The sequence below is a fragment of the Hylobates moloch genome, unplaced genomic scaffold (assembly GCF_009828535.3).
Source record: "Hylobates moloch isolate HMO894 unplaced genomic scaffold, HMol_V3 SCAFFOLD_5, whole genome shotgun sequence".
Classification (NCBI taxonomy): domain Eukaryota; kingdom Metazoa; phylum Chordata; class Mammalia; order Primates; family Hylobatidae; genus Hylobates; species Hylobates moloch.
Genome location: NW_026652280.1, coordinates 97168972 through 97241060, shown reverse-complemented (window position 1 = coordinate 97241060; position 72089 = coordinate 97168972). Strand labels below are relative to the sequence as shown.

The following is a 72089-nucleotide window of genomic DNA, read 5'->3' as shown; positions in this document are numbered from 1 at the left end:
CTGCTGTTTCTCTTTTGGATGAGACATTGAATGAAGTGTGAGCAGGGACTGGAAACCCGACAGCATTTCTAGGGTTACTTTCTGCCTTGCCTCCGTTAACGCTCAGTTCCTCCCACATCTTTGGCTTCCCTCTATAAAACCCCTGCCACCTACAGATTCCCTTTATTATTCCATACTGGCTCCGACTAGTCTTAAATACTCTGTTTCTGTCCTCTTTCTCACACGCAGTTCCTGGAATCTTCATCCTTCTCTCCCTCGTGAGTACCTTTTCTTGTTTTTGCCCTAGACAGAGCTCCTCTAACACTCTGCCCTTGCCCCAGGAGTCATGCCAAGGACCCCAAGAAAAGGATCGCACAGTAAATGTTTTTAGGCATGAGCAGATCGGAACCATCCTACTTCATTTCATTTATTTCTGCTTCTCTTCTTATCCTTGTCTCTTCTGTTTCCACCTCTATGTTCTACCTCTCTGTAGCCTCTTTGCTTCTTTTAAGTATGGTGGCCTTAGATAGTAACTCTCGGACCTGCCATTTTGTCTCTGGCCTCCACAGCTTGTCATTTAACAGAGGACCCAACCCTGGGTTGACTTCTAGGTCAGAGAGTGGGAAGTGAAAGAAACTGGAAAAAGAGAGGAAACTGATGTATTAGGTTTGAAGAAGTCGTCAGGGAGATATATGGTGAGAGAGGGGGAAGAGAGAGTAAAACTTCTTGTGCCCTCAAAAACTCTTTAGTGCTGGCTGTGTGCAGGGGTCTGTGAGCTCTGCAGTGGGGATGTATTAGTTAGAATCCTAGATGCTGAGAGTTCAGTTGTAGAGAACACAGATATACAGGTGAGCAACATTGCAGAATGACATCGATTTATCTTTTTCCTTTCTGTGTGTGCTTCTGCTCCTTCCCATACCTACCCTAGCTAATTCCAAAGTATTTTGCCTCTTCACATATTTCTCTGTTATACACTCCACTTCCCATTCTTAAGGCCCCTTTCCCTTTGTTCTGACCCAAGCTATTTCTTTTGTATATCATGTTAAAGTCATATTTTAGTCTAGCTCTCAAAAACACCATGGTTGTATTTTCAAAGAACTTCCAGAATCTGCTTATTATCTCTTTCAAAGCATGAAATATGCAATAAAACCAATACTATTTTTCATTTTAAAAATATGTAGAATAATAGTTGAAAGTGGAGAGTGATAATGGATGAATGAAAGTTGACCAGAACCCAGGAGTTTGAGACCAGCCTGGGCAAAATGGTGAAACCCCATCTATACAAAAAATACGAAAACTAACCAGACACGGTGGTGACTGGACCTGTGGTCCCAGCTACTCAGGAGGCTGAGGTGGAAGGATTGCTTGAGCCTGGGAGGTCAAGACTGCAGAGAGAGCCATAATCGTGCCACTGCACTCCAGCCTTGGTGACAGAGTGAGATACTGTCTCCAAAAAAAAAAAAAAAAAAAAAAAGAGAAGGAAGGAAGTTAGAAAGTTGGCTATACCTCATTTTGGTTTTCTTCCTTTGTTTTGAATTCTCAAAAATGTTGGATTCCCATAATACTAATATACATTTGAGGCATGTATTTTTTTTTCTTTTTTTACTCAGGTTTGGTTAGCAGGACATTTCCAGGGTATCACAGTATACTGGAATATTACAAGAAAGATCCGTAAATGCTGTACATCCTCCAATCTGTAAAATGTTCAGCAACAGGAAGACAGTGAAAGATAAAGATGGCAACTCACCAAGAAGAATGTGTCAGTGATTTCCCCTAAGATGTGATTGTCCCACAGAAGCATTCTTCAGGGGAGTGGGTCTGTGCAGGCAGTAAGTGGGAAGATCTTCACTTAGTGTGCCGTCCTTCCTCAGCTTCAAGAGAATCCACTTGAAGGAGAAGTCCCATATATTATGTCCAATGCTGTGAAGCATCTTTCGGTGCCTTCATTTCAGCCAACACCAAAATCTTCAATGGTGAAGAAATCTATAAATGTACTGAACTTGAGAAAAAGTTGAGCACAACTGCACCCTTATGCCGCACTGGAGAAACCTATACATGTAAAGAAGGACAGTTTTCATTTGACTCTCAGAGCTGATTGTATATTGGCAAACATATTTTTCTGCCATTGCTTAGGGATAAGACAATCTAACAGAAACATCAAATAAAATATTGAAGAGAGAAACAAATACTTTTTTAAGGCCTTCTAGAAAGAACAATTGAGCATACTCCACATAGGTCAGCTAGTTTACCAGGAAAAAATAAAAGGAGCCAATCTGAGCAGTGGACTCTAGGTGACAGATCTGTTTGGGCTGATGAAATTGTTCAGCCATGAATACTCTGTCAGTATCTCCCACTACGATTCTCTTGCCATTTTTTTTTTTTTTTTTTTACCCAAACTCCACTATTTGGCCTAAACATCACCTCTGTCAGTCTCAGAGTTACACTCTCCCTCCTGTATTCTCAAATTTTCACATAGTTGTATGTGTGATTATAACGTCATGGTTTCAGCTGGTTTCATCCTCTGGTCCATTTACCCACCTCTTTTGACCATCGCCTTTTGTCTGGGCCATAAGTGAAAGTAAAAAGGACATTAGGTGAGTAGGAAAGGATATTTGTTCACAATGCCTTTCACCTTGGCATTTGCCTTGGCTTCTGAACTTCTTGACTCTGGGATGCTTTTTGTGATCTCTCACACCCCAGGATGGGTTAAGGGGCATTTCCTGAAGTTGGTTTGCCCCAACTTTAGTACTTAATTATGCTGTATTATGACAGGCTTAGGTGTATATCCACCTTACTAGTTGTAATCTCCACGCAGACATGGAATATGTCCTATTCAGCATTGTGTTCCTAGTACCTGGCATACAGTCAGTGCTCAGTAAATACTTGTTGAAAGAATAGATGAGTGAATGTAAAGCTCTTGTTTTTGCTAAACCCCTTTAAACCTTCTTGCTTCCCTCTTCCCCATCATTTTTTCACAGCTCTGTGCTTCCTGTCCCCCATTAGTCCCCATCATTTTTCCACAGATCTGAGTTTTTCCCCCACCATTTATGTTCATACATTTTGCTTAGTTAAACCCAGCTTGCTTGTCACTGGCTACATGGAAAGGTACTGGATGTGGATGATTGCTTTTAGTATCAAAATCTGTTGGAAATGTCTATATATTTTTCTTCCAGCCTTAGGCTTATTTTATGAAATTAAAATAAATATGAAGACTCTGAAGGTCTTGAGTTAGTATCACTTGAAAATGGAATTTCTCTGGTAGAATAGTTTCTTACTTGTTGCTGATATTGAACTGTAGGCCATTTTTGTAAGGATGATCAACTCTGAGTCATGCTTACATCCTGTGAAGAGAATAGACTTGTGAAGAGGCTCATCTTTCTTTAGTTTGGGAGTAGTGTTTTCATTTGATTATATTTAATGTTGGGAATTCATACTACTTCCTAGCATATCATGACACCACAATGTGAAGTCCCCATTTAGGAGGCACTAGAAATCTTCCTCATTTCACTGCCTGTTCAATTTCTGCCACCCTTTAAGCTATATTAATTATGACACGTCTTCCCGGATAGATGTAGGTGCCCCGAAGCAAGGCACACCAAAAAACCACTCCTTGTTCATCTGCCTAATTCATTGTAAAAGTATATTCTTTACGATGGCCTCAATATTGCCAGTATTTTCTCTTTTCATATTAATATCTGAAAAATGGCTCTGGGATTCAGAAGCTGGAATTTAGATTCTTTCTCACTAGTTTCACTCTGTTCATTTCATTTTCATTTGAATTCCCTCATATTGGTAATTCCCTGGGGTTACACACCAACCTTCCTTTGACTCTCCCCAGGTGGCTCATACAACTCTATTTGAGGAAAGATTGTTGGGAAAAGAAACTGTACAGCAGAAGGGGAAGCAAGAAAGGGAAGAACAATTTTACTCAAAATGGTACTTCTGAGTTTAGTTTTCTTTTCAGAGATGCTATGAAGTCAAGCATACATTTTTCCTTTTGCCAATTATTCATTCATTTTATCCTCTTTCTTTTGGGTCTAAGGATTCTTTCTAGGCCCAGTGAAAACTTTTCCTAGATGATGTGTCCATTTGAAACATAGCATGTGCAGAGAATCCTGATAAGGTGCAAGAACATGATCAGGATTGTTGTGAACAAGCTTTGGCAGGGGGAGGGGTGTGTGTGTTGGAAGCAGTGTGCAGGGGGAGATGTAGAAGGTCAGCTTCGGTTCCCTTTTTTTTTTGATCAAAATGAATATGAGGAGGATGTTTAGTCCATTAGGAGAGTCTAGAGAGGAAAGGAATAAGGAAGGGTGAGGGAGAGGTAGAAAGAACTACAAGGAGGTCCGTGTTACCTGGACTATGTATTTACAGTACCTGGGGAGCATTACTGAAATGTACAAAGTTGCCTGTTAGGAAAGGGGTCCTGGCTGGTCTCCCTCCCACTGGAGGCACTTTGACCACAATTTTATAGATTGTGAAACAAACAACTTGTTCAAAATCTCACTGCTGTTAGTGACAGAGGAGATGAAAGAACCAAGGTTTGAGTGTTGTTTGACTAAAAAGCTCTTACTCTTTTCCTTATGTTCTGTTGGCTAAGGCATGGTGGGGTTAGGGTGGGGTGGAGTCACTGGCATTTCTGGTACATTCCAGGAGTTCCTCATTAGTAGGGAGGGGTTGTTGGGATGCAGATGTGAACATAGACATGCTAAATGGACAAATTATACTGCTGTCTCCTGTCCTTTTTCTTCTTATGTTGTGACCCTTGATCACTCAGTCAGATATACCAGTGGTTACATACTCACACTACAGCACCTTGACAGCATGGACAAACACCGAGGCCAGGGAGGCATATTTGGGCAGAGTGGGAAAAGATCTTGGTCCTTGGGTGTCTTTGGGGATTCTGCTGCCTTTCCTCAAGTACCCTATTTTTGTCTGATCATGTGTGTGTTTGGGGTGAGGTGGCTGGTGCCTAAATAGGATGGGATATAGTGTTCTGGAACCTATGACTTCATCTGCTGCTTGATGTAGGCAGATCTACTCAGGAAATCCCCCCTTCACCTTCATTGAATCTATGTTTTCATCCTCAAAATCCTGGACTACCTCCTTCTCTTTCCACTAAGAGTCTTTGCAGACAGTCTACTGGAGATGGTTAAAGAGAATCAGCCAACAGCTTGACCTGTTTCATTTGGTTCTTGGGTTAGCAAACCCCACAGGAAACCCACTCTTTCTCTTGACTTCATAGCGACGTGGAATGGACTTGCTTGCTCTGCTTTATCAGCCTTGGGTGATTGATTATAAATTGAGGTCCCTTACCCTTGGATTATGACAGCAATATATGTATATTATAGACAGTTCAGAAAAATCATAAAATTATGAAACAAAAGTCACCTGTTTTTATCTTTACCTAGAGAAAACACTGTTAACATTTTAGAAATTTCCCTTCCAATGGTTTTATTTGCACATATATAAAAACATATTAATATATACAGCTACACTTAATAAGATGTAACTTAAAAAGTTTAAACAAGGCTGGGAAGAAGGAACCAAAGTGTTCCTAATCGTTGTCTTCTTTTAGTGCTTTTTTCCTTATCTAAACACTTAACATCAAATGGGACTAATAAAACAGGGTTGTAAAAATTGTAAAGCTACACTATAGATAGAATAGTAGAGTTTCAATAAGTAGAGCACAATTGCCTTATGGCAGCACTGTTGTCCATGGTTATGTTTCCTGTACCTGTTGCTGGGTGGCTGATGGGAGTGTCTTATCGATCTGGCACAGGATGGGCAGCAACAATCAAGGAATGAAGCAAGACATTGTTGAGTCAGTGCTGAGGGTTGAGTGAGGCTATGCACAATATGATTAGTCCCAAATTTAGAATTTAGAATGGCTATAGAATACATAGCACTATCTAATAGAAGTATAATGCAAGCCATGTGTGTAATTGAAATTTTTCTGGTAGCTATATTAAAAAGGTAAAAAGAACGAGGTACAATTTTATTTTTAGTTTTTAGACAGGATCTCACTGGGTTGCGTAGGCTGGTCTCAAACTCCGGGACTCGGCCTCAAGTAATACTTGCCTCAGCCTCGCAAAATTCTGGGATTACAGGTATGGGCCACTGTGCCTGGCAATAATTAATTTTAATAATATATTTAACTCAGCAAATCCAAACTAATTTCTACATGTAATCAGTAGTTTAATAATTATTAATGAGGGCCGGGTGCGGTAGCTAACGCCTGTAATCCCAGCAATTTGGCAGGCTGAGGCGGGCGGATCACAAGGTCAAGAGTTTGAGACCAGCCTGACCAATATGGTGAAACCCTGTCTCTACTAAAAATACAAAAAAACTTAGCTGGCCATGGTGGCATGCGCCTGTAGTCCCACCTACTCAGGAGGCTGAGGCAGAAGAATCTCTTGAACCCGGGAGGCAGAGGTTGCAGTGAGTGGAGATCATGCCACTGCACTCCAGCCTGGATGTCAAGAGCAAGACTCCATCTCAAAAAAAAAATATTAATGAGATGTCTTACATTACTTTATATATGTAAGTTTTCAAAATCTGGTATGTATTCTATACTTACAACACATCTCAATGCAGGCTAGCCATATTCCTGGGCCAATGGCTGCCATATTTGATAATGCAGATCTGAAGAAAGTTGTACAAGTGGCTAATGGCTACGATATTGAGTAGTGCAGATCTAAAGAAAGTTTAAGTTTGTAGTGGAAAAAGGGATAGTGTAAGTGGTTTGGCACTAAGGTTGTGAATCATGTAAAGATGTTGCATATCTTTTAATGTGCTGCCAAAGTAGGAAGCATGAGTTGTGCTTGTGAAAGGAAAATATCTTGGACCCAAAATCACTAAGGGAAACTCAAGCTGGAAGCTGCTTAGGGCAAACCCGCCTCCCATTCTATTGATAGTCACCCCTCTGCTCACTAAGATAGATGCATATCTGATTTGACTCCTTTGGAAAGGCTAATCAGAAACTCAAAATGTAACTGTGTCTCACCTATCTGTGACCTGGAAGCTCCTTCCGGACTTCAGTCTTCCTGACTTTGCTTCAAGTTGTCCCACCTTTCCAGAGTGAACCAATGTACTTCTTACACATATTGATTGATGTCTTATGTCTCCCTAAAATGTATAAAACCAATCTGTGCCCTGACCATTTTGGGCACATGTCATCAGGACTTCCTGAGGCTGTGTTATGGGTGTGTGTCCTCAACCTTGGCAAAATAAGCTTTCTAAATTAACTAAGACTTGTCTAAGATTTTCTGGGTTCACAGGCTTATGATTTACAATGGACCATAAGGTGTAGGAATAAATAATTTGAGACAGTGTTGATGGCAGGCACAAACTGAGTGGCTTAAAACAATGAAATTTCTCAAATTTACAGTTCTAGAGGTGAGAAGTCTGAAATGAGTCTCACTGTGCTAAAATCAAGGCAACAGTAGGACATGTTGTCACAGGGTAAACTTCAAAACTGGGGCTCAGGCTGGGAGGCCACATGGGTTCTTGGCTTCACACAGAAAAGAATTCAAGATTGAGCCAACAGAGTAAAGTGAAAGCAAATTTATTAAAAAGTAATGGAATAAAAAGTGTGGCTACCCCATAGGCAGAGTAGCCCTGAGAGCTGCTGGTTGGCTATTTCCACGGTTATTTTTGATCATAGCTAAACAAGGGGTGGACTCTTTATGAATTTTCTGGGAAAGGAAAGGGGCAAGGAATTCCTGGAATGAGGGTTCCTTCTGTTTTTCGACCATATCTTTCCACCGTAACTTTGGGATGTTGCCTGGCATTTGTAAACTGTCTTGGCAGCTGGTGCGAGTGTCTTTTAGCATGCTGGTACATTATAATTAACATATAATGAGGAGTGAGGACGACCAGAGGCCGCTTTCATCATCATCTTGGTTCTGGCTGGTTTTGGCTGGCTTCTTTACTGTATCTTGTTTTATCAGTGGGGTCATTGTGACCTGTGTCTTAAAAACCAAGTCCTGCTGAACTCCTATTTCAATGTGACTGTTACCAAGTTAGTGAAGAGGAGATTTGGGTCAGGGAGGTATGGCAGGGAACCTGATCCCACAGGCCTTGTGGGCCATTGTAAGGGCTCTGAGTGAGATCTGAGCCACTGGAAGGGCCTCAGTATATGAATAACGTGATGTGACACATTTAGTTTCTTTTTTAAAATTTTTTTTTTGAGACAAGGTCTCACTCTGTCACCCAGGCTGGAGGGTAGTGGCATGATCACAGCTCACTGCAGCCTCAATCTACCCAGATTAAACAGTCCTTTTGCCTCAGCCTCCTGAGTAGCTGGGACCAAAGACACACATCACCATGCCCAGCTAATTTTTAAATTTTTTGTAGAGATAGTGTTTTGCTTTGTTACCCAGGCTGGTCTTGAACTGCTGGGCTCAAGTGATCCTCCCGCTCAGCCTCCCAGAATGTTAAGATTACAGGCATGGACCCTATGTGTGACCTGACATATTTTAAAGGGCTCTCTCTGTGTTAAGATTAAGAACTGTAGGATGCAAAGGTAGGACAGAGAGGGAGACCAGTGAGGAAGCTCTTGTAATAGCCTGAGTGAAAACAAGAAAAAAGAAACCTGGTGATAGGGGCCCAGATAGTTGTAGTAGAGGTGGTGAGCAGTGGTAGCATGTTGTTGGATATATTTTAAAGGTGGAGTCAATAGATTTCCTCATGGGATGAATGTGAACTGGAGAAAAGAAAGGAGGACAAAACGATTCTGTTTTTTGCTTCAACAACTGTAGGAAAGGAGGTGCCAGTGATTAAAAAGAGAAAACTGGTATAGGGTAGGCCTGGCTCCTCTCCAGTGCACGATAATGTAGTAAATATGTGCAACACTGTGATCAATCCAAGCACCACAACTCTGTGAGGGGGCGTTAATGGACTCCATTTTCCAATGAGGAAATTCAGATTCAGGAAGGTAAGGTTCTTGTGCAAGTTAACATAGCCAGTATAAATTAAATTTGGTGCTGAAACAAGGACTTACCGGCTGGTCCTGTAGTTCTCACAAGCTCTCAGGCTTGCCTTAGCTTTTTACAGTTGATAGCGCCACAATAAAGCAACACAAACAGGCCTCTAATATCCTCTTATTGTTCATGACCTGACCTAACTACTTTATTTTACTTATCTATTTATTTATTTGGAGATGGGAGTTTCACTCTTGTTGCCCAGGCTGGAGTGCAATGGTGCGATCTCAGCTCATTGCAACCTCCATCTCCCGGATTCAAGCAATTCTCCTGCCTCAGCCTCCCAAGTAGCTGTGATTACAGGCATGCACCACCATGCTGGGCTAATGTTGTATTTTTAGTAGAGATGGGGTTTTGGCATGTTGGTCAGGCTGGTCTAGAACTCCTGACCCCAGGTGACCCACCTTCCTTGGCCTCCCAAAGTGCTGGGATTACAGGCATGAGCCATCTCACCCAGCAGACCCAACTACTTTAGCTCCTCCCACATATCTTATTGATTTGCTGCAAATTATCTTTTCTCACCTTGTGATTCATAGTCCCTTCTGGCCCCCTCAGACCTGGTTCTAGGCACCACTTGCCAGATAATAATCTTTTACCTTGTCATAGTTTCTTACAGACTATGCTTCTTTGGAATCTACTGGGGTTTCTTGATTGGTAACTGGATATTTTAAAACACAGACTTAATAGGGAGCATGTTTCTCTGCTTTTACAGTTTGCATGTATAATTCAAATCTGGGTTTTTATATTCATATACGGCCTTGGGAAAAGTTTTTTAAAAAGATTAGTTTGTATACATATTTTATTCATATAGCAATTTTGCTGGGTCTGAGCTTTGAATGAGGGTGCTATCTTTATGATCATTTTAGCTTCTCATAGATTTAACTTGACAGTATAAAGCTTAAAAAATCAGGCAGTTACCAAACAATTATATTAGGTGATAATTCTTAACTATAGAAAAGGATGAATTGCTAGGTTTTTTTATATGGAATTTTTTCTCTACAGATGAGTATTTGCTATCAGATAGTTAGCAACTTGGCAGAGAAGAAATAAGGTAGCACAACCCAAAGAGAAAATAAAACTTTGCAATTGGAGGTGAATCTGAAAGGCAAGCTAGAATAGCCTGAAATAGCAATGTGAATCTGAAACTAACATTTGATATTCATTAGGTTAACTTTCACTGAACTTCCTCAGATACATTCTTTATTCAATGAGATAAACTTGTGCAATTTTTGACTTATGAATAGTTGAATGCAATTATTACTTGGTGTTTAAGACCAATAATTACATTATTACTTGGTCTTAAACGCCAAGTAATAATTGCATTCAACTATTCCTTCATTCAATAATGCCAGGCACTTTTCTGAGTGTTGGAAGATATAGCAGTGGACAAAACTGATAAAACATCTCTGCCTTCATGAAGACTAATGAGGAGACATGTGCCCAGTGACAAAGTTTAGAGTCAAGAACAAGTAAGTCTGGGAAAAGAAGAGGACTTGTTTGACTGTGGTTGGGATTCTGTGGTGGAAAGTTTAAAGAAATGGTGAGGGACAGGGAGGCAGTTAAAATGAGAGTTCTGGGGGTGAGACAGGATGTCAAGATGGAAGGGCCCTAGCCTCTGGGGTAGCGCTCAGGCTAAGCACTTCCTCTTCCCAGGGGAAAAAGAACTTAAGATCTACTCAGTGTTCATTAAGTATTTATTGCATTTTAAAAAGTTAATTTTTTTCTTTATGCCCAGAGAACTTATTTTATACAAATTTTTGTTTTATGAAGGACTTAAACAGAATTTTTTTTATCAAAGACTGCTGAAAGATTGAATTGTAGAAATATTGGAGGCTAGTTGTGATAGAGTGTGAGGGAGCTGTTTAAAGATACCTAATATAGGGTGGGGATAAACGAATACTTTTTTGAATGGAAAATGATAGATTTTTTGTGCTCCTATTAGTCAGAAGAACACAGGATTTTCAATATAGATTAGTTCCGTGATTTTTCCCCTTCTTTGAAAGAAGCAGCAAAAAACATGCAGGGCAAGTCATGACACAGAAGGCATTGGTGTTGTGTCAGTGCTTCTTCAATAATTTTACCGGGTGCCCCAAGTTCATAGATTACACTAAATTCTTTCAGTATTCAGTTGGAAAAGAGAGGGGTTTCAAATGGAAGAAAATTCTTCCAAAACTTTTTAGGTTAAAGTAAGTTATAGTGCAAAGCAAGCCTTTAAATAGGGAAATACAAAGGTAACATAATTTGGAAGAAAATAATGCAAGCTATTGTTAGCATTAGATTAAAAAAACATGAAGTACTAACAATAATATTTAAAAAACAAAAGCCTCTACATTTAAAAAAATCTCCAGAGGCTAATTGTACATAGACAAGATAATAGCTGTAATCTACGAAGTCATGCAATTTTAAAGTAGGGACTCAAAATTACACAGGCTACCTTGTTCAAAGTTACCAGCCACATACGAGGACAGGAATGAATCTCAGATTCATTACAGCTGATTTTCTGGAGACGCTTAATTTTAAGCTGCCGCAGCTGAAACAATGCCAGAAACCATTAGGAATTACATGTCTTGAAAGCCAAACAATAAACATAGTTTTATTATTGGGCAAATCCATGCTTAAACAAAGTAAGGACAGCAGAGCTAGAAAGAGAAAGGAGGCAGGATCTTGGTAGAAGATTGAGTAGCCCTAAAAGAAGGGGAGGGAATTTTTATATATTTATTTGGGGAGCTAGATAAAAGCAATTGACCTGCTGAGCACAGGCTTAAAAGATTTTGAATTTTTAGCCTCTAAAGATGAATACTAAGAAAAACGAGGGTACAGATGATTAGTGTATAAAACCAAGAAGAATATGGACCAAGCCTGGAATATTTTTAAGGGAGTATTTGCATTCTGAGGATTTCTAACCTAAGTGAGAACCATGTGACTAAGTCTCTGGCTCACAATAGCTATTGGCTCATCTGGGCAACTCCTCTCATACTTCCATTGAAGCCAAAGTGTATTAGGTCCACAGTTTAACATATTTTAAAAGTAGGGCTTAATTAAAAAACATTTACTGAGTACTTAAGATGTGCCTGACCCTGTGCTTAGCACTGAAGATATTGAGATGAATGGAGAAGTCTCCATACTCCAGGAACTCACAGACTGGTTAGGGAGACAGGATGGTAGATAGTGGCAGTGTGATGAGAGCTGTAATAGAGGCATGCACATGATTCTACGGAAAAACAGAACTATCACTTAGCTCAGATTGGGTGAGGAATGGGGTTGATGAGAGAGGTTCCTGGATTAAATGGCATGAGACTGATGAGTGACTTGGAATTAGCCTGCAGATGGGAATGGGTAGGTTGGAGAAGCTGGAGTGTGTTACTAAGAGAAATTGGATTAAGATTCAGCTAAAAAATACCAAGTATCTACTATGTTCCAGGTGATTTATACACATTATCTAATCTCTCACATAAGCCTCATATGAGATTCTGATTTCATAAATGAGAAAGCTGAGGCTCAAAGAGATTAAACGGCTTGCCTATAAAGTGGAAAAAAAAACATGTTTTAAAGTCCTCTTTTAGTCCACAGTGTCTCCACTTTTAAAAAGGATGTAGTTAAAGCTAAGCTTCTAGCCCAATTTCTCTTAGTGTCACTATGAAAAATAAAACTCTGTCATTATTGTTTGCAGGGATGTCTGGCCTCACTTTGGATAATCTGGACATTTTCTGCTGAAAGCATACCATCAGATAGACCAGAGGAGCTGTGAAACGTCTTCTCCACATTTCCCTCCCCTAGTGGGAAGCTTATTGTTTCAGAGTCAAGAACTCGGCTCCAGGCTACAATCCCATGGCTACCACTATTTAACTATTACTTTGCACTTCTAAGATGTGTTTTTTTAAAATATGATTAATAATGGTGCCTAACTTGTCAGGCTGTTGTGAGAATTAAAAGAGAAAAATAAATGTAAATTGCTTAATGTATTGCTGGCACATAGAAACTGCTCAAGAAATATTGGCGATTAAAGTGTTATACACTTTAAAGTGAACAGTCAAGTTCACTTCCCTAAACTCAAGTTTCACTCATTGATTTGAACCTTGTTTGACATTTCATCTTCTCTGAAGCCTACACTGTGGTTGTCTGCTGTGGATGAAACAGAAACTGACCACAGGGGTCAGGGCCAGGGCTCTGCCAGAGAAGCCAGCTAGATAGAAACTCAATTTTGATGCCACTGTGGAATACTATAGGCACATTTCTATTTGAGATGTGGGTGACTACCTAGTCAAGAGCTGAGAGAGGGATGAGACAATGAAGTAAAGACATGGAGGGAAAAAGAATGTGGAGAGGGAAGGAGAAATTGGATGACCTGGCTGGATACAGATGCAGATGAAGGGCAGATAGAAAGAGAGCAGAATGAGATAGGTAAATGAAAGTGGAAGAGGGATAGGGAGAGAGAGAAGAAGGAGGAGGAGGAAGAAGAGGAAGAAGAAGAAGAGAAGGAGGAGGAGGAAGAGGAGGAGGAGGATGAGAGTGTGATGGGGGAGAAGGAATCCAGAGGAATGAAAGATCCAAGAGATAAGGCAACACACAGTTTTTAAAAAATCTCTGCAGGTGTAGCTAGGTGTCTGTTACATGAAACTTACTCTTCAGAGGCATTTGCTTTGTAAATTTGTGAGTCATGGAGTAGAAAAAGGAAGTTGACAAAATGACAAGTGCTTCCTTTCTCTCCTTGAAATAAAAATTGGAGATTCTGAGAAAGCACCCATTAAAACCAGTTTTTCTCCGTTTTTTGGCTTCTCTATGAACTTTGTTCGATTTCGCTGGTGGTTATTGTTCTGATATGTCTTAGATTTCCATCTTACTTGAACCATAGATCGTGAAAGGTGAGCCCATGAAATTAAACTTTTGTTAAAAAGTGGAAGAACTTCAGAATTGGAAGACCCCCCTCCATGCAGTAATCTCTTCAACAGCATATTTGGCAGATGATCATCCAGGTCCAGTATGGATATCACTACCGGCAGAGTTCACAAAAATCAGACCATCCTTTGTTGGGTAAGTCTAACAGCTATACAATTTTCAGTTGCACTGAAATTTGCCTTTTGATAACTTTCACACATTGAGCTTAATGTCACCAGCCAAAGCAACTGAAAAGTAAGTTCCCATTTCTTCCTGACAGATCTTTAAATGCTGGCTAGTCCTTTAAATTGTTCTTCTTTTGATGATTTAAGGCCTTTCTTCATTCTGTAGGGCCTCTTCTAGGAATGTCGTAATTGTAAATGTTCTTCTTCAGTCAAAGTGCTCAAAACAATACAATATGAAACATCATAGTGGACAAATTCCTGGCAACAAGGCAGAGTAAGATAATAGAGACTGCCCACCCATCCCAATGCATACTTCAAAGACTTGTAAATACTGAGTGAAATGTAATCTAAAGATTTAAAACAACACAGCTGAGCTCAAGGGAGCCTTCCTATAACAAAAAGAAATATTAAATAGTGAGCGGACAGAGCAGCAGCTCATGGTGTCTTGGTACTGGTTTTGCCTAGGTGCTGGGGACTGAGTTTCTAATGTCCATGAAGGGACAGAAGACTTTACCTTGGGATAGTGGGAGGCGACACTCTGCAAAAGAGGTCCCCTAAAACTAGATCCTCTAATAAGTGTAAAGTCTATAACAAAGGGACAAAAAAACCTTTGCCCACTGGTCCTGGGAAGTGATGAGAAAAATTGCTAGGGCTCTGGGTTAATGAAAAAAAAAAAAAAAAAAAAAAAAAAAAGGATCTTGGAGAAATGAAAACCCCAGGCCTGTAATATGCACTGGTTTGGGGGCCTCAGTATTTTGTTATTTTCATAGGGCATGAACCAAAAGCTGAGAAACACAAGAACTGGTCCAGAGCCATTGTCATTCCTATGGCCCTGGCAGAAGCAATTGCAAAATAGTTCTACATGGACTTTTTCATAACCTAAAGAATGGTACTTCCACAAGGGAAGACAATGATAAAACATTAACAAAAATATCTATGAAGATGAGGACACAATAGAAAGCACAAGTTACATTGGGAAAAGAGTCAACAGATACAATAAGATAATTCACATCCCAATAATTAAGGGTAATAAAGCAATATAAAAGAGGTAAGTATGCTTAAAATGTTTATTGACCAAAAGGAAGGAACAGAAACCATAGTGAAAAGGAAGACAGTATGATAAAAAGAACAGAAAGATGTTTGAAAAATATTTTCAAGAAGTGAAAAATATTGAGAAATCAATGGACAATTTAAAAATAAATAAATAACAGATAAGGGGTAGTTGATGGTAAATTCAACAAAGTAGAAGATAGCTCTGAAGAAACTACTCAAAAATGCATTGAGTGATTATCCTAGTCCATTTTTTGTTGCTGTAACAGAACGCTTGAGACTGTCAAATTTATACAGAAAAGAGGTTTATTTAGTTCACTGTTCTACAGTCTGGGAAGGTGAAAATTGGGTGACTGCATCTGAGCTTCTGGTGAGTGCTTTGTGCTGGGTCAAAATATGGTGGAGAAATGGAAGGGGAACTGGGCATGTGCAAAAACGGGCAAAACATGACAGGCAACCTTGCCTTATATGAACCTCGTCTTTCAGGAACGAATCTATTTCCACGAGAACTAACCTAGTCTATTGGAAAGACATGAATCCATCTTAATGATTTTATAATTCTAAAATCATGTCTTAAAGGTGCTACCTCAAAACACTGCCACATTGGGGACCAAGTCTCAACATGAGTTTTGGTGGGGACAAGTCACATTCAACCCACAGCAGAGATAAACGTAAGGAAATTGTACAGTGAAGCTAAAGAGACGTAGAGGATAAGATGGCAAAGCAACCATTAAAACAATGAGAAAATCACAAAACTAAAGACAATTTTGGGGTTTAATTCTTTTTTTTTATTATTATACTTTAGGTTTTAGGGTACATGTGCACAATGTGCAGGTTTGTTACTTATGTATCCATGTGCCACGCTGTTTTGCTGCACCCCTTAACTAGTCATTTAGCATTAGGTACATCTCCCAGTGCTGTCCCTCCCCCCTCCCCCCACCCCACAACAGTCCCCGGAGTGTGATGTTCCCCTTCCTGTGTCCATGAGTTCTCATTGTTCAGTTCCCACCTATGAGTGAGAACATGCGGTGTTTGGTTTTTTGTCCTTGCGATAGTTTACTGAGAATGATGGTTTCCAGCTTCATCCATGTCTGTACAAACGACATGAACTCATCATTTTTTATGGCTGCATAGTATTCCATGGTGTATATGTGCCACATTTTCTTAATCCGGTCTATTGTTGTTGGACATTTGGGTTGGTTCCAAGTCTTTGCTATTGTGAATAGTGCCACAATAAACATACATGTGCATGTGTCTTTATAGCAGCATGATTTATAGTCCTTTGGGTATATACCCAGTAATGGGATGGCTGGGTCAAATGGTATTTCTAGTTCTAGATCCCTGAGGAATTGCCACACTGACTTCCACAATGGTTGAACTAGTTTACAGTCCCACCAACAGTGTAAAAGTGTTCCTATTTCTCCACATCCTCTCCAGCACCTGTTGTTTCCTGACTTTTTAATGATGGCCATTCTAACTGGTGTGAGATGGTATCTCACTGTGGTTTTGATTTGCATTTCTCTGATGGCCAGTGATGATGAGCATTTTCTCATGTGTTTTTTGGCTGCATAAATTTGGGGTTTAATTCTAAAAAGTACAACTACTCTTGGGTTAATATATGAAAACATTTTTGGTTGGGGTCGTTACAAACAAGGTAGTTGTGAACATTCTTGTGCATATCTCCTGACACACGTAGACATGCATTTATGTATGTATTCAGGAGTGGAATTGCTAGGTCAGACTTCAAATAAACAATCTAATGATGCATCTTAGAGAATTAGAAAAGCAAGAACAAACCAAAGTCAAAATTAGTAGAGGGAAAGAAATAATAATAATCAGAGCAGAAATAAATGAAATTGAGACTAAAAATCGTACAAAAATCAATGAAATGAAAAGTTGTTTCTTTTAAAACGTTAAACAAAATTGGCAAAACTTTAGCTAGACTAACTATGAAAAAAAAATACCCAAATAATAAAATCAGAGGTGTGAAATTGCTAGGTCAAATCTAGACTAGATTGCTGTTTGATATATATAGTTTCTATTTCAGTTTATGGTATATGGTAGGTCTCTATCCACTGTGGATCTACAGAAGTGGTGTGAGACTCTGATCCAATTTTAGATTCTCTGACTCTGCTATATGACCTTAGCCCATAGGGCACATTTCTTCTTTGGTTACCTGTAGAACATATAAAGAGTATATCTACAGTATTCATAGCTCCCTAGGCTTCTATTTTATCCAGCAATGCTTGCTATGCTTTTGGTATTGTCATGTTTCCCCGAATACTGTGTCTACATGCAGAAACATTCTCCACATATCCTCCCCCTACAAACATGCTTGCACTCACTATCTATATGTTTTAGATTTGATTCTCCTAGGAAAGGAAGTTTCCTGTTTCTTCAGAGTTGAAGCTCTGCTTTCCCTCACTCTATCCTACTTCCTTCCTCTTAAAAATATGTATTGAGTGCCTACATTCTCCCAGGAACTATTCTAGGTGCCGAAGACCGCAGTGAACAAAACCAAGAAAATTTTTTTTTTTTTTTTTTTGAGATGGAGTCTCGCTCAGTCACCCAGGCTGGAGTGCAGTGGGGCAATCTCAGCTCACTGCAAGCTCCACCTCCCGGGTTCACGCCATTCTCCTTCCTCAGCCTCCCCAGTACTGGGACTACAGGCGCCCGCCACCACACCCGGCTAACTTTTTGTATTTTTAGTAGAGGCAGGGTTTCACTGTGTTAGCCAGGATAGTCTCGATCTCCTGACCTCGTGATCCGCCCGCCTCAGCCTCCCAAAGTGCTGGGATTACAGGCTGAGCCACCGTGCCCAGCTTCCTGTAGAGTCTATATACCAGGATTAAATAAGAAAAGGCTATAAAGCACTTACAATAGTTGCAGATGTAGGATAGATGCTTGGAAATTTATCTGTTTAACAAATGTTTATTGAGTTCTTCTTCTTCTTTTTTTTTTTGAGGTGGAGTCTTGCTTTGTTGCCCATGCTGGAGTGCATTGGTGCGTTCTCTGCTCCCTGCAACCTCCATCTCTCAGGTTCAAGCAATTCTCCTGCCTCAGCCTCCCGAGTAGCTGGGATTATAGGCACATGCCACCAGCTTGGCTAATTTTTGTATTTTTAGTAGAGACAGGGTTCACCATATTGGCCAGGCTGGTCTTAAACTCCTGACCTCAGGTGATCTACCTGCCTCAGCCTCCCAAAGTGCTGGGATTATAGGCGTGAGGCACCATGCCCGGACGAGTATCTATAATGTTCTAATCAGTGTAGTAGGCACTGGGGACACAGTATTAAGACCAGAGGCAAGAGATTAGTAAATAAACATGCAACATAAATGAGCCACTTAATTTCAGATAGTGATATGGGTGTATAATTCACATAAATCAGTGACAGCAAACAAAAAGTAGTTTGGAGATCAATGGGAAAGTTTTATTTTAGAAACTTAAATCAAGCCAGCCAACTGAACAGTATGGCTAGGAGTAAAAAAAGAATCAAAATGTAATGCTGGTTGTTAAAACAGAACTAAGTAAATCAACATATGGCAATCAGAACCAATCAGAATACAATCTAGAGAGACAGGGGACTTTGATGCCAGGCAGCTAATCAGGAGTAAGCAGGTGGCACCCATTATTCATCTCACTAATAAAATGAAAAAAAACAAAAAAACAAAAACACTGCCCTCATATTACTTCGGCTTCTCATACCTTAAATATTCAATGACAATTTGTAACTATTTTTTTTTTTTTTTTTTTTTTGAGATGGAGTCTTGCTCTGTCGCCCAGGCTAGAGTGCAGTGGCGCAGTCTCAGCTCACTGCAAGCTCCGCCTCCCGGGTTCACGCCATTCTCCTGCCTCCACCTCTCCGAGTAGCTGGGACTACAGGTGCCCGCCACCACGCCCGGCTAATTTTTTGTATTTTTAGTAGAGACGGGGTTTCACTGTGGTCTCGATCTCCTGACCTCGTGATCCTCCCGCCTCGGCCTCCCAAAGTGCTGGGATTACAAGCGTGAGCCACTGCGGCCGGCCATCTGTAGCTATTTTTACTCAAATCTTTTGTAATTCTTTGATTCTAGTTCTGTTTTTCTCCCATCCAAGAAATTCTTATGCTCTTCTGCAGCTGTGATGGCCCAGGATTATAGAATACCAAAAGAAAAGAAACCACACCATTCATATCACTTAAACACCTCCTCAGAGGGGAAGGTACAACCTTAGAATGCAGCTATGAGAAATAAAATATGCTGGACCAGGAGTTAGAAGATCAAAATTCCAGTTCCATCCCCGAATCATTAACTGTGTGCTGCTTTGGATTTAGTTAGATTTAGTTTCTCTTTGACTTAGTTTCCTCATTTACAAATTAAGAATAGTAATCCCTATCTCTCATAGTTGCTGTGGGGATTAAACAAAATGGTATATGTGAAAGGTCTTTGGAAACTAAAACTACTTTAAAAGTGAAGGAAGTGATTAGTAGTCTAAGGGCGTAGATCGCAGCCAGTCCCTGGGAAAAGCAGAAAGTACAGTGGATTGACTTTGCTCCCACCCTGGGCTTTTTTAAAAAATGTTTTAAACAGCTTTATTGAGATATCATTAACATATACAAATTGTATATGTTTAAGGCATAGAATTTGGTATTTGATATTTGTATACATTGTGTTAAATTAAATTTGACCTAAAGCTGCCTCTGTATGTAGTGAAGTGTAACCTAACTTAATATGTAAACAAACAGCAACATAACTTAAGAGTATATTCTTATGACAAGTAACAAGCAGGGCGTGGTGGCTTATGCCTGTTATTCCAGCACTTTGGGAGGCTGAGGCGGGTGGATCACTTGTGGATCACTTGTGGTCAGGAGTTCTAGACCATCCTAGACAATATGTTGAAACCCCATCTCTACTAAAAAAACACAAAAACAGTTAGCTGGGCATGGTGGTGCATGCTTGTAGTCCCAGCTACTTGGGAGGCTGAAGCGGGAAGTGGAGGTTGCAGTGAACTGAGGTTGTGCCACTGCACTCCAGCCTAGGTGACAGATCAAGACTCCGTCTCAAAACAAAAAACAAAACAAAACAAAAAAACAACAAAAACAAAAATACAAGCAAACAAGTAACCAAGCCTCAGTGAATCATAGCTGCCAATTATAGGCTGCAAACTGCTCAAGCATGTTGAAATAAGGCAAATGCAGAGCTGTAACCAATCAGGCTATTTATGTATGTAATTTCCTTTTTCTTTCTATAAATACTGCCTGTCAATGTTGCTGGGTGGAGCTCTCTCAATCTTCAGTGGTACAGGGCGCTGCCCAGTTCATGAATCATTTCCTTGCTCAAATAAACTCTGCTAAATTTAATTTGTCTAAAGATTTTCTTTTAATAGATTGGTGTAAGAAGTGGGATCTGAAGTAGACATCTAGTAACCAACAGGAGCATTGAGTTACCAAGTAAAGGTACTTGCTAGTGTTCAATGTGCCCATTGATCTCTCATAGCAACTGGGATCTGGGTAAGTTCTTTCCCAGATTCAACCTCCATGGAATTCAACCTCCTCTTCAACTTCATTTGAGGAATTTTTACTGAACTGGATCCAGTATCAGATTGTATCTGATAACTAACTGGATTGGTTCCAGTTAGAGACCTCGGGTAAGTACCTTTTGAAATGAGTTCCTCCAAATCTAAGAAGCCTAGGACTCCATTTTCTGGGACAATAGCTAATGTTTTGTACAAAAATTATGAGCCCACAACCTGTGCATTTTTGGAAAAACTGGTTAACTTTACTAAGAACAACTTAGAATTACAGTCAGCACAATGTGGAAGTTTTAACCTAGTTAAAAATATTCACTTATGAGGTGCATTAGAAAAGAAAGGATCCAAAATGCCAAAAAAAGAAAGGTGATACATTCTTTAATTGGTGCATAGAAGTATCTAAACATTTAAATTAAATCAAAGTCTGCCTCTTTGAAAGGTTCCTTAAAAAAGGCAAATGAAAACAAATCTTAAAAGTCTTTTTAATAATTATTAGTCAAAAACTTTAGCCATCTGTGCTGGAAATCTTGTTCTAAGGACTAGAAAAACAATTTGAGCCCAGATACTCTTTAATAAATTAGTGAGTTTGCATTATTGTACCTGGCGCATGGCTAAAATTTTTGAATAAAAGCTCTAAGGTCTTTTTCTGTCTATATGTTTATGTATGTGAATGGAATTATTTATATATTTTTCTAAAAATTGAGCATTAATATAAAAATACATTGATACAAAACTAGAACTTGGTCCTCCTGTTAAAACAACACATCTTTTTTGGAGCACTTATCTGCTCTAAATAGGAAATTGGGAAAGGTCTTCCTTTACCTTTTGCGTAATTGGCCCAAGAAACAAAGATTCCGTGTTTTACCAAGATAATTTCCTTTGCTTTATGTTGTCTTTTTCAGGTTTTTGATTACTTAAGAATGCTGAGCCTTCTCTACTGAAAGAGCTCAGGTTTTTCTATAACTATGTAACTTTCTATATTTGTCTTTGAAGTCTTTTAATATTACCTTGGTTAAATAAATGAATTGTTCACAGTGACCTGTGATCCTATTTTGATCAAATATTTTAACTATTTGATATTTTTGATAAACTTCTAAAATCAAATTCTAAATTAAGTCTTTTTCTGGACCTCAAATAAACTTTGGTATTTTCAAGATGAACTTTTGGAACTTTTCAAATGAATACCTCTCCTGATAAACAGAGAGATACTAAAATAACTGGGCTTATTTGACATATTAAATTATATGGGAAGCATTGTCAAATGATAAAAGTAATGCCAAATTTTCTTTAAGCCCTATTTGCATAGATATGTTATTAATGTGTTTCAGAAACTGTATAAAGTTTATAGAAATCTAATAGTCCTAGTATAACTCTAACAGTTATAATTCTAGTTATTATCTTAAAATGTTTTCTGCAACAGAAATAACCAAAACACTTTGTCAATTGAATCATTATTGTAATAAACTGTCATCGTATCTTTAACCATGGCCATTTCAGGTCTTGTCATTCACAGGTGGTTGTTTACTCTGATATTTTCCTGAGTAACTATAAGCCTAAAGTGTTTCATCTTCATGGAGATTAATGAAAAATAACAAGTACAGGTTTCCGATAACTTCAAGATCATACCATTGGACTTGGCAAGAACTCCCAGAACTTTAGTGGAGCAAGTGACTGGTTCATAAAACTCATAACCCAACATCAGGCAGAACAAGAATTAATTAAATACCAAGGAAATGACCTGGCGGATTTTCCTACTAAGTCAGCCAGTACTGAAATTATTAAGATATGCAATTTGAATGAACTCCCAAAAGATTGAGTTAAGTCAAATTACCTATAATAACTTACTTAACAAACAATGCTATGCACCTGGATGGCTACCTGCTTCTTCCTGAGTCCTTAAAGTTTCCATTGTCAAAAGCTCTGCACTTCAGGACTTATCATGGAAGAGATAAAAGGATCCAAATTGTGAAAAAATATTGATGGGGCGGCTCTTCTAAAAGTGCTAAATGTTTGACTTGTCAAACCCATAATTCTGATAAGACAATCAAAACTTTAGGTGGTGTATTTTTACCATTTGTGGGATCACTTGAACTTTCACAGACTGTGAATTTCAATTTCTACCCTTAATGAGGTGTCATAATGTTCTTGTGATACTTTGCATGTTTTCTGATTGTATAAAAGCTTTCCCATGTAGAAAAGCTGATGCTATGATGACAGTTAAGAAGTTATTAGTGGCTGGGCATAGTAGCTCATACCCGTAATCCCAGCACATTGGGAGGCTGAAGCAGGAGGATTACTTGAGGCCAGGAGTTCAAGATCAGCCTGCAGCCTGAGCAAACATATGACTAATTCTCTTCTAATCTTAGCCAGCTTGATCACACATAAAATTCCTTTCACAAGATTCATCTTCCACAAACTTTCTACAACTTTTTCATTCATTCACCTTTTGTCCTATACTTTACTCTTCTCATTTTAGAACAAACAAACCGTTCTAGTTTAAAACAACATACTGAGATCTCATCTCTACAAAAACAAAAAAAATTAGTCAGGCATGGTAGCATGACCTGAAGTCCCAGCTACTCTGGTGGTTGAGGTGGGAGTATTGCCTGAGTCTGAGCCCAGGAGTTCAGTGCTGCAGTGAGCTATGATTGTGCCACTACACTCAAGCCTGGGCAGCAGAACCAAACCACCATGTCTAAAAAAAAAAAGAAAAAGAAAAAGAAAGAAAAAAAGAAGTTATTAGAAAATGTGTTCTGTTTATGGGGCATCCCTGGAAAAATATCCAGCAACAGAGGAACCCACTTTACTGATCAAATTATTATTATTATTATTATTATTATTTTATTATTATTATATTTTTAGGGTACATGTGCACAACGTGCAGGTTTATTACATATGTATACATGTGCGATGTTGGTGTGCTGCACCCATTAACTCGTCATTTAGCATTATATATCTCCTAATGCTATCCCTCCCCACTGCCCCCACCCCACAACAGGCCCCAGTGTGTGATGTTCCCCTTCCTGTGTCCATGTGTTCTCATTGTTCAGTTCCCACCTATGAGTGAGAACATGCAGTGTTTGGTTTTTTGTCCTTGGCATAGTTTTCTGAGAATGATGGTTTCCAGCTTCATCCATATCCCTACAAAGGACATGAACTCATCATTTTTTATGGCTGCATAGTATTCCATGGTGTATATGTGCCACATTTTCTTAATCCAGTATATAGTTGTTGGACATTTGGCTTGGTTCCAAGTCTTTGCTATTGTGAATAGTGCCACAATAAACATACGTGTGCATGTGTCTTTATAGCAGCATGATTTATAGTCCTTTGGGTATATACCCAGTAATGGGATGGCTGGGTCAAATGGTATTTCTAGGTCTAGATCCCTGAGGAATCGCCACACTGACTTCCACAATGGTTGAACTAGTTTACAGTCCCATCAACAGTGTAAAAGTGTTCTTATTTCTCCACATCCTTTCCAGCATCTGTTGTTTCCTGACTTTTTAATGATCACCATTCTAACTGGTGTGAGATGGTATCTCATTGTGGTTTTGATTTGCATTTCTCTGATGGCCAGTGATGATGAGCATTTTTGCATGTGTTTTTTGGCTGCATAAATGTCTTCTTTTGAGAAGTGTCTGTTCACGTCCTTCACCCACTTTTTGATGGGGTTGTTTGTTTTTTTCTTGTAAATGTGAGTTCATTGTAGATTCTGGATATAAGCCCATAGTCAGATGAGTCGATTGCAAACATTTTCTCCCATTCTGTAGGTTGCCTGTTCACTCTGATGGTAGTTTCTTTTGCTGTGCAGAAGCTCTTGAGTTTAATTAGATCCCATTTGTCAATTTTGGCTTTTGTTGCCATTGCTTTTGGTGTTTTAGACATGAAGTCCTTGCCCATGCCTATGTCCTGAATGGTATTGCCTAGGTTTTCTTCTAGGGTTTTTATGGTTTTAGGTCTAACACGTAAGTCTTTAATCCATCTTGAATTAATTTTTGTATAAGGTGTAAGGAAGGGATCCAGTTTCAGCTTTCTATATATGGCTAGCCAGTTTTCCGAGCACCATTTATTAAATAGGGAATTCTTTCCCCATTTCTTGTTTTTGTCAGGTTTGTCAAAGATCAGATAGTTGTAGATATGTGGCATTATTTCTGAGGGCTCTGTTCTGTTCCATTGGTCTATATCTCTGTTTTCGTGCCAGTACCATGCTGTTTTGGTTACTGTAGCCTTGTAGTATAGTTTGAAGTCAGGTAGCGTGATGCCTCCAGCTTTGTTCTTTTGTCTTAGGATTGACTTGGCGATGCGGGCTCTTTTTTGGTTCCATATGAACTTTAGTTTTTTTCCAATTGTGTGAAGAAAGTCATTGGTAGCTTGATGGGGATGACATTGAATCTATAAATTACCTTGGGCAGTAGGGCCATTTTCATGATATTGATACTTCCTACCCATGAGCATGGAATGTTCTTCCATTTGTTTGTATCCTCTTTTATTTCATTGAGCAGTGGTTTGTAGTTCTTCTTGAAGAGGTCCTTCACATCCCTTGTAAGTTGAATTCCTAGGTATTTTATTCTCTTTGAAGCAATTGTGAATGGGAGTTCACTCATGATTTGGCTCTCTGTTTGTCTGTTATTGGTGTATAAGAATGCTTGTGATTTTTGCACATTGATTTTGTATCCTGAGACTTTGCTGAAGTTGCTTATCAGCTTAAGCAGATTTTGGGCTGAGATGATGGGGTTTTCTAGATATACAATCATGTCATCTGCAAACAGGACAATTTGGCTTCCTCTTTTCCTAATTGAATACCCTTTATTTCCTTCTCCTGCCTGATTGCCCTGGCCAGAACTTCCAACACTATGTTGAATAGGAGTGGTGAGAGAGGGCATCCCTGTCTTGTGCCAGTTTTCAAAGGGAATGCTTCCAGTTTTTGTCCATTCAGTATGATATTGGCTGTGGGTTTGTCATAGATAGCTCTTATTATTTTGAGATACGTCCCATCAGTACCTAATTTATTGAGAGTTTTTAGCATGAAGTGTTGTTGAATTTTGTCAAAGGCCTTTTCTGCATCTATTGAGATAATCATGTGGTTTTTGTCTTTGGTTCTGTTTATATGCTGGATTACGTTTATTGATTTTTGTATGTTGAATCGGCATTGCATCCCAGGGATGAAGCCCACTTGATCATGGTGGATAAGCTTTTTGATGTGCTGCTGGATTCGGTTTGCCGTTATTTTATTGAGGATTTTTGCATCAATGTTCATCAAGGATATTGGTCTAAAATTCTCTTTTTTGGTTGTGTCTCTGCCAGGCTTTAGTATCAGGATGATGCTGGCCTCATAAAATGAGTTAGGGAGGATTCCTTCTTTTTCTATTGACTGGAATACTTTCAGAAGGAATGGTACCAGCTCCTCTTTGTACCTCTGGTAGAATTCAGCTGTGAATCCATCTGGTTCTGGACTTTTTTTGGTTGGTAAGCTCTTAATTATTGCCTCAATTTCAGAGCCTGTTATTGGTCTATTCAGAGATTCAACTTCTTCCTGGTTTAGTCTTGGGAGGGTGTATGTGTCGAGGAATTTATCCATTTCTTCTAGATTTTCTAGTTTATTTGTGTAGAGGTGTTTATAGTATTCTCTGGTGGTAGTTTGTATTTCTGTGGGATCAGTGGTGATACCCCTTTGTCATTTTTTATTGTGTCTATTTGATTCTTCTCTCATTTCTTTTTTATTTGTCTTGCTAGCAGTCTATCAATTTCGTGGATCTTTCCAAAAAACCAGCTCCTGGATTCACTGATTTTTTGAAGGGTTTTTTGTGTCTTTATTTCCTTCAGTTCTGCTCTGATCTTAGTTATTTCTTGCCTTCTGCTAGCTTTTGAATATGTTTGTTCTTGCTTCTCTAGTTCTTTTAATTGTGATGTTAGGGTGTCAATTTTAGATCTTTCCTGGTTTCTCTAGTGGGCATTTAGTGCTATAAATTTCCCTCTACACACTACTTTGAATGTGTCCCAGAGATTCTGGTATGTTCTGTCTTTGTTCTCATTGGTTTCAAAGAACATCTTTATTTCTGCCTTCATTTTGTTATGTATCCACTAGTCATTCAGGAGCAGGTTGTTCAGTTTCCATGTAGTTGAGCAGTTTTGAGTGAGTTTCTTAATCCTGAGTTCTAGTTTGATTGCCCTGTGGTCTGAGAGACAGTTTGTTATAATTTTGGTTGTTTTACATTTGCTGAGGAGTGCTTTACTTCCAACTATGTGGTCAATTTTGGAATAGGTGTGGTGTGGTGCTGAAAAAAATGTATATTCTGTTGATTTGGGGTGCAGAGTTCTGTAGATGTCTATTAGGTCCGCTTGATGCAGAGATGAGTTCAATTCCTGGATATCCTTGTTAAATTTCTGTCTCATTGATCTGTCTAATGTTGACAGTGGGGTGTTAAAGTCTCCCATTATTATCGTGTGGGAGTCTAAGTCTCTTTGTAGGTCACTAAGGACTTGCTTTATGAATCTGGGTGCTCCTGTGTTGGGTGCATATATATTTAGGATAGTTAGTTCTTCTTGTTGAATTGATCCCTTTACCATTATGTAATGGCTTTGTCTCTTTTGATCTTTGTTCGTTTAAAGTCTGTTTTATCCAAGACTAGGATTGCAACCCCTGCTTTTTTTTGTTTTCCATTTCCTTGGTAGATCTTTCTCCATCCCTTTATTCTGAGCATATGTGTGTCTCTGTACATGAGATGAGTTTCCTGAATACAGCACACTGATGGGTTTTGACTCTTTATCCAGCTTGCCAGTCTGTGCCTTTTAATTGGAACATTTAGCCCATTTACATTTAAGGTTAGTATTTTTATGTGTGAATTTGATCCCGTCATTATGATATTAGCCGGTTATTTTGCTCGGTAGTTGATGCAGTTTCTTCCTAGCCTGACGGTCTTTACAATTTGGCATGTTTTTGCAGTGGCTGGTACTGGTTGTTCCTTTCCATGTTTAGTGCTTCCTTCAGGAGCTCTTTTAGGGTAAGCCTGGTGGTGACAAAATGTCTCAGCATTTGCTTGTCTGTAAGTATTTTATTTCTCCTTCACTTATGAAGCTTAGTTTGGCTGGATATGAAATTCTGGGTTGAAAATTCTTTTCTTTAAGAATGTTGAATATTGGCCCCCACTCTCTTCTGGCTTGTAGAGTTTCTGCCAAGAGATCCGCTGGTAGTCTAATGGGCTTCCCTTTGTGGGTAACCTGACCTTTCTCTCTGGCTGCCCTTAACATTTTTTCCTTCATTTCAACTTTGGTGAATCTGACAATTATGTGTCTTGGAGTTACTCTTCTCAAGGAGTATCTTTGTGGCGCTCTCTGTATTTCCTGAATGTGAATGTTGGCCTGCCTTGCTAGATTGCAGAAGTTCTCCTGGATAATATCCTGCAGAGTGTTTTCCATCTTGGTTCCATTCTCCCTGTCACTTTCAGATACACCAATTAGATGTAGATTTGGTCTTTTCACATAGTCCCATATTTCTTGGAAGCTTTGTTCATTTCTTTTTATTCTTTTTGTCTAAATTTCTCTTCACACTTCTTTTCATTCATTTCGTCTTCCATTGCTGTTACCATTTCTTCCAATTGATCGCATCAGTTACTGAGGCTAGTGCATTCATCACGTAGTTCTCGTGCTGTGGTTTTCAGCTCCAACAGATCCTTTAAGGACTTCTCTGCATTGGTTATTCTAGTTAGCCATTCATCTAATTTTTTTTCAAAGTTTTTAACTTGCTTGCCATTGGTTCGAACTTCCTCCTTTAGCTCGTGGTGGTTTGATCTTCTGAAGCCTTCCTCTCTCAACTCGTCAAAGTCATTCCCCATCCAGCTTTGTTCCATTGCTGGTGAGGAGCTGTGTTCCTTTGGAGGAGGAGAGGCCCTCTGATTTTCAGAGTTTCTGTTTTTTCTGCTCTGTTTTTTCCCCATCTTTGTGTTTTTATCTACCTTTGCTCTTTTGTGATGGTGACGTACAGATGGGCTTTTGGTTTGGATGCCCTTTCTGTTTGTTAGTTTTCCTTCTAACAGTCAGGACCCTCTGCTGCAGGTCTGTTGGAGTTTACTGGAGGTCCACTCCAGAACCTGTTTGCCTGGGTATCAGCAGCGGTGGCTGCAGAACAGCAGATATTGGTGAATCACAAATGCTGCTGCCTGATTGTTCCTCTGGAAGTTTTGTCTCAGAGGAGTACCCAGCCATGTGAGGTGTCAGTCCGCCCCTACTGGGGGGTGGCTCCCAGTTAGGCTACTTGGGGGTCAGGGACCCACTCGAGGAGGGAGTCTGCCTGTTCTCAGATCTCAAGTTCCATGCTGGGAGAACCACTACTCTCTTCAAAGCTGTCCGACAGGGACATTTAAGACTGCAGAGGTTATTGCTGTCTTTTGTTTGTCTGTGCCCTGCCCCCAGAGGTGGAGCCTACAGAGGCAGGCAGGTATCCTTGAGCTGTGGTGGTCTCCACCCAGTTCTGGCTTCCTGGCTGCTTTGTTTAACTACTCCAGCCTGAGCAATGGCAGGCACCCCTCCCCCAGCCTCGCTGCCACCTTGCAGTTTGATCTCGGACTGCTGTGCTAGCAATGAGCGAGGCTCCGTGGGCATAGGACCCTCAGATCCAGGTGCGGGATATAATCTCCTGGTGTGCCATTTGTTAAGCCTATTGGAAGAGCACAGTATTAGGGTGGGAGTGATCCGATTTTCCAGGTGCCGTCTGTCACCGCTTTCTTTGACTAGGAAAGGGAATTCCCTGACCCCTTGCACTTCCTGGGTGAGGTGATGCCTTGCCCTGCTTTGGCTCACACACGGTGCATTGCACCCACTGTCCTGCATCCACCTTCCGGCACTCCCCAGGGAGATGAACCCGGTACCTCAGTTGGAAATGCAGAAATTACTCATCTTCTGCGTTGCACATGCTGGTGAGAGGTGACAGCGTCCTGGCAGTCCTCACAGCCCTCGCTCGCTCTTGGTGCCTCCTCTGCCTGGGCTCCCACTTTGGTGGCACTTGTGGAGCCCTTCAGCCCACCACTGCACTGTGGGAGCCCCTTTCTGGGCTGGCCAAGGCCAGAGCCGGCTCCCTCAGCTTGCAGGAAGGTGTGGCGGTTGAGGCGCCAGTGGGAACCAGGGCTGCATGTGGCACTTACGGGCCAGCTGGAGTTTCAGGTGGGCTTGGTGGGCCCTGCACTTGGAGCAACTGGCCGGCCCTGCTGGCCCTGGGCAATGAGGGGCTTAGCACCCAGGCCAGCGGCTGCGGAGGGTGTACTGGGTCCCCCAGCAGTGCTAGCCCACCGGCGCTGCGCTTGATTTCTCGCAGGGCCTTAGCTGCCTTCCTGCGGGACTGGGATCGGGACCTGCAGCCCGTCATGCCTGAGCCTCACACCCCCTGTGTGGGCTCCTGTGCAGCCCTAGCCTCCCCGATGAGTGCCGCCCCCCTGCTCCATGGCGCCCAGTCCCATTGACCACCCAAGGGCTGAGGAGTGCAGGTGCATGGCACAGGACTGGCAGGCAGCTCTACCTGCAGCCCCGGTGCGGGATCCACTGGGTGAAGCCAGCTGGGCTCCTGAGTCTGGAGGGGACGTGGAGAACCTTTATGTCTAGCTCAGGGATTGTAAATACACCAATTGGCACTCTGTATCTAGCTCAAGGTTTGTAAACACATCAATCAGCACCCTGTGTCTAGTTCAGGGTTTGTGAATGCATTAATCAGCGCCCTGTCAAAACAGACCACTTGGCTCTACCAATCAGCAGGATGTGGGTGGGGCCAGAGAAGAGAATAAAAGCAGGCTGCCCGAGCCAGCAGTGGCAACCCGCTCGGGTCCCCTTCCACACTGTGGAAGCTTTGTTCTTTCACTCTTTGCAATAAATCTTGCTACTGTTCACTCTTTGGGTCCACACTGCTTTTATGAGCTGTAACACTCACCACGATGGTCTGCTGCTTCACTCCTGAAGCCAGCGAGACCACGAGCCCACCAAGAGGAACAAACAACTCCAGACGCACCGCCTTAAGAGCTGTAACACCGCGAAGGTCTGCAGCTTCACTCCTGAGCCAGCTAGACCACGAACCCACCAGAAGGAAGAAACTCCGAACACATCTGAACATCAGAAGGAACAAACTCCAGATGCGCCACTTTAAGAGCTGTAACACTCATGTCTAGGGTCCGCAGCTTCATTCTTGAAGTCAGTGAGACCAAGAACCCACCAATTCTGGACACACTGGGAGCTGTAGACTGGAGCTGTTCCTATTCGGCCATCTTGTCTCCCACTGATCAAATTATAAGTCAGTCAAATAAGATATTTCAAACACAATGGTATTAGGTACGGCTAACTGAACTGATTGAATTGCTTTATTCAAAGATGTTACCAGTTGATGGCAATTAGATCCACTACCACTGGAAAACATACATTGACCTCTTATAAAAGAGTTACTGAAATACCTATGCCCTTAATAATGGAAACACAGGTATTGGCCCTTCTTATAAACTCTCACATGGCTGCATAGTGCCAGGCTTTAATGCATTATCCCAAAGCATATTTTCACTAGCTAAAAGAAACCCGTTGTGGCCTGTCAAATGATGATAATCATATCTTTCACAGTCTAAAACTCAGAAATTGGGTCTTTTGGAAGTGACATCTGGGAAAGACTGCTCTTGACCTCTAGTGGAAGGGAACAATACCAAGTTTTCTGCAGCAAACTTCAAGGCCTTAAGTCTTGGATCCACATCTCTCAGCTCAAAATGGGCCCTCGAGACTCCTGAAACTGTACACCTATTAGAGATCTTAAGGTGAAGCTGACTACAGAAGATTTGGCCATAAGCAGATGGCATTCTAGATGTGGACAGCTCTCCCAAGATTGATGATCAAGACTTCTCTGGTATCACAGAGGTCTTGTCTTTTTTACTGTGTTTCTTTTTATTTGAATCTCTTCTCTTTTCTTACAGGAAAATCCATGGGACCATAATCCGTGAATGGCTTTAGTGAAGACTTATGCTCTAGCAAGAAACCAGAGCAATTTTGGGGCGTGTGGACTAATGCCCCCAAATGATAAAACAATTCCATTAATGCCAGTGCCTCTTTGTTTTCCCAGTGAGGGTCCACCTGAAATCTCAAAGGAAGGATGGAAAGCTATCCCTGATATTCTAGCATCACTGCTATTTGGCTTCCTGCACTCAATGGAAACGATACCCTAACCTTTCCAATAATTAGCCTAATCACTACCAAGTATATGAAATCTATCCAAGTGATGCCTGCAGAAGGGTATTGTGCCTCCAGGTATTGCAAACTCAAGACCTGGGGACTACCTATGTGGGTAAGAGTAATTGCTTATATGATCTTACTAGATTAAATGTAGTGAGGTGTCTTTCCACTAAACGTGGTTTTGTACCCTTACAGTATGCTATAAAAGGACCACAAAAAGGTCAGTTTCCTACTGGACCTTGTTCAGGAGCTATGCTGACTTATGGGCAGATAAATTTATTAATAACTTGACCTCTGCTCAAACACCACTAGGTATTTTTCACCTCATTTTCAGCCCCTGAGATCCTATATTGGGTCTGTGGAGAATTTGTGTACCCTGTTGTACACTGCCTCCTTGCCGGCTTGGATCTTTCTGTTTGGTTTTGCTCACTCCTGCCTTCCAAAAAGCTCTGCCTGAAATTTCCCATGGTACTCACATGCCAAAGAGGTCAATAACTGAAATTAGAACCAACCTCAAAACAGATGAAGATCAGTTATTTTCTATTGAGGAAAGGTTCCAATAAAGTTCCTGGGGGCTCACTGTTGGCAGCAGTGGGGTACTAGTTGCATGGAGTTTGAAACCAGTCTGTTCAAGTTGGGGAAAAATCTTGAATTTGGAGCCAATGAGACCTCCAGGGTCGAAGACGCTTTCTGAAACATTTTTGTTTAACTAAAACACTTAATGAAACATCTTATAGCCTTAGATCTCCTTGTTGCCCCTATTGGGCGTTGTATGTGGTGCTGAACAAAACTGAATGTTGCACTTATCTTTTCTCTGATTTTACTACTATCTGACACTTACTTAAAAAAGTAGCTAATATTGCTGTTCCTCTAGATGCTGCCACCAAATACATTAAGGAATTTTTTTGTTTGTTTAGGGGAAAGACACATAATGTATTTTCAGGAGCAGCTAACAATTGGTTTGCAGGCATCCTGCACAGTGGATGGCAAACTTGGCTATTACAAGGTTTTCTTTTTTTTTTTTCACAATAAAGTTATTTGTTTATTTTTCTGGATGCTGGAGACAAACATCTTTATTAAAGACACTACCAAAATTTTGGCAAACATTTCAAAACAGATTTGTAAACACAATGCGTCCCTTTTCAACTGGCAGCACTTTGAAAAGACAATACAATAAGACAATGCAACTTGAATCAACATTAGTTCAAAATCCTTATATTTTTGACCACATAACTTCTGTTCCCACATGATAAAACAAGTGACAGTTTAAATCAACATCAACACATAAACTACATGAAATGGAAGTTTGTGCGGTTTGATGAATCACAATATGTTATGGTTAAATATATCCACTCTTTTTTATATTCCTGGCACCAGGATGAAAAAAATCTTTAAATATACATCTTATGTAGGTAATAGCTTCTCTGCATATCTCTCTTCAAAAAATACTTTATAACAGTATATAAATAGGTTACCTACACATTTAATTTTATAATTTTGTCCCCAAACTATAGATCTGTTTCATTTTAATGACATATCAATTTTTGCCCAACATTAATAAAGCTGACAAACTCGTTGAAATGGAAATGCTTTTGTCTTCCATAACAAAAGTTGCAATTTGATAGAAAAAAACAAAACAAAACAAAAAAACACCCTACAGTAACTTAAAAAGGTAGCTAATATTGGTAGCCAATAAGGTAGCTACAGTAACACTAGTCAGTTGTTTAACCTGAGCGTTTGGCCTACTAAGAGTAGCAGCTTTTTTTCCTTCATGCACGCTCACATCCACACCACCTCTGCACACATACAGATTGAGCACACACTTCCAGATGCTGGTAGGCCACAATATGCTTCCCATTGCTCTAATCAAGTGGGAAACAGTGTAGCTAGTGATTAACCACACTATGTACACAACTAGGAAACACCTTAAGGCAACCATTGCAATGGGGGGTTAACTTGCAGGGCGGATTTAATGTTCTAGATCAAGTCAGCCTGTATATACATATGTGTATGTGAATCTATACACATACGTGTATGTGAATCTATATACATACACCTATTTTTTAACCCTCCAAGACAATGTTTATTTTTTTAATTTTGTGAAAATTTCTAAATATTCTACCATTTAAGGCAAAGAGTTTGCATTAAGAAAGGTCAGAAAATAGACTTACGTTTATCCAAAAGCATTTCACCTTGCACATTACTGTTGTTCTTTTTTAAACACGTACAACTTTTAAGTGTGGAAACTGGATCCCCAATATCTAAAAAATCATTTCTAATAACAAACACAAGTTTTTGAGGAAAAAAAATGATTTGAAATATAGACAATGGATCCCCAATACCTAAAAAATTATTTCCACTAACAAACACAAGTAAGTCTTGGGGGTGGGGTGGTGGGGAGAACCAGAAAGAGCAGCTTCAAAATGCAGGGAAGCAAAGTAAAATGGAAAAGAAAAAGTAACTGAAGTTTACTAATACTGAAACTTTCAACAGCCAAAGTTTCACCTTTTTAGAATCTAGAGCAACTCATTTGGAATTTTAAATAAATAAGCTTAAGTTTATTCACATCTTCTGGTCCAAGCAGAGTTCTAGGGCCATGACTCTGCCTACTGTTGGTCAAATTCACCTAGTAGCCTTTTAATGTGAGCTAGCTTGTTATGAAGATATTCACATCTGTATTTTTCTTCATGGTAATTGGGACTAGACTGCCTTATCTTCCGATATTCTTGTAAGACTTCTTCATGAACATTCTGATACTCTTTTGAGCCTGGAGAAAGGCGCTTTCTTTGTGCATCTAGTCTGATAAATCTTCTAGTTACAGTCTCCATCCTGGCATGCAAAACTCTGTACTCATCATACTCTGCATTGAAGTCATCCTTATAATTCTGGCATTGCTCATAGGAGGTGATAGCGATATATTTTATCAAATAATCTAGGAGTTCAATTGCTGAAGGTTCCATGGAGGCAGTGCAATCCTCTTTAACTCCTCCACTGGAATTTGGACTGGAGTTATTTAGCTTGGCAATTTCCTCTTCTCTCTTAAGATCTTCCTCCTTTTCCTCAATAGTCTCAATGTTGTGCTTTTTTATTTGGTCCTTTTCCTTATGTTTTTTAGACTTCTTTTTGGACTTTTTGTGAGACATTGAATGGTTTTCTTCCATAGGCTTTGGACACTCTAATAGAACTGAACCGGGGGTAAGGTTTCCAGAGAAGTCCTAGAGGTATATATGTCTTGCTGGTCCTCATAGATACTATCATTTTGACTAAAACTGTCAAAAGGTAGGTCTCGAGTCCCCCGGCCTTCTGGAGTGCTAGGGGAATTGGAGTTAGAATTTACAATCTGAGGAGGATGTGAGACGGGCAGATGGGTTGAAGGCAGTGGTGGAGGGGTGGGGATGGCAGCAGCTGCAGGGGGCAGCGGGAGGCCTGTAGCAGATTTTTCACTGGTGGGATTCAAATGACCATTTAGTGTTGGTGGTACTCTGTTTGTCAGGTGAGATATTTGGGCCTTTTTATTCATTAAAGGATCAATAAACTCTGCATCCAAAAGCCGTTTCTGAGGAGAAGATACAGCATCTCTACTAGAACATACAGGAGATTCTGAATGGCTGGTGCCTGCAGCATTCTGAGACTGATTTAGTTTTCTAGAGAGCACTGACTCCAATGACCGCCTGTCTATTTCACTGTATCCAGGCCAGTCTCTTTGAAGCTCTTTAAAAACATAATCCTTTAAGGTATATGAGAGGTCCTTAGAATTCAGATTGGCTACCTGTTGCAGAATTGCTCCCAGGGAGTTCTTGTCTTTTTGATTGACACCATCCTTCTGAAGTCTAGCAAGTAGCTCCGGTTTCTTGTAGGCCTTCAGGGCCACTAAGTGAATCACCCTGTCCCTGTATGGCCTCTGAGAGACGCTGCTGCTGCTGTGTGTCTTTCGAATTGTATTTGCAGGGTTCATGGGGGTTGACCTTTTCCTCTCAGGAACTGTATTTGAAACAGCTTGAGGTGCTTTCCGAATTTGCACTCTTTTCCCTACATATGGTCCACCGGGTTTGATAACTTTTGTGCTTCGGTTGCGGGATTCCTCCTCTGCCTGGGTCATTCTTTCTCGTGTCATCTGATCCGAGTTGTTTATTGCACACACTGTAATTTTATCTTATATAAATCCCAGGCAATTGAGCTGGGAGGCTCCAGAGCCGGAGAATGTTTGCTGGATGCAGTCAAAGCTGCCCTGAGGGTTGTCTTTGCCCACATTTGACAAATAAAAGTTAAAGTTATGAACTTCATTGAGGGGATCATTTTTGTAATTTTGACAAGCCCCTGGAGTCTTTGGAACTGAATTGAAGGTTGAAAAGGAATTAAATTCTTGTGGCTCTGGTAAGTCTCCAGCGCCCGGATCGCCTTCTCCGTGAGCTTCACATGCAGTACGGTGATGTGGTCCTGCCCCAGCCGTCGGCAGGACAGCCCATAGCGCTGCCCCACCCCCGCCGCCATCTTAAACTCCCCGGGGTGCCGCCGCAGCCGCTCCAGCTCTAGCCTCCACTGCCACGGAGGCTGCTTGGGCTTCTGCAGCCGCTGCCACTGCTAGGGCCATCCCGCTGCTGACGTTCTGTCATATACTGCGCGGAGGCCGACCTCGGACTGCCACTGCCGCCACCCGCCCCACCCTCTGGCCCCGCCCCGGGCTCGTCTCATTGGTCTCGTTCCCTTCAGAACCGCCCTCATTGGCCGCCCTCCACTTTCACGGGGGCGGGGCCCAACGTCGCTGGAGTTTTGCTCCTGGGACTGGACGTCCCAGAGGTAAGAGAACTGTTACAGGGTTTTATAATCCTTATGTTTATTTTAGTGGATCTCCAGGTTACTGTGGTTTGTATTATCAGGCCACTTACAAAAATGAATACCTCTTTAAATCAGGCCATTTTACAGCAAACTATGGCCCTTGATCACCATTATGCTCTGAACAAAGACTATGACCAATTGCACTTGAATACGGTTGAAATTTCTTTATTGACTGAACTTTGAATTGTTTGATTTTGATCAGTTCGGCTTGTGGAAAGTCCTATTAAGAAGAGTTCTTTAGTTCGTTGGTATTATCCTCCTGATAGCTATTACAAAAGTTTCCCTTATGCATCCCCTCAAGAATCTTAAATTCTCATATGCAGCTATCCTTTGTACATTAAATGGTCTCCTTATGGTTAGGATAACAAAAACATGAAGAAAGCATATAAGATTCCAACTAATTTGACATTGCAAATTGTCAATTCTTAACTGAAACCAAGTAAGTCCCTTATGATCAGGCTCCAAGGTTTTGGTCAGCCTCTCAAAATTGAGAGGCTGAAACCCTTTGACCAAAATTAACCCATTTGCCCCGTCCCTCCAGCTCCTGGAAACCACTACCCTAACTCTGTTTCCATAAAATAGTAAACTATTTTAGAGTCCACATATAAGTGAGATCATGTAGTACCCACCGTGGGCTTATTTTAAGGCTCTGAGTAAATCACCATCTCTCTGTGCTAGGGTATTCTGAGTCAGTCTTTTTTTTTTTTTTTTTTTTTTTTTGAGACGGAGTCTTGCTCTGTCGCCCAGGCTGGAGTGCAGTGGTGCAATCTCGGCTCACTGCAAGCTCCGCCTCCCAGGTTCACGCCATTCTCCTGCCTCAGCCTCTCCGAGTAGCTGGGACTACAGGCGCCCGCCACCACGCCCGGCTAATTTTTTGTATTTTTACTAGAGACGGGGTTTCACTGTGGTCTCGATCTCCTGACCTCGTGATCCGCCCGCCTCGGCCTCCCAAAGTGCTGGGATTACAAGCGTGAGCCACCGCGCCCGGCCCTCTGAGTCAGTCTTGTTATAAAATATTTTGTTTAGGTAACATATTGCAAAACATTTCATAATTCAAGGGTTCCTTTCCCAGAAAAAAAGCAGTGAAAGTTCCAATAGCCAAAAAGTGTCTAACTCAACTGACCTTTGGGAAAAAATATCGGTATAACTCCAGATAGTCCTAACTTCTGAAGGTAATACTGCCTGGCCTCTGTTGATAAACAAACAAAACCAAAAAAACCACACACACAAACCAGCTTCTTGTCTTTAAGTGTGCAAGAATGTTAGCACTTAAAATTTTTAAGATACACAAAAACTAAACAGAACTGTTCAAGTTTTTAAAGGGAGCTTGGAAATTTGAAGAAAGTAAAGTTAAAAATATTACCCCATGAGTTATATAATTATTTTTCTTTTTACTTCTCATAGCTTCCCTCCTAGCCATTATTTAGGCATTTTTGTATCTGAATTTAATAATTTAACACCTTATTTGTTACAAGAACATGGTTACTATGTTATTTTAAGCTTTTTTGGGCAAATTACACACAATTAGATAGGCTGGGTTACGACTGTCTACAAGATCCCAGCCTAGAGTGTGGTGCAGTAGCCTATTTTCTCTAGGACTCTTGCTGCAACAGGATATGGGAGAAGGGAAACATTCACTTTAGCAGAATGGGAGGAACCAGATTAGGGAGACATGATCCTTGCATTCCGGCCCCTCTCCAGCTGATTTAGAAGAGGACACAGAGGGAGACAGACATATGGCCATTTCTATAATTATAAACTCTGCTACATGCTGAGAGGATAGCTTCTCAAAGCCAGTTAGTGTACAAGCAGTGGAGGTGGGGACTGGCCTACTTCTCCTGCTTAGGGTCACACAGTCTGGCAGATCTGGAAAGATTTCTCTGAGAAAGTGACCTTGGAACTGATATCTTAGTGGAAATAACTAGGCATTGGGGGGGGGGTGAGGTGAGGAGAAGGTCAAGAACTTTCATGTAGAGGGATCTTTGTGCAGAGACCTTAGGCAGGAAGAGGTTTTGCATAGCGGAGGAACTGAAAGCTAACAGCCAGGCTACACAGTACAGAGCAAATGATGCTGGGGTGTGAGGTGATGTCAAAAGGTAGACACCAGGGCTAGAGGGCGCATAATCTTGCGGGCCGTGCTAATTTGATTTTGTTTTCTACCCAAGAATGCTACTTCAGGAGATCAGGCAAAAGGTTAGGGTGATGGTGACGGTGGAAATGTAGAAAAAGGAATTTATTCAAGAGGTATTTAAAAAGAAGTGAAATAGAGATGAGTTGGCGATAGATTGGATAAAAAGAGTGAGGGAGAGGGAGGTGTCAGGCTGCAGCCCAGGTTCTGAGTTGCCAAAGAGGGGTCTTTTCCTCAAGGTGAGCTAAGGCTTGGAACCACGATTTTTGGTCACTTTTTCTTATTTTCAGTGTGAGAAGTGGCGAGTTGGCTGTCCAGGTACACACTGTCATCTTACACTTATTGTTTAAAACAGAGGCGCATATTTGGAGAGTGAATGAGGGACGAGCCAGATGAGAAGGTAAGCCGGCAGAGGCCAGGGAGGAGAGGAGGAAGAAGACAGTCTGGGGGCTCGCCCCCAAAAAGGAGTCAGGGAAGACAGAGCAGAGGCCGGGGAGGGGAGAGCAAGGACCATGACAGGAGGAAAGAGAGGCTAGGGAACACTGAGGTGGAGGAATCCTGGGATATGACAGTTGTAAAGAATTGTAGCCAACCTAATCCAGTTCTCTCAATGTGCAATGAGGAAATTAATTTTCATACGTTTACTTTATTGTAAATGTGGTACTTGCACTTGAGAAATTTTGGAAAACAAAGATGTAAAGCAGATTAAGATCACTCATAGTCTTTCCACCTAGAGACATCTACTGCTAAAGCAAGGACTTTGCTCCTTTTTTCCCTTTGCATTTTTACCATGGTTGGAATTGTAACACAATCACAACCTTATGTCCTGCTTCCAAAACATAAATAATGGTTGTAAAGCGTCCCACACGTCGACCCAAAGTCTCCGTTGAAACAGGAAATTGAGACACGCCGGTTGTGAAACCTACTGAAGTGAGCGGCGGCACCAGGATTCCTGGGACCCCGACCTCTTTGCAGCTCGCACAGCTAAGGGCGAGGGCGCCCTTCGGCGGAAGCAGCAAACCGCCGGCTAGCCCAGCGAGGAGGGCTGCCAGGGTCCGGGCTTGGGAATTGGCTGGCACCCAGCGCAAAGGGACGTGAGCTGAGCGGAAGGGGAGAAGAGTGCGCAAGTCAGAGGGCGGCGCGCGGCGGCGCTACGCGAGGTCCCTACGCCGGGCGATATGGGGTCCCTGCTGTTTGTGCTGCTCTGGGCGCTCCTCCAGGCTTGGGGAAGCGCTGTAGGTGGGTGGAACGAGGGCGCCTGGGTGCGCTCGCGGGAGGGCGGAGAGAGGGAGCTGGGTAGGGACGGAGGGCAACGCCTGATGAGGACTGGTGAGACCTGGGACGCACTGGCGCGATCCAGGTAGAAAACTCGCTGCTCCCTGGCTCCGGGGAGAGGCAGTGCGGCACAGAGTTCTCTGGCATCTCCTGAAGCTCATCTCCTCTTGTTTCTTTCTTTCTTTCTTCCTTCTCTTTACTCTGGCTGCTCTCCCGGCCACTTGCTACGCGCCTCCAATTTTCATTCTCTCCCAGTCCCGCAAAGGCTTTTCTCCCTCCGCTGCCTCCAGATCTCGTCCTTCGCCAATAGCAGCTGGACGCGCACCGATGGCTTGGCGTGGCTGGGGGAGCTGCAGACGCACAGCTGGAGCAACGACTCGGACACCATCCGCTCTCTGAAGCCTTGGTCCCAGGGCACGTTCAGCGACCAGCAGTGGGAGACGCTGCAGCATGTATTTCGGGTTTATCGAAGCAGCTTCACCAGGGACGTGAAGGAATTCGCCAAAATGCTACGCTTAGCCTGTGAGCTGAGGGATAGGATCCTGGGCCGGTACCCAAGGGGAGAGAATGGCCACAGAAGCTCAACTGGGAGACTGTGGCACCACCTGATCAGATTCTCTGCTCTGTCCACCCTCTTCTGATTTCCCTTCTACCTGGAGATGTCCCAGCCTTTGGCTCTTCAAAGTATCCCTCGTTCCTGCCTACTCCAGGTCACTTACTTTCCTTTCCCTGAAGTCTGGGTCCCCATTATAACCTGCACATCAATTTCTTCTCTTTCATCTCTCCCAGTCTTTTAAACCCTTCTTTGATTTCTCTCCATTCCTCTCCACAGATCCCGTGGAGCTCCAGGTGTCCGCTGGCTGTGAGGTGCACTCTGGGAACGTCTCAAATAACTTCTTCCATGTAGCATTTCAAGGAAGAGATATCCTGAGTTTCCAAGGAACTTCTTGGGAGCCAGCCCAAGAGGCTCCACTTTGGGTAAACTCGGCCATCCAAGTGCTCAACCAGGACAAGTGGACGAGGGAAACAGTGCAGTGGCTTCTTAATGGCACCTGCCCCCAATTTGTCAGTGGCCTCCTTGAGTCAGGGAAGTCGGAACTGGAGAAGCAAGGTCAGCCTACCTTCCTTACTCCCTGCACTCCACTTCAGGGCTCCAAACAGGTTTTCCATTCCAGGGTTCTCCTCCCTTTGAGCATTCAAAGAAGAGGAAGGCCCAGGAGGGGCTGGATAAGGGGTGAGGGTATTTATTCATTTCACAGACATCAACTGAGCACCTCTTGGGTTCCATGAATTCAATTAATGAACAACTGGGGGTGAACGGTGTCAGGCAGTTAGGATCCCTGCTTGGTAGGGGGATGTTAATTAACGCAATGCTTGAAATAGGCTACATATGTTACTTCAAAACAAAGGGTGTTATAGGGGAACAGTCAAGGGACATTCATAGGAGGCTGGGACCAGAGAAGGAGAAAGAGTATCAGGGCAGGCTCCCTGAAGAAGGTGGGACAAATGGATTGAAAGTTGTGGGAGACTTCATTTCCAGAAGTGAACATGTCAGGGGCATACAGGAAGGAGGGAAATAAAGACCTGAAAGTCAAAAAGGATGGTATGAGGCCTGGAGCCTCTAATGCAGAGTTTTCACTTTAAGATCCCCCCCCCATTCCCTTGTTGGATACAGTGAAGCCCAAGGCCTGGCTGTCCCGTGGCCCCAGTCCTGGCCCTGGCCATCTGCTGCTGGTGTGCCATGTCTCAGGATTCTACCCAAAGCCTGTATGGGTGAAGTGGATGCGGGGTGAGCAGGAGCAGCAGGGCACTCAGCCAGGGGACATCCTGCCCAATGCTGACGAGACATGGTATCTCCGAGCGACCCTGGATGTGGTGGCTGGGGAGGCGGCTGGCCTGTCCTGTCGGGTGAAGCACAGCAGTCTAGAGGGCCAGGACATCGTCCTCTACTGGGGTGAGAAAGAGCTGGGCCCAGGCTGGAAATGGCAGGAGGTGGTTCTCAGGCATAGAGGGAGGCACTGGGGAGGGATGTGGCTTGATATACCCAGGTTAGAGGAGTTTCAGAGATGAGACCCCTAATAAAAGGGATAGAGAGAGGGGTTCCAGATACAGGAAGGAGGGAAATAAAGACCTGAAAGTCAGAAAGGATTGAAATAGTGTTCTGTATACAGGAAGAAACAAGACTACAAAACTCAAGGATCCAGAAGTAGGCAGTGAATAAACAATCCCAGGAGGATTCATTCCTCAGCATAAAGGGAGCCAGGCCCTTGGGAAGTCAGGTTAGCAAAGATAGCTTGGTTGGTTGAGTGCTCCCTGTGTAGGGGCTGATGGATCTGCATATAGTATCTCATCTCATCATTCACAGTTTTCTTTGAAGCAAGTACTGCTCTTTTCATTTTATAGATGAGGAAATGAAGGCTGAGATAGGTTAACTGCCTGGAGCCACATAGAAAGTGGACGGGCTGGATTTAGATTCAGGTCTGCCTTGCTACAAAGCTGTTGCCCTTTCCCTCTATGCTACACTAGCAAATGCCAAAGTGGGCTGAATTTGGGATGCCCAGGCACTGAAAACAAGATGGGGAATCTAAACTTATGAGGAATAGAAATTGGGGTTTTAAGTGGAGGAGGAAATAAGAAGCACCTGGTACCCTCACACACATGCCTAGACCAGGGGATTGGATATAGAGAGGGAGGGGTCCTGTGCTAAAAGACAGCCTGTGTTCCTCCAAAGCAGGTGGGAGCTACACCTCCGTGGGCTTGATCGCCTTGGCAGTCCTGGCATGCTTGCTGTTCCTCCTCATTGTAGGCTTTACCTCCTGGTTTAAGAGGAAAACGTAAGTCTCCCCTTTCCCTTTCCTCAACGTCTCTCCCCTTCATTCCTGGCTTCCCTTTTCCTTAATGGTCTTTCCCTTTCTGTTCTCTCACAGTTCCTATCAGGGCATCCTGTGACTCGCCTTGCCACATCTGTGTCTCTGGAACCCAGGACCTCTGGACCTCAGGTTCCCAAGACTTCAGTCCTGGTCTGCTCAGGAATTGAAGATGAAAGGAATTAAAGATGAAAGGAGAGATACCTTGAAAAAGTAGAGAACAGTCATAAGGCAGCTTTCATCACACCCTTTTAACATTTATCTAAAAGAATTTAAATTCTTTTTTAAAAATTACACTACAAGTTTATAAGCCCAAATGGCTCTGTGAAATCAGAAGTGCAAATGTGTGCAAACTTGTATCTGAAGACCTACCAGGGACAAGCAGGTAAGAGCTGGTGTGAGTGTGTGTGATGGGATCTGCAATGAACTGGAACACACATGTCCTATCCAAAGGAATCAGCTGCAGCTGCTTGTTGTCAAGTATAAAGTCAGGACCTGGCTTGGCTTTAACCATTTTTCGAGAAAACTGGAAATCTGGATTTTCAGCAAACGTGCCTGATTTTAAAAGGTCGACTCAAGTTTTTACAAAATACCATGTGGGACACCCCAAATACATACCTACTGACTGATGACAAACCCAGGAGTTTGTGTCTCTTTTATAAAAAGTTTGCTCTGGATGTCATATTGGCAGTTAGAGGACACAGTTTCTATTGTAAACTTGGATTTACAACTGAAGAAGGACATTTTCTCTTTAAAAGAAAGTTAGGTTATAGGAAACAGAGGCGTTTCACATTTTTACTTGGTGTAATTAATAAATGAAGAGAAATCATGGTGTATGTGTATTATGTTGTAAAAAACTACTCTGAGTAAGGATATTTCTCTCAAATGGTCATCACTTTTTTCCTGGAAGAAGATTGTCATGAAGGCATCCCTTCCTTCCTAAAACAACAACAGCAACAACAGCAGTCTCCTTTACTTATGGCTATTAAAAGAGACAATGTACGGAGAGGGCCAGCACCACTTGGGCAAGCATGAGCTGCAGCGATGATGGTGACGGTAGCCCAGCTATGCTGTGTTCTTATCTTAGAGAGGACAGAGCAGGAAACTTACAGGGGCAGCAGACCTTTCTGATGCCAAAGAAATAAGGAGGCCAAAATCATGTTTCCCTAGCTGGGAGATAAATCTCTTGGCAGTCAGGGCCCCTGAACACCCAGAAAAAATAAGTGAGACTTAACTGTTGGGGAGTGTTTGCTTGAGAAAAGTAACATTTCACACTCTCTATACTAGACTTGCACATATGAATTTAGGATGTGGGTGAAGATTCTGCTAGCTTCAATATATCTCAAAGCACTTGGATATGCCTATAATCCAAGTGCTTTGGGAGGCTGAGGTAGGAGGATTGCTTAAGGCCAGGCATTTGAAATCAGCCCGGGCAACATAGTGAGACCCTGTCTCTACAAAAAATTAAAAAATTAGCCAGCTGTGGTGGTGAGCGCCTGTAGTCCTAGCTACTCTGGAGGCTGAGGTGGGAGGATCCCTTGAGCCCACGAATTCCAGGTTAGTGAGAGCCGTGATTGTGTCACTACACTGTAAGGATGACAGAGGGAGACCCTGTCTTAAAAAATAAATTACGCTAGCTTCTAAATCAACGGTTCCCAAATTGTAGTAACCTGACCAGCAGCCTCAGCAGGACCTGGGAACCTGTTAGAAATGCAGATTGTTTTGGGCCTCATCCTATACCCGCTGAATGAGAAACTCTGGGTCTGGGAGCGGGCTCGATAGTCAAGCCCTCTAGTGATTCTGTTGCTTAGCTAAAATTAGAGAACCACTGTTCTTAGACATTGTGCAGTGTTATACAACAACTTCCTCAAAATGCTAAGTGAAAAGGAGATTGGCCTGGCGTTAGTCGGGGAAGGCGTCCTGGAGGGAGGGGAATTTGAAGCCGGGCTTTGAGAAACAAAGTCAGTGAGGTGAACCAGCAAATGCACTGGCTGAGGGGACTGGAGTTCTAGCCTCTGAACCAGTTTCCTCCTGTGCCAAAGGAGGATGATAATGTCTGTCTTGATTATCTCCTAGACTTGTGGAGTTCAAGTGTGTAATGCCTTAAAAGATGTGGAGGCTGTTGCTGTGTTTGGTACCGCATCGCCCTCAGGTGGCGCTCTTCAGCTTAGGTTCCTCTAGCAGTGTCAAGTTTGTGAACCAGCCCCACTGTCCTTCTGCATTCTGAGGGCACATGTGTTAAAGTCTCTACTGATGTGCTTTTGGAAATGCCTCTGCATGAATTTATGGTAGCTCTGACTCATCTTTAAACAATTTTAATTTATTTAGAAAATAAAGGCTTATCTCTCCAGGAAATTTTTTCTTCCTTCAAATAAATACTCAGTTCCAAATATCTCAGAAAATCCTGAGAATTCATTTTAGAACATGTTAATACTCTTTTTATGAATATCATGTTTCTTATTGAGTGTTGTGCTGATTGTCGATTTATTACCACTCTGCTCCAAATTCATTCTTCATAATAGGCTCAGTGATAATGAACAGAGTTCCTTTAAAGTCAGCACAATGACTTTCTCCTTTAAATCAGCACATTGTTAAGCTTTTTCAGTAAACGGCCCTGGAGGGACACAGCAGGAGGAAGGGGCTCTCCTGCAGCTTCCAGCTACTGCATGGTGGGTCAATGAAGGGGGTGTGAAGACATCCTGTGTGGCGCTGCCTGTGGTCCCTGCCCCGCCCAGTACCCCATTCTATCTGCAGACCCTCGCATCACCTGTGCTTAATCCGCTCACTGCCTGGAGGTTTCCACTGAGCAGTACTTCCTCTGCAAGCCCCTGCCTCAAGCCAGGAGGGTTTCTTCCAGCTTGTCTAGCTACTTCAGGCCAGCTTTGGCCTGGGTAAACCTGTGAATGTCTCTGCTACCCAAGGTATGGGACTGAACCATACTTTCTCCAATAAGATCTGTGCCCCAGCCTTGGGGAGGAGTCACACTTCTGAGCTGCTCTTCTTTGGATATTCTCCTTCCACCCTAGGGTTTTTTGTTGAGTTTTCTTATATATTATAATTGTTTTCTTATTATGTTTAATAATTCTGTTAAGCTTCCTCTGTTCAACTCATGGTGGAGTTTCTATTTCCTGATTGGACTCAGGAGGATACATGTGTCTTCTCAGCTATACACAGAAATCTGTGAACTTTCCAAAGCTACTACTTGAATTTGCTTTTGCTCATGAGTCTATGGCATGGAGTTGGTTTGTTTTGCTTTGCGGTGTAGCTTTCTTTAAGCGCTGAGAATGGATGTTCTTTTTTTGCCAAAACCATCCTAGGAAGTGCCTGCTCCACTTTTTTTTTTTTCTTCAATTATTTATTTATTTATTTATTTTAGATGGCGTCCTGCTCTGTCGCCCAGGCTGGAATGCAGTGGCATGATCTTGGCTCACTGCTACCTCCACCTCCTGGGTTCAAGTGATTCTCCTGCCCCAGCCTCCCAAGTAGCTGGGATTACAGGTGCACACTACCACACTCGGCTAATTTTTGTATTTTTAGTAGAGATGAGGTTTCATCATGTTGGCCAGGCTGATCTCGAACTTTGACCTCGTGATCCACCCACCTCAGCCTCCCATAGTGCTGGGATTACAGGCATGAGCCACCACACCCAGCCTCAACATTTATTATAGGTTCAAGGGGTACATGTTTAGGTTTGTCACAAAGGTATATTGTGTGATGCTGAGGTTTGGAGCACAAATGAATCCGTCTCCCAGAGAGTGAGCATAGTACCCAATAGGTAGTTTTTCAGCCCTTGCCCCCCTTCCTCCCTCCCCACTCTTGTGCTCCGCAGTGTCTATTGTTCTCATCTTTATGTCCATGTGTACTCAATGTTTAGCTCCCACTTATAAGTGAGAATGTGTGTTATTTAGTTTTTTGTTCCTGCGTTAGTTCATTTAGGATAATGGCCTCCAGTTGCCTCCACGTTGCTGCAAAGGACATGATTTCAGTCTTTTTAATGGTTGCCTAGTATTCCATGGTGTATATGCACCATATTTTCTTCATCCAATCTGGAGTTGATGCTGCCCCACTCTTAGTGTATCCTCTCCTCTCATTCCCTGGGGTCTCTGTTGCTTAGGGTAACTGTAATTGAGAGGGCACACTCAATAATTAAGCAGGATGACAGGTGTAAACTGAGACTGGCTCAGACAAACTTTGCTCATTTATTCTTTTCTATTTGTGCTGTGCAGTTGCTTAAACTGGCTCTTCTTCCTTTGTGGCCTGGACCCTATTCTCAGGCCACATATGTCTTCTCACTTCCCACTCCCTGCGATGTGATTTGAAAATTGCCTCTAGGTGGAAAGGCAGGGAATAATCAAAGGCTCACCTAGATTATTTTCCCATACTCAGTATCACAACACTCACTTTCTGTTTTTCTCAATGTCTGAAAACACTTGTTTAATATATTTTGATGAGTTTGTACATGCTTTTTGTTGTGGGACAACCTCTCTCTCTCTCTCTCTGTCTCTCTCTCTTTTCTGGAGATAGGGTCTTGCTCTGTTACTCAGGCTAGAGTGCAGTGGAAGAATCATAGCTCACAGCAGCCTCGAACTCCTGGGCTCAAGAGAGCCTTCTGCTTCAGCAGAGGATAATATTTTGACATTTTAACATATGCATTTATTTCTTTTCTTACATTTTTCCTCTTTTCTCCTCCTTGTCTATGCAAGATATTTACACATTTCTCTTTGCCTCAGGGGAAGAATGTGGCAAGATAGAAAACAGAAATAGTTTCCCAGTCATTCTGTGTTATTTCCAGCAGCACTATCAAGGAGGGGAAAAAAACCCAGAGAGAACGACTATGAGGTTCTGCTGGACAACAGGTCATGGGTAGCCTTAGCAGAACACCCATACCTATAATTGTGGCACAGAAATGTCAGAAGGGATACTGTGTCTTAAAAGGCTGTGCAGAAAGTGATATGTTTATTTCAGGGATAATCAGTATGGCTTAACAAATGAGTGTCAGTGAGTATAAGGTTAGAATTCTACGGATTGGGGGCAGAAATCAGGAAAAACTAAAATTACATGTTTTCTACCATTGGATGAATGATGCTCAGAGTTAGAAATTACGTTAACTAATGGAAAATAAAGTGATATCCAACATATTGTCTAAGATTCACATGTATTACCTGTGGGATTTGTGTGGGATTACCAAGAATTATTTTACAGAACATGTTTACCTCCTGGATAAATCATTAACCTCTAGCACTGGAGCCAGTACATTTTGAGACAATTGCTGTGACTGTGCGGGGACATTTATTTGAAGTCTGGAGATGGACTTAGAATTTAATACTGATTCCTGAAACTTCTGTGGACTATAGTAAACACAGTTTGCAAGATGACTAAAGAATGATCTGTAGCCCATAGTGGACATACGGTGGTTGGAAGATGAAAAAACAGGGTAAAACCAGTCTTGTTAGAATTTTCTGAGAAGATTAAATTCTGTTAGTTTCAGAAAAATAACTAGAAATGAAGGAAAGTGGAAAGTTACATAAATGGCCTGTATTTCAGTCTCTACATTTCAACAATAGTAACAATAGTAACACAGCTATCACAGCAACATCGGCTTCTTGGTAAGAGATGGACACGGGCCTGGAGAAATTTCCACTGAAAAATGTGAATCTGGCTCATAGGGAACAGTTTTGGGTAGGTGTAAAGTCATATTGCCTCATAGACCTTCAAAGAACTGAAGCTCATAAAGGAGAAACAGAAGTGAAGTTGGTTTCTCACCACCATGATCAAAAGAAACCTGACACAGTTAACGTAATGTTGGTGTATAATCCTAGACCAAGTGAGGTAGTTCAAAAATGTAGTGGTTGAAATAGCCTACTGACTTTGCAGCCTTTGGGGAGCCAAGCAAAAGCAGCGTTCTACTGGGCCTGAGAGCTGGCTTTTAAGGCAAAGGGACCATCATGTCACCCACGCATGGAAAAGGAATAGATACACTTAGTTCTTTTCACTGATGATGTCACCATATACCTGGAAAACCCAAGCAACCTTAATTGGAAAAACAAATACTAGAATTTATAAGGGAATTTCAACAGGTAAAAAAGATGAATATATGAAAATCAAAGCTATTTTTCCTGTTAACAATAACCAAGTAGAAATGTAAATGGGAAATAATAGTCTATTAATAGTCCATTAAAAAAAGACAATTTTAGAGACTTAAGAATACCTTTCGCAAGAATATTGTGGACCCATATCAAGAAAAGTACAGAGTCCTCTGAAGGACAATAAACATGTTCTGAATTTGTGAAAATCCATGCTATAGTCTTAGTTTAGAACATTTAATATAGTTAAATATCAATTATCTCTTCAAATTTGTAAATTAAATAAAATTCTTAGTATTAAAATGACCCCAACATATAAAAAATAGTAGAAATGGGGAATCTGCCATAATAGATATTAAAACCCAGAGCCAATGTCATCAAAACATCATGGTAATAAAATAGAAGTTGACAAATAGAAGAATAGAGGAATAGAATAGAAAGCTAAGAAATAGATGTCAGTATATATGGAAATTAATCTATGTATGAGATGTTATTGCATATTACTGCAAAGAATAATTAATGGATGGACTTCCTATTCATGTAGAAAAAACTAATTGGAACTTTGCCTCATAGAATAACCATAAACAAAATCCACATGTATTAAAGACATGGAAGTTTTGAATATTTTTAATCAAAACAGAAATACAGAAACTATAAAATAAAATATAGATATATTAACAAATAAAAAGTTTTTAAGGCAATAGATGGCACAAACCAACTATAGATTGGGAAAATATCTATATTACAAATGACAGATAGTGTTAGTTAATATTAATAATGAGCATCGTCACTCACAAATTTATAAGTTCAACACGCAGATAATAAATGGGCAAAGACTATGAAAAGATAACGCGTGAAGAAAAATTTAACATTGCCAACATAACAAAGATAACTATTCTCATTAGTAGTCACAGCAGAATCATGAGATATCCATTCTAAGTTATCAAATTGGTAACAATGAAGGAGGATAATATATTATTTTTAAACAGCTTTTTGAAAGCTTTTTGGCAAAAATCTCTTTACATGAAAAATTAATGGGCCCCTGAACTGAAAAATCCTACTCTTGGGAACATATTTTATTAAAATGAAAGCACCAGTGTTTGAGGATGTATGTACAAGATGGTAGTTGCAGCCCTTTATGTATATATGTATATATTTTGTAGTGGCCAAAAACTGAAAATAGATATTAATTAGGACTAGGTGTAGTTGCTTAAAGCAAAAACAGCCCCCCAAAAAAGAGACTTAAACAAGTAAAAGTCTTAAACAAGACTTCTGTTCTCTTACAGAATAGAAGTCCAGACATAAGCACTCAAAGGCTAGCTTCCTGAGGTTAATAGGGACCCGGCTTTGTCGAGCTGATTGCTCTGTTACTCGTTGTTATGCCCCATGTTAAATGCTAAAGTGTGATCCATCACAAGAGTTTTCTGGGTAGCAGAATGGAGGAAGAAAAAAGGACATCGCCTTTATCCCCACTTTTAAAGTGAATTAACAGAAGTAGGATACATGAACACAAGCCTTCTTCTACTGTCTTGATAAGAAGCATTCATGTGACCACACCTACAGGCCAGTGAGGCTGGGATATCTAGCATTTAATCTAGTGAGAATATGCCTAACTAAAAATCAGGTTTTGTTGCTACTGAATTTGATGAGGCAACTTGTAGTTTCTATTACAGGCAAACAATAGAACAATGGGCAGTCATTGAAAGAAATGAGTTAAATATATTAACTTTGACTTGAAAGAACTAGAACAACTTTACTAAGTTTTGAGAATCTGTAACCAATTTATTTCTCTTACATTTTCTTTTGTTTATTCAGTATATAATTAATATGCTTGTCTAAAAAGTTCAAAAGACCACTTGAATAGTTAAAACACAAAGAGATAAAAATATTGTGTTGGTTTGACAGTTTTTTTCTTTTCTTAGTGGTACATAAAATATTTGCATAATTACAATTGGTGACCATCTTAGCATGATGAAATATGATACCATAATTTATATTAATATGAAAGTATGATAAAACATTAAGACAATAGATACCATATGACTCTGATAATACCTCCGTTTACTTTCCTAAAATTTTACAACATTTTTACTCTTGGTTATCACCTCAAAAGAATAGGTAACTTTTTTTTTTTTTTCCTTTGGAGACGGAGTCTCACTCTGTCCCCTAGGCTGGAGTGCAGTGGTGCAGTCTCAGCTCACTGCAGCTTCTGTCTCCTAGGTTCAAGGTTCAAGCGATTCTCCTGTCTCAGCCTCCCAAGTAGCTGGGATTACAGGCGCCTGCCACCACGCCTGGCTAATTTTTGTATTTTTTTAAAATAAAGATGGGGTTTGGCTATGTTGGCCAGGCTGGTCTTGAACTCCTGACCTCAGGTGATCTGCCCACCTTGGCCTCCCAAAGTGCTGGGATTACAGGCGTGAGTCACTGTGCCCTGCCAATAGGTAAAATCTTAATGCATGGCTTTGTGCTACCACAGCACATCTTCCTGACTCTTGGTATCTAACTCCCTAGAGACCATTTTTTTGGGCTCTACTCCTCACCCTCCTGGAATCTATTAATTCTTTGTTAGCTCCCCTGATCAGTGTGCTGGCTCTCTTGCTCCAAAATCTATTAGTCAATTGCAGGTCATTCTAGAGCTTTTCAAAATGGAGGAAAAATAGTTTATTTTGTAGAAATGCCATTTTCTCTTTTCTTTTCCAAATTATTGGAATCTAGGTGAAGAAATACTTCATCTAAAATGCAGGGTCGTGGATGCTATGAATTGGTTTGCTGAAACTGGAAAGGTAAAAGCACATTTCTCAGACTGCTTTTCATTTTCAGTTTTGGATGTATATTTGGTTTTAACATTTAGATACACTCTTGGGACATTTTTAGGCAGGCTTTTAACTACAAACGCACTTTCTTTAACAGATATAGAGTTATTCAACAACTGATTAAATGAATAAACACCTTGAAAAACACAGACTACCAAAGTTCACTCAAAAAGAAACAGATGGCCAGGCGTGGTGGCTCATGCCTGTAATCCCAACACTTTGGGAAGCCGAGGCAGGTGGATCACGAGGTCAGGAGTTCAAGACAAGCCTGGCCAAGATGGTGAAACCCTGTCTCTACTAAAAATATAAAAATTAGCCAGGTACAGTGGCTGGCGTCTGTAGTCCCAGCTACTCGGGAGACTGAGGCAGGAGAATCGCTTGGACCTGGGGGGTGGAGGTTGCAATGAGCCAAGATTGCACCGCCTCATTCCAGCCTGAGTGACAAAGTGGGACTCTGTCTCAAAAAAAAAAAAAAAAAAAAAAAGAAATAGATAATCTGAATAACTTTTTCTGATATTGATAATTTGTATTGTTCCTCTTTTTTTCTCCACAGATTAGTCAGGCTAGAGCTTTGTTGGTTTTATTAATCTTTTCATTGATTTCTTTCTTCTGTTTAATTTGGGTTTAGTTTGTTCTCTTTCCCCTAGCTTTTAAAGATAAAAGCTGAAGCTATTGATTTGACATCTTTATCCATTTCTTTAAAAAATAATTAATAGCTAGTTTAATTAGTGACACAAAGAAAATAAATTGTGCTTCTTCAGCAGATAAGTCCTGATGACAAAAATCATGTAACATACATATGGTTAAAAATTCAAACAAATGCTGACAGAAAAGAAAATTAGTATCCCTTCCTCTCCACTTCCCGTTGTCCCTCTCATAAAGAATAACCTCTCCTATTTACTTTTAAAAAAATTCTTAAGTTGATACATAATAATTGTATATATTTATGGGGTGCATGGGATATTCTGATACATGTATACATGTATAATGATCAAATCAGAGTGTTTAACATACCCATCACCTCAAACATTTACCATTTCTTTGTGCTTGGTAACATTTCAAATCTTTTCTTCCAGCTATTTTGAAATATACAATATGTTAACTATAGTTACCCTACTATAGTATTGAACACCAAACTTATTCCTTCTATCTAACTGTATGTTTGTATGCATTAACGTGGCCACACCACATTTTCTTTATTCATTTATCCATCGATGGACTTAGATTGATTCCATATCTTGGCTATTGTGACTAGTGCTATTGTTTTCCATAATAGCTATACTAATTTAAATTCCCATCAACAATGTATAAGAGTTCCATTTTCTACACAACTTCGCCAGCATGTTATGTTTTTTTTTTTTTGATAGTAGTCACTTTAACTGGAGTAAGGTGATATCTCATTGTGGTTTTGATTTGCATTTCCTTGATGATTAGTGATGTTGAACATTTGTATGTCTTCTTTTGGGAAATTTCCATTCATGTCCTGTGCTGAGTTTTTAATGAGACTTTTTTAAAAGTTTTTTTGGCTGTAAGTTTATTTAATGCAAAATAATCCTCTCCAACTTTACTGAGGTGGCTGACCACTTCCACAACCAAATCTGCCTCTAAACTGGAATTCTGTCGCTGACCCAGCCCTAGCCTCAGCCTCAGCCTTCTTGTCAGCATCAGGGGGCACAGCAATCCGCCTGTAGGTATCTCTGTCGGCTTCCCCTCTTGTGAGTCTTGCAGGTCGCTCACGCTTCAGACCTTTAGGCTGAGGCCAGCCAGTCTCAGAACGGCTGCGGCGTAGGGTGGCAGGCACAATCTCCGGGGCATATGAAGGTAATCACAGAGATACTGGATGCCCTCGTTGGTAAGGTAGCAGTAGAAATGTCTCCAGGCAAACTGTTTCTTCACTTAGCCTCGGGACTTGAGAGGCTGCATGGCCTTCATGACATGAAGGTTGGGCACATTCTTGTCTGCCAGCTCCAGGTGCTTAGGCATGTGGACATCCTTCTTGGCCACCATGACTCTCTCCTTAAAAAGGAGTTCATAAATGGGAATCCAGTTCTTATTAGGCATCAACATCTCGGCGGCTGTAAGGTCCAGGTCCGGGTCTGGGGCTGGAAAGCCCTCCTTCGCTCCCTCCCTCCCTGCCTCCCTCCCTCCCTCCCTCCCTCCCTCCCTGCCTGTCTGTCTGTCTGTCTGCCTGCCTGCCTGCCTGCCTGCCTGCCTGCCTGCCTCCCTCCCTCCCTCCCTTCCTTCCTTCCTTTTGCTGTTGTTTGAATTTCTTGTATTTTGTGGATACTAGGCCCTTACCAAATGAATAATTTGCAAATATTTTCTCCCATTCTGCAGATTGTCACTTCACTCTGTTGATTGTTTCCTTTGCTGAGCAAATAAAGCTTTTTAGTTTAAGATAGTCCCATTTGTCTATTTTTGTTTTTGTTGCCTGTGCTTTTGGGGTCTTAGCCATAAAATCTTTGCCCAAACAATGTCCTGAAGCATTTCCCCTGTGTTTTCTTCTGGTGGTTTTATAGTTTCAGATCTTACATTTAAGTCTTTATTCTGTTTTGATTTGATTTTTGTATAATCTGAGAGATAGGAATCTAGTCTTATTCTTCTGCATGTGGATAGCAAGTTTTCACAGCACCATATTTTATTTTATTTTAGTGCATCATACTGTACTTGATTTATTGACATTACTTAGTGATTTATTGGACAGAGGTCAAACCTTTTGTTTTTTATTAAGCACCTTCCACAGTACAAACCGTCATGAATAATATCTGTACAACTTAACAGTTTCAATAGCTGTTCAGGTACAAATTGATTTCAAACAGGTAATTGGCAAACATAATTAAAGTCACAGTTAGACTACCCAAGTGCTACAAAACATTAATATATCAGTAATTTACAGTTTTCAATTATGGTTGGCAAAATTAAGTTGGAGTATGGCTGGGAATTACTATCATAATCCCAGAAAGTCAGAAGTTTTTGGACACCAAAGCATCCTGCTATAAATTAGTAGGCACAATTTAAAGGTTGTATGCATATTCAAAGGCCATGATCTCTCGACGAACTTGTATATTAAACATGCAAAACAACAAAAAATATATTCATTCGGAAAGAATTGCCTTCTCCCCTCCCCCAGTACTTCCCCTGGGCTCTCCTAACCTATTTGATATTAAAGCTGTAAGATAAGGCATGAATAAAGTTAAATCACTTTCACATCCACCTTAGAAATGAAGGCTTAGTTTTTACGCTTTGAGACTCAACTTTTCAAAAGCAGAAATTAATTTAGTAAAATGTGAGAGAAGAAGATGTACTTTTAAAATAAGGAAAATAAAAAATGAAAAAGCAAAGCCAACCCAGCAACCAAATCACATACACACACATTGATCTCACACTGTTTTCAATGCAAAGGACAAAGTAGAGCCCAAGGACCTTCCAAATAGTAGTAGAGCCAGCTCCATTTACTGAACAGCACATCCTATTCCTAATGTATGTTCTTGTGCCTTTGTCAAAAATCGGTTGGCTGTAAATGTGGACTTATTTCTAGGTTCTCTGTCCTGTCCGTGTGTCTGTTTTTATACAAATACTAGGACATCTGCTTCCTATGGCTTTGTAGTATATTTTGAAGTCAGGAGGCGTGACGGGCCTCCAACTTTGTTCTTTCTGCTCAGTATTGCTTTGGCTATTTGGGGTCTTTTGTGGTTCCATACAAATTTTAGGATTGTTTTCTCTATTTCTGTGAAGACTGTCATTGGCATTTTGATAGCGGTTACATTGAATCTATATATTGCTTTGGGTAGTATGGATATTTTAACAATATAATTCTTCCATTCCTTGCAGATGAGATGTTTTTTTCATTTGTTTGTGTCATCTTCAATTTCTTTCAATAATGTTTTGCAGTTTTCCTTAGATATCTTTCACCCCCCTGGTTAAATTCATTCCTAGGTATTTTTTTTTTTGTAGCTATTATAAATGGGATTGCTTTCTTGATTTCTTTTTCATCTACCTTGTTGTTGGTGTACAGAAATGCTTCTGACTTTTGCATGTTGACTGATTTTGTATCTTGCAACTTTACTGTGTTGCTCGGTTCTGAGAGTTTTTGGTGGAGTCTCTACATTTTTCTAGATATAAGATCATGTAATCTTCAAAGAGGGGGCAATTAGACTTCTTCTTTTCTAATTTGGAAAATCTTTATTTCTTTCTCTTGCCTGATTGCTTTTGACAGAATTTCTAGTACTGTGTTGAATAGGAGTGGTGAAAGAGAGCATATTTGTTTTGTTCCAGTTCTTGGAAGAAAGGCATTCAGCTGCTCCCCATTCAGTATAATGTTAGCTGTGGGTTTGTCATATATGGCCTTTGTTATGTGGAAATATATTCCTTCTATGCCTAATTTGTTGCCAGTATTTATTATGAAAGTATATTGAATTTTATCAAATGCTTTTTCTGCATATATGGAGATGATCATACTGTTTTTTTGTATTTTATTCTGTTGATGTGATGTATCACATTTATTGATTAGCATATGTTTTATGCAGCAGGAGCTCCTGGGCTCATGATAGAATGATGGAATTTTAGGTCACATGGAATTTTAAACATAATTACATTTTATAATCCTTTCAACTTAGTAGGAGATAATTATGAGAAAGATTAGATCAGTTATGAACAAAATAAAGAAACCATAATTTTCTTTGCAATTTGGCTGTGATTTAAACACAATATACAATTTTCTGTGTAGGGTGTGAAAGGATGTGGAACACATTTGTTCCTATGGTAACATTAAAAAAAACCCCACCCCTCAGATGTTATAAAACTCTTACTAGCTTATGAAACTTCTGAAGAATGGTAGTTGCAAGACAAGTCCAGAAGGACTAATTTTCAGAGAGGGGAGCCCTTCGTGAGTGACCGTTAAGCAGTGGCAGTTTGTGGAGGAAAAGGCGGAGAAGAAAGCCTGCCAAAGACTGAGATAGATGAGCTATTGGCACTTTGGTGGCTACGCAGGGACATTGGAGTCTAGAAGACTCCCAAATGCAACAATAATATACTTAACTCAGAAATGCTTTCTGGCGTCCCATTCCCATTTTACTGAGAATAGGGCAGGGCTAAAAAGCAGAAACAGGCCAGGTGCGGTGGCTCACGCCTGTAATCCCAGCACTTTGGGAGGCCGAGGCGGGTGGATCACGAAGTCAGGAGATCAAGACCATCCTAGCTAACATGGTGAAGCCCCATCTCTACTAAAAATACAAAAAAATACAAAAAAAAAAAAAATTAGCTGGGCGTGGTGGCGGGCACCTGTAGTCCCAGCTACTTGGGAGACTGAGGCAGGAGAATGGCATGAACCTGGGAGGTGGAGCTTGCAGTGAGCCGAGATCGTGCCACTGCACTCCAGCCTGGGCAACAGAGAGAGACTCTGTCTCAAAAAAAAAAAAAAAAAAAAAGCAGTAACAACTTTCTAGTCTTACGTATTCTTGTGGTGCCTGGGAACAGAGTTCTGCTCCTACCGATTCAAGAGGTAAAACTCAGGTCCAAGACACACTAAGCTCCAGGATTAAACATTGATAAGATCAAAGACATTAGGCTTTGGAGGCCGGGCGCGGTGGCTCATGCCTGTAATCCCAGCACTTAGGGAGGCGAGGCGGGCAGATAACAAGGTCAGGAGTTCGAGACCAGCCTCACCAATATAGTGAAACCCCATCTGTACTAAAAAATACAAAAAATCCCCGGGCATGGTAGCGGGCACCTGTAATCCCAGCTATTCAGGAGGCTGAGGCAGGAGAATCACTTGAACCTGGGAGGCGGAGGTTGTAGTGAGCCGAGATCGCACCGTTGCGCTGTAGCCTGGGCAATAAGAGAAAAACTCCGTCAAAAAAAAAAAAAAGAAAAAAGAAATTAGGCTTTGGTAGAATCAGCTGTGGTATCAGGAGGAAAGCCTAACCAGTGATGAATTCAATCTTAAAAATCGCTGCTTAGTTCAAGATTAACCTGATACTCAGTGAAATATGAATAATCACTTTCCAACTTGAGCAGCCACACATAGAAAAGATTGCGCACTCCTGGAAATAAAAACAAAGCAAAAGAGTTGCATAACTCAGTCTTCACTGTTATCCATATACTATGTTCAGTACACCATAAAACATGACCACAGATGTAAATACTGTGTTTAGCATGACATAAAACATGACCACAGATGTAAATACTGTGTTTAGCATGACATAAAACGTGACCACAGATGTAAAAAAAAGGGACCCATAAGAAAATCAACAAATCAAAATAAACAAATTCACAGATAACCCAGACATTGGAACTGGCAGAAAAGGATTTTAAAAACTAGTATTATAAATATATTTGGGAAATTATAAGTAAAAGATGAAATTAATGGATGAATATATGAAGAATCTTATAAAATAAATAAAAATTAAAAAAGAAACTCATAGAATGAATTCTGAAAAACAAAAACATACCTGGTGGCCTTAACAGCAGAACAAGCAATGCAGAAGGAAGAGTCAATTGTTTTGAAGAAAGGTCAATAGAAGTTATCCAAAATAAGACATAGAGAAAAAATACTGAAATATTTATAAATCTATACAGTGTCTACAACTTTTTGAAATAATAATTAGACTCAGGCAGAAATAATCTTTTAAGAAATAATGACCAAATTTTCCCCAAATTGAAAAATATTAATTTATAAGTTCAGAAATTCTAGTGAATTTCAAACAGAATAAATACAAAGAAACTATGCCATGGCATGTCATAGTCAAACTGCTGACCAAGCAAAGTATAGAGAAACTTTTCAGCATAGATAAGCTGCTGAAAACTAATGATAAGATAATTTTAAAAACAACCATGAAAAAAGACATAGCACATCCAGGGGAATAATGGGAAGAATGGCAATTGACTTCTTATTGGAAATGGAAGCCAGAGATGAGAGAATAAAACACATCTTTAAAGTACTAAGAACAAACAAGCATGAAGAAACAACTCATCAACTTAGAATTCTACATGCAGCAAAAATACCCTTTACAAATAAAAGTGAAACAAAGACATTTTGAAAATGAAAATGAAAGTGCAGGGAATTTATTGCCTGTAGACCTACTAAGAAGTGCTAAAAGAAGTCTGTCAAGATGAAGAGAAATAATACACATTATAAGCTCAGATATAAAAGAAGGATGGAAAAGAATTCAAAATAGTAAATAAGTGGAATACTTTATAATAATAAATTAATCGGTTCACAAAGAAGAAATAAAAATTATAAATGTCAATGTACTTAATAACATTTCAAAATTAATGATAAAAAGATTAATAGAAACAAAGCAAAAATTAAATCACAAACATGGTTGGAGATTTTTAACACACCTTCTTTCAGCAGCTGATAAACTGAACAAAAATCAATAAAGATATAGAAGATTTGAACAATACTACCAATCAATATGGCCTGATATACACCTATTGAACATTACATCTAATAACTTCTGAATATATGTGTTTTTTTTCCTGCACACAGAGAACATTTACCCTGGTAGACCACACGCTGAGCCATAAAAAAGTCTAAATAAATATGAAAGGACCCAAATCACTGAGTATGTTCTCTGATCACAATGGAATTGAATTTAGAATCAATAACAAGAAATCTAAAAAATACCCAAATATTTAAAAATTAAGCATCACAGTTCTAAATATTTCATGGATTAGTAAAGAATTCAAAAAAGAAATTAGAAAACATTTTTGAATAAATGATAATAAAGACAATGTATCGAATTATGTGAGATACTTTAAACGTGGTGCAAACAGGAACTTCAGAGCTTCAAATATTCACGTTATACAACAACAAGAAGGAATGTTTAATATCAGTGAGCTAACTTCCACCTTAAAAAGCAAGAACAAAAAGAGCAAAGTAAACCCAACATAAATAGGAGATAATAATAAAGATAAAGAAGAAATCAATAAAACAGAAAACAAACAATAGAGAAAATCAATAACGCCAAACATTTAGTTTTGAGATTAATAAAATTGATAGCTTCCTAGCAAGAATGATCAAGAAAAAAGAGAAAAATGACAAATTACCAGTATTAACAGTAAAAAAGAATATTATAACAAATCTTATTATTAAAGAAATAAGTTGAAAATTTAATGAAAAAATTTATACCAATATATTTGAAAATGTACTTTTAAATGAAAAAATTCCTTAATGAACTCAATTTACTGAAAGTGAGACAGAAAGACAGAACATTTGAATAGCTCTATGATGATAATAATTTATTAAAATAATAAATAAATAGTAAATAAATAAGATAAAGTAAAAATAAAATAATAAATAACAAATATTAACATATTTTGTTTTAAAAACCCCTCTTATAAAGAAAAATCACCACCCAGAAGGCTTAGTGAATTCTATCCAACATTTAAAGAAGAAAAAATATCAATCTTACTTAAAATCTTACTTAAGAAGATAGCATACTCCTAATACTGAAACTTTATAAACAAATTACAAGAAAAGAAAATTCAGAATAATATTACTCATAAAGCTAGACAAAAACATCTTTAAATAGTTTAATAAAATCTAGCAATATATAAAAGGTTATTAAATCATGATTATGTGGGGTTTATCACAGAAAAGAAAGATTGGCTTAATATTTGAAAATTAAAGTGTAAGCTTTTTACTCATTCTCTAGCCTGCATAGTTAGTATACAATTTGCAAAGCTGGTAAGAGAACCAAATTAACAATATGGTAATCCAATTCAGGACAAAGGACAATCATAGAAATTTGATTAGAAATGCATTAATGTGTTAACAAGCTACCTTTGCTTTATCTAAAACTTTAAATAAATATGAATAGCAGCAGAACCAACACAAACTATGATTTGTAATGGATTATAATGGATAAAATGGCATATAGAAATATTTAAATCAATTTGGAAACCTGGAAAAATTGAATTTTTAAGAAATAATGGTTACAAAAGAAAACTCACAAATGCAAACCCTTTGTATAGGTGAAATTCATATTTGATTCACCAATTAGTGTTTTTTTCACCATGAATAATTTTTTTATATGAAAAAGAGTTGATGCTAATGAATATACTTTTAATACAACAAAGATAAAATGAGAAAAATTATTTAATTGTGGTTTTATAATAATATAATTAACTTGGCTTAATGGAATTCATTTGGTATACTTTAATTTGGAGAGTTAAGTAAACAGTGACTCCAGGAGGCTAGAGAAATTAGGATTTTTAGATTACAGATGCAATATGGAGATCTCATTTAGCAATGACTGTAACTTTGAGATAAAATAGGGGGGAAGTAGCCCAGAGGCAGCTAAAATCCTCCATATACAGTAAGGTCTTATCTACAAAGCTCCTCACATCAATATAGTTTACTTACAAGTACCAAATTGAGTTTGTCTGCTCTTCTGAAAGTGGTGAGTTAAGATAAGGGTCCCAATAGATGGACAGCTGTTACTGCAGGTGAGTGTTCTACATCAGGCCCGGGATTTTCAACTCATAATGGAGTGAAGTTGAACCACATACAATATTGCGAGGATTTTCCCTTGAAACCATTAAAGAGCTGTAACATGATGATTGTGAATGTCACCACTAGGTGGCGCTGAAAGTTAAACAGTTATTGAACAGGCTGTGGAATGTTGAAGTTTTCCTATGGAAAAAAAATTTGATTTTTTATTTTGTGTCTATATATTTTTTGTTTGACCTTAAAACATGACAGTAGCAGACATCTCTTGTACCGTGCCTTACACCTCAGCCCATTTGTCTTCCTCCAGCCCTTGGTGAGGCTCTCGGTTACAGAACCTCAGCTCAGCTCACTGCATATCCCCTGCTTTTTTGCACTAAGTCTTTATTCACAATGTGGTTGGGACACCTGTGGGAAGCTACTTAGCATTTATGAATGCTCAAAACTGCAAGTGTGGGGGAATTAAGACCCAATGGGCAATTCGTGACTATTAGGGGACGGGAGTCAGGGCTTCTGTTCCTCTCATATGCCTCAGGTGGACAATTCTGAGGCAAGATCTTCATTGCTCATCAGAGGATTCCGGTGCGGTCAGATCCAGTTCTCCATAGTGGCGACCAGCTTGATAACACCACTCTATTGACTTTCTCTCCTTTCTTGTTTTACTCTTCCCAATATATTAGCCTTAGTATCTGGTAACATGTCCCAAAGTAAAGTCATTTATAAAGCTCCCCACGTCAATATAGTTTACTTTGGCTTTCTCTCCTTTCCTGCTTTAGAGTCGGCTTCCTGTAAGGAACCCAAGCATAACCTACTACCCCGCGCATAACCTACTACTACATTTTCAGCACTCAGAACTCTCCTTCATGGCTCCTCTTCCCATTCAACGCTCTTTAAAAGAGAACTGATAATCTATTCATTCTATTTTTGAACTTCACATTACTGGAATCCTGGCCAGTACTATGTTTTGTTTGCCTTCGTAATTTCTTTTTTCTTTTCTTTTTTTTTTTTTTTTTGAGACAGAGTCTCGCTCTGTGCAGTGGTGTGATCTTGGCTCACTTCAGCCTCAACCTCAAGAGTAGCTGGGATTACAGGCGGGGGCCACCATACCTGGCTAATTTTTGTATTTTTTGTAGAGATGGGGTTTCACCATGTTGCCCCAGCTTGCTTTCTTTCATTCAACATTATTTCTGTGAGATTTATCCATGTTGTGGCATGTAGCAGTAGTTCTCTCTTTTTCATTGTGGTGTAGTATTCCATTGTGTAAAATGTACCACAATTTATCCATTGTACTTTGGGTAGTCATTTGAATTGTTTCCAGATTTTAGCTATTTTTAATAATGTTGCTTTAAATACTTTTGTACACGTCTTTTTGTGAACATAAACACTCATGTCTTTTGTGAATAAACATAGAAATAAAATTGCTTGGTCATAGATTAGAAATATTGCTAACATTTAATAGACACTGGAGAACAGTTTTTCATAATGGTTACACCAGTTTTGCCTTCCATCTTTTCTGCATCCTCGCCAGTATTTGGTGTTACTAACTCTTAACTTTTGCCACTCTGATGGGAGTGTAGTGTATCTAATTGTTGTTTTAGTTCATATTTCCCTGTTGATGAATGGTACTTAACATGTTTTCATATGCAGTTTAACCATTTGGATATATTCTTTTGTGAAATACCTGTTTAGGTTTTTAGCTTTTATTTTGGGGCAGAGGGGTGTCCATGTTTTCTTTATTTGAAGTTCTTTATATTTTGTGGGTACTAGTTCATTGTTGGATACATGTATTGTGAATATATATCTATGTACATATTTTTTTCTTTACCAATTTCTAGTTTTCCTTTTACTGTCTTAAAGCAACATTTTGATACAAAGAATTTCTTCTTAATGGGATATAGTTTATTGACGTTTTTCCTTATGGTAATTGTTACTTACTTGAGTAAATTATTTACTCTTACTCCAAGGTTATGAAATATTCTCCTTTATCAGGGACTGTCAACTTGAGTGGGCATCAGAACCACCTGGAAGGCTTTTTGAAGATCACTGGGTCTGGAGTTTCTAATTCTTTGGTTCAGGGATAAATCCAGGAATTTGCATTTCTTACTATTCCCCAGATGATGGGATGGAGGATTGGTCTTAGATCTTTAATGTTTGGTAAGGAATTCAGCTGCAAAGGCATATGGACCTGGGTTTTTCTCTTCTTGTTTTTTTTTTTTTTGGAAGAGATATTTAATACTTGTTCAATATCCTTACTTGTTACTGGTCTATTCAGATTTCTGATTTCTTCATAATTCAAGTCTTATTGGGTTACGTTTTTCTGGGAATTTATTTCTTCTAGGTCATGTAGTTTCTTGTCATATAGTTGTTTATAGTAGTCTCTTATGATCCTTTGTATTTCTGTCTTATCAGTTGTAATTGCTCTTTTTTTTTTATTTTTCGAAACTAAGTCTCACTCTTTTGCCCAGGCTGGAGTGCAATAGTGTGATCTTGGCTCACTGCAACCTCTGCCTCCCAGGTTCAAGCGATTCTCCTGCCTCAGCCTCTCCGAGTAGCTGGGATTACAGGCGCCCACCACCTCACCCAGCTAATTTTCGTATTTTCAGTAGAGATGAGGTTTCACCATGTTGGACAGGCTGGTTCTTGAACTCCTGACCTCAGGTGATCCACCCGCCTTGGCCTCCCAAAGTGCTTGGATTATAGGCGTGAGCCACTGTGCTTGGCCTCTTTTTTTTGTTTTTAGATGGAGTCTTGCTCTGTCACCCAGGCTGAAGCGTAGTGACACAATCTCAGCTCACTACAACCTCTGCCTCCCAGGTTCGAGTGATTCTCCTGCCTCAGCCTTCTGAGTAGCTGTAATTACAGACACCTGCCACCACGCCCAGCTAATTTTTGTATTATTAGTAGAGACGGAGTTTTTCCATGTTGGCCAGGCTGGTCTCAAACTCTTGCCCTCAAGTGATCTGCCTGCCTCTGCCTCCCAAAGTGCTGGGATTCCAGGTGTGAGCCACCACGCCTGGCCTCCTGTTTCATTTTTTATTTTATTTATTTGAGTCTTCTTTCTTGCTCTTTTTTTTTTTTACTTAGTATAGCTAAGGTTTGTCAATTTTGTTTAGCTTTCCAAAAAACCAACTCTTAGTTTAGTTGACCTTATCTATTGTTTTTCTAGGTATTACTCTGATATTTGTTATGTCTTTCCTTCTGCTAACTTTGGGCTTATTTTCTTCTTCTTTTTCCAGTTTCCTTGAGGTGTAGTGTTAGGTTGTTTATTTGAGATCTTTCTTCTTTTTGGATGCAGGAATTTATTCCTTTAAACCTCCTTAGAACTCTGTTTTGCTGCATCCTATACATTTTGGTATGTTATGTTGCCATTTTCATTTGCCTCAAGATATTTTTAAATTTTCTTCTTAATTTCTTCTTTGACTCAATAGTTATTCTGGAGCATAATGTTTAATTTTCACATATTTGTTAATTTTCCATAGTTTATTCTGTTATTGCTTTCTAGTTTTATTCTGTTGTAGCCAAAAAGATAATTGTTATAATTTCAATCTTCTTAAATTTATTAAGACTTGTTTTGTGGCCTGGCATATATCTATTCTGGAGAACTTTCTATATGTATTTGAAAATAATATGTGTTTCATTGCTGTTGGGGGGAATGTTCTATATATTTCTGCCAGGTTTATTTGGTCTAAAGGGTAATTCAAGTCCAGTGTTTCCTTATTATTGTTTTTTGTCTGGATGATATGGCTATTGTTGAAAGTGGGTTATTGAAATCTTCCACTACTATTGTGTTGCAGTCTGTGTCTCCTTTTAAATCTATTAATGTTTGCTTTATATATTTAGTTGCTCCAATGTTGGGTGCATATATATTTACAACTGTTATATCCTTAAGGTGAATCAATCCCTTTATCACTCTATAATGACCTTCTTTGTCTCTCTTCATAGTTTTTTTACCTGAGGTCTATTTTGGCCGAAATAAGTATAGCTACTTATGATCTCCTGTGATTTCCATTTGCATGGAATATCTTTTTCCATCCCTTTACTTTCAGTCTGTAAGTGTCCTTTAAGGTGAAGCAAATCCCTTCTAGGAAGCATATTGTTGGGTAGTTGTTTTTTTTTTTTTTAATCCACTCAGCCAGTCTACATGTTTTAAATGGGAAATTGGATCTACTTACATTCAAAGTTATTATTGGTAGGTTAAGACTTATTACTGCCATTTTGTTAATGGTTTTCTGGTTGGTTGTAATGTCTAGCAATTTGAGATTCGATGCTAAACATTATGAATTTTGTGTAGTTAAGCTCAAGATTTTGTTTTCTTATTTTAAAGTGTTGGACTTTGTTATGGCATGCTGTTAAGTTATTTAAGGATCAGATTGAGCTTTACAAGGCTTGTTTTGAAGCTTTATTAGGGTAGGTATAAAATAGTCTATTCTGAGGCTATGTAATCATATTACAAGTCATTATGCTCTTGGAGTTAATATTGAATGCCCTGGCTATTCCCTTAAGACTCCCCACTCTGATTATTCAGAATTCAAAAATTTTCCTACCCTGTGTGAGTTCCGGGGATTTTTCAGCTCATGAAACCTTAGTCATTCTTTGCCATGCCTTGTGGAATTTTGTAGTATGTGTGCACAGCTTTGTATTTGTCAACAGACTCAAGGGAAGTCCTATGCAGTCTTTGTGTACATAAGTGCCCCTTTTCTAGTACATTGTTTTACAAATTACAGCCACCACAGATTGGTGGCCAAAAAATCCTTTCTTTTTAAAAGCAACTATTTTTATCCTTTCTGTAGCTTTTAAATTCTCCTTTTTCTTAGCCATATGACACTAAACTCTTGTGGTTTGAGTCTTTAAAGAGATATCTATTTTGTCCTCTCCATTAAGGGGAAATACACCATTGGGCTTTATCATGGCTTCCGTGATTGTTGTGCTCATGCATCCAAAGAAACGTGAATATCTCATCCCTATCCAATGATGGGTGTTTATATACAGGTACCTGCTGCTTCATTGTGGATGAAGACTGGAATTCACATGTGAAAAAGAAAGCAAATGAAGAAAGTAGAAAGTGAGAGGGAGAGGGAGAGAGATGGTGTAGTGGAAGAATTTGGAATTTGTGACCAAACATATTGAACTTTGGTTCTTGACCTTTCACATGGGAATTTGTCAGTAGAGTGGAGGCAAAGAAAAGAAAGAGAAATCTGCTGTACTAGCTAAGACATATATTCCATTAAGAATAAAGTTTTGGTCCTTGTAAATTCATACATTTTTATATTCTCATATATTTTCATTTTGTTTTTCCTTTCTAGTTTTTCTGTAACTCTCATTAAATATCCCCAAATTTTATCTTATTTTATTTCAATAGTTTTTGGGTAATAGGTGGTTTTTGGTTACATGAATAAATTCTGTAATGGTGATTTCTGAGATTTTGGTGCACTTGTCACCTGAACAATGTACACTGTACTCATTATGTAGTCTTTTATCCCTCACCTTGCTCCCACCCTTCCCTTCAAGTTCCCAAAGTCCATCATATCATTCTTATGCCTTTGCATCCTCATAGCTTAGCTCCCACTTATAAGTGAGAACACACAATATTTGGTTTTTCATTCCTGAGTTACTTCACTTAGAATAATGGTCTCCAACTCCATCAAGTTTCATGCAAAGGCCATTATATCATTTCATTTTATGGTTGAGTAGTACTCCATGGTGCATGTATACCACATTTTCTTTATCTACTCGTTGGTGGATGGGTATTTAGGTTGATTCCATTTTTTCAATTGAGAATTGTGCTGCTATAAACCTGTGCATGTATGTGTCCTTTTTCTATAATGACTTCTTTCCTTTGGGCGGATACCCAGTAGTGGGATTGCTGGATTGAATGGTGTTTCTACTTTTAGTTCTTTAACAAATCTCCATGCTGTTTTCCAATAGTGGTTGTAGTAATTTACATTTTCACCAGCAGTATAAAAGTGTACCCTCTTCAACACATCCATGCTGACATCTAATTTTTTTTTATTTTAAAATTATGGCCATTCTTGCAGGATTAAGGTGGTATCTTATTGTGGTTTTAATTTGCATTTTCCTGATCATCGGTGATGTTGAGTATTTTTTCATATGTTTATTGGCTGCTTTTATATTTTCTTCTGATAATTGTTTATTCATGTCAATTGCCCACTTTTTGACAGGATTATTTGTTTTCTTGCTTGCTGATTTGTTTGCATTCCTTGTAGATTCTGGGTATTAGTCCTTTGTCAGATGCATAATCTATGAATATTTTCTCCCACTTTGTGGGTTTTCTGTTTACTCTGCTGATTATTTCTTTTGTTGTGCAGAAGCTTTTTAGTGTAATTATATCCCTTCTATTTATTATTGTTTTTGTTGCATTTGCTTTTAGCTTCTTAGTCATGAGTTCTTTGCTTAAGCCGATGAGTGATTTTATCTTTTAGAGTTTTTCTGATTTTATCTTATAGAGTTTTTATGTTTTCAGGTCTTCTATTTAAGTCTTTAATCCACCTTGAGTTGATTTTTGTATAAGGTGAGAGATGAGGATCCAATTTTATTCTTCTACATGTGGCTTGCCAGTTATCTTAGCACCATTTCTTCAATAGGGTATCCTTTCCCTACTTTATGGTTTTGTATGCTTTGTTGAAGATCAGTTGGTAGTATCTGGCTTTATTTCTGGGTTCTCTATTCTGCGCCATTGGTCTACACGCCTATTTTTATACTGATATCATGCTTTTTTGGTAACTGTAGTTATAGTCTTGTAGTGTAATTTGAAGTCAGGTAATGTGATGGTCCCAAATTTGTTCTTTTTGCTTAGTATTGCTTTGGCTATGCAGGCTCATTTTTAGTTCCATATGAATTTTAGGATTTTTTTTCTAGTTCTGTGACTAGTGATGATGGTAATTTGATGGGAGTTGCATTGAATCTGTAGATTGCTTTTGGCAGTTTGGTCATTTTCACAATATTGATTCTACCCATTCATGAGCCTGGGATGTGTTACCATTTGTCTGTGTCATTTGTGATTTCTTTTAGCAGCATTTTGTAGTGTTCCTTGCAGAGATCTTTCACCTCCTTAGCTAAACATATCTCTAAGTATTTTATTTTATTTTTTGTAGCTGTTGTAAAAGGGATTGAATTTTTTATTTGATTCTCAGCTTGGTCATTGTTGGTATATAACAGTGTTACTGATTTATGTACATTGATTTTGTATTCTGAGACTATAGTGTATGCCCTCCTTTGAGCTGTTCTATTGCTCAATAAAGCTCATCTTCATCTTGTTCATCCTCCACTTGTCTGCATACCTCATTCTTCCTGGTTGCAGGACAGAAACTCAGGAGCTACCAAATGGCAAGGCTAAAAGAGCTGTAACACAAATGGGGCTGAGACATGCCCCTTACTTGCCACATTGTGGGTGACGAGAAGGAGAGAAGAGCTGTGGCTCTTCGGGAGCCCAGACCTAACAGCTCCCCATGCCAGGGCTATGGCTTCCTTTTTGGGGTCCTGCAGTTCCTGGTGTCTCAAACCTTCTGGGTGCCACTGCATTCCCTGGTGCTAGATGGGGAACCTGCTTGCAGTGCACCTGATCCAGCCACAGCCTTGCAGAGAGCCAGCATCCATGCCAGTACCTGGAACTGCCCACCCCGTGGCAGCAGCTGGTGTGTCTGACTGTGTACAGTGGCTGGATCCCACGCTGTCTCACACACCTCTTGCCACTCTGCACCTGGCTCGCCCTTGGCAGGTGTGGGATCCAGACTGGTAGTGTGAGTCAAGTGCAGCCTGCCAGGCCAAGTGGGTGGAATGAACCCAGCAGTCTCTGAGTGAAAGTTGGATAAAGGTGCCACTGGCTACAGAAGATTCCAGCCAGAAAATTGACACCCCAAAGATCCCGTAACACTTTCACCCCTTAAATGGATAACGATAATCTAGATTTCTGGTTGGGAACGTCCCCTTTATCATTTTCTCAAAAAGTATTTCTTAGTTCTTGTGTATAAGTATTCTAGTCAATTATGTTATTGATAGAAGTCTAAAATCTTTTATATGGAATATTTGGAAGCCAATCCCAAGTGACAGAAGCCTACTGGGTCCAGGCTGGTTTGTGGATTCTTGTGAATCCCTTAAGAGCACGAGGTGGTAGAAGGCAGATTGAAGTTTCATGGAAGGAGTCAACTCAAGCACAAAGACCATAGCAGGGCTCATAATCTCCATCACTTAGAAAAATATGGGTAGATTCTTTCAGTATCTAGAACAAGGAGATATTGTAAATGTACATGGACAAGAACCAGATGAATTTTCCCTTTTGCGTGATATCCCTCTGTGGATCTTCATAGGCCTACAAATCATTGCTCTGCCAAAGTATATTCTAGTAGGTACATAAAGACTTTATATATACCTAGTAGGTACATAAAAACTTTCAAAGGGGGTATAGGGATGGATAGTTTAAGGGGATAAATTTCCAAATTTTATACATACTCTTCACCAAAATTCACATGCTTAGGTAATTTTCTTGATGCTTCTAACTTCCCATGACCCTTTTCATAATTTGTTTCCCATGAGGAAAAGCATATAGCTCATCCCTCAAAACCTTATTTTGGTGTATTGTGAAGGAATGATGCTAAACTTCAGGGGTTCCAAAAAAACAACAATTTGAAACATTGCTGATGTGGTTGAGAAAGTAAGTTCTTCTGTTGGCTAGACAAGAAATCCCTTTTTGAGAGGTGGAGCCAAGATGGCCAAATAGGAACAGCTCCGGTCTACAGCTGCCAGCATGAGTGACACAGAAGATGGGTGATTTCTGCATTTCCATTTGAGGTACTGGGTTCATCTCGCTAGGGAGTGCCAAACAGTGGGTGCAGGACAGTCAGTGCAGCAAACCGTGCACGAGCCAAAGCAGGGCGAGGCATTGCCTCACTCGATGAATGGATAACTAGAATAACCAATGGAGAGAAGGGCTTAAAGGAGCTGATGGAGCTGAAAGCCAAGTTTTGAGAACTATGCAAAGATTGCAGAAGCCCTGGTAGCCGATGCGATCAACTGGAAGAAACGGTATCAGTGATGGAAGATGAAATGAATGAAATGAAGCAAGAAGGGAAGTTTAGAGAAAAAAGAATAAAAAGAAATGAACAAAGCCTCCAAGAAATATGGGACCATGTGAAAAGACCAAACCTACATCTGATTGGTGTACCTGAAAGTGACGGGGAGAATGGAACCAAGTTGGAAAACACTCTGCAAGATATTATCCAGGAGAACTTCCCCAATCTAGCAAGGCAGGCCAACATTCAGATTCAGGAAATACAGAGAACGCCACAAAGATACTCCTCGAGAAGAGCAACTCCAACACACATAATCGTCAGATTCACCAGGGTTGAAATGAAGGAAAAAATGTTAAGGGCAGCCAGAGAGAAAGGTCGGTTTACCCACAAAGGGCAGCCCATCAGACTAACAGTGGATCTCTCGGCAGAAACTCTACAAGCCAGAAGAGAGTGGGGGCCAATATTCAACATTCTTAAAGAAAAGAATTTTCAACCCAGAATTTCATATCCAGCCAAACTACGCTTCATAAGTGAAGGAGAAATAAAATACTTTACAGACAAGCAAACGCTGAGTGATTTTGTCACCACCAGGCCTGCCCTAAAAGAGCTCCTGAGGAAGCACTAAACATGGAAAGGAACAACCAGTACCAGCCACTGCAAAAACATGCCAAATTGTAAAGACCATCGAGGCTAGGAAGAAACTGCATCAACTAACAAGCAAAATAACCAACTAACATCCTAATGACAGGATCAAATTCACACATAACAATATTAACTTTAAATGTAAATGGGCTAAATGCTCCAGTTAAAAGACACAGACTGGCAAATTGGATAAGGAGTCAAGACCCATCAGTGTGCTGTATTCAGGAAACCCATCTCACGTGCAGAGACACACACAGACTAAAAATAAAGGGATGGAGGATGATCTATCAAGCAAATGGAAAACAAAAAAAGGCAGGGGTTGCAATCCTAGTCTCTGAAAAACTAGACTTTAAACCAACAAAGATCAAAAGAGACAAGGCCATTACATAATGGTAAAGGGATCAATTCAACAAGAAGAGCTAATTATCCTAAATATATATGCACCCAATACAGGAGCACCCAGATTCATAAAGCAAGCCCTGAGTGACTTACAAAGGGACTTAAACTCCCACACAATAATAATGGGAGATTATAACACCCCACTGTTAACATTAGACAGATCAACGAGACAGAAAGTTAACAAGGATATCCAGGAATTGAACTCAGCTCTGCACAAAGTGGACCTAATAGACATCTACAGAACTCTCCACCCCAAATCAACAGAATATACATTTTTTCAGCACCACACCACACCTATTCCAAAATTGACCACATAGTTGGAAGTAAAGCTCTCCTCAGCAAATGTAAAAGAACAGAAATTATAACAAAGTGTCTCTCAGACCACAGTGCAATCAAACTAGAACTCAGGATTAAGAAACTCACTCAAAACCGCTCAACTACATGGAAACTGAACAACCTGCTCCTGAATGACTACTGGGTACATAATGAAATGAAGGCAGAAATAAAGATGTTCTTTGAAACCAACGAGAACAAAGACACAACATACCAGAATCTCTGGGACACATTCAAAGCAGTATGTAGAGGGAAATTTATAGCACTAAATGCCCACAAGAGAAAGCAGGAAAGATCCAAAATTGACACCCTAACATCACAATTAAAAGAACTAGAAAAGCAAGAGCAAACATATTCAAAAGCTAGCAGAGGGCTAGAAATAACTAAAATCAGAGCAGAACTGAAGGAAATAGAGACACAAAAAACACTTCAAAAAATTAATGAATCCTGGAGCTGGTTTCTTGAAAA

The 72089-nt window shown here is 40.1% G+C and overlaps 1 protein-coding gene and 2 pseudogenes across 2 annotated transcripts; 1 reads left to right on the top strand and 2 right to left on the bottom strand.

Moving 5' to 3' along the window:
* Positions 1–34356: 34356 nt before the first annotated feature.
* Positions 34357–36259, bottom strand: LOC116468294 (RNA polymerase II elongation factor ELL2-like; annotated as a pseudogene).
* A 2496-nt stretch (positions 36260–38755) lies between these two features.
* On the top strand, positions 38756–45229 carry CD1D (CD1d molecule). Of its 2 annotated transcripts, XM_032154077.1 has the most exons (7): positions 38756–38971; positions 39628–39971; positions 40263–40529; positions 40840–41118; positions 41683–41961; positions 42742–42841; positions 42935–45229. In XM_032154077.1, exons 2-7 carry the CDS (start codon positions 39911–39913, stop codon positions 42954–42956), a joined length of 1008 nt encoding a protein of 335 aa, XP_032009968.1. In that variant the 5' UTR covers positions 38756–38971; positions 39628–39910; the 3' UTR covers positions 42957–45229. The 2 variants fall into 2 exon arrangements, with proteins under 2 accessions (XP_032009968.1, XP_032009971.1); XM_032154080.2 differs by lacking the exons at positions 38756–38971; positions 41683–41961 and having other exon boundaries at positions 39704–39971.
* Positions 45230–53334: 8105 nt separating this feature from the next.
* LOC116469249 (small ribosomal subunit protein eS10-like) lies at positions 53335–53837 on the bottom strand (annotated as a pseudogene).
* Between the last annotated feature and the right edge of the window lie 18252 nt (positions 53838–72089).

Coding starts and splice junctions, on each gene's coding strand:
- CD1D (XM_032154077.1), top strand. CDS start 39,911: ATGGGGTCCCTGCTGTTTGTGCTGCTCTGGGCGCTCCTCCAGGCTTGG. Junction 41,119..41,682: donor GTCGGAACTGGAGAAGCAAG/GTCAGCCTACCT, acceptor TGTTGGATACAG/TGAAGCCCAAGGCCTGGCTG. Junction 41,962..42,741: donor GGACATCGTCCTCTACTGGG/GTGAGAAAGAGC, acceptor CCTCCAAAGCAG/GTGGGAGCTACACCTCCGTG.